The sequence below is a fragment of the Gossypium hirsutum genome, chromosome D06, assembly GCF_007990345.1.
Source record: "Gossypium hirsutum isolate 1008001.06 chromosome D06, Gossypium_hirsutum_v2.1, whole genome shotgun sequence".
In the NCBI taxonomy this organism is placed as follows: Eukaryota; Viridiplantae; Streptophyta; class Magnoliopsida; order Malvales; family Malvaceae; genus Gossypium; species Gossypium hirsutum.
This window is the reverse complement of record NC_053442.1, coordinates 23,717,926-23,790,014: the sequence shown is the minus strand read 5'-3', so window position 1 is coordinate 23,790,014 and position 72,089 is coordinate 23,717,926. Positions and strand designations below refer to the sequence as shown.

General features: G+C 34.2%; 1 protein-coding gene and 1 pseudogene across 1 annotated transcript; both read left to right on the top strand.

Moving 5' to 3' along the window:
- The first annotated feature begins 30,690 nt into the window (after window positions 1–30,690).
- On the top strand, window positions 30,691–36,625 carry LOC121218323 (probable sucrose-phosphate synthase 1). The gene is made up of 13 exons (XM_041095398.1): window positions 30,691–31,043; window positions 31,255–31,344; window positions 32,084–32,325; window positions 32,454–32,517; window positions 32,648–33,346; window positions 33,495–33,608; window positions 33,757–33,888; window positions 33,988–34,163; window positions 34,334–34,388; window positions 34,462–34,524; window positions 34,645–35,568; window positions 35,664–35,791; window positions 35,923–36,625. Exons 1-13 carry the CDS (start codon window positions 30,861–30,863, stop codon window positions 36,194–36,196), a joined length of 3,144 nt encoding a protein of 1,047 aa, XP_040951332.1. The 5' UTR covers window positions 30,691–30,860; the 3' UTR covers window positions 36,197–36,625.
- Window positions 36,626–47,578: 10,953 nt separating this feature from the next.
- LOC121218391 (NADPH-dependent pterin aldehyde reductase-like) lies at window positions 47,579–61,449 on the top strand (annotated as a pseudogene).
- Window positions 61,450–72,089: the final 10,640 nt, after the last annotated feature.

Here is a 72,089-nt window from a genome sequence, read left to right as displayed (position 1 = left end):
CGTTCCATGAATACATTTCAAAAACAACTTGTTAGGGGTGAGCAAAACTCGATTCGACTCGAAAAAATAAAAAAAAATTCGAATTTCAAGTTAAACCGAATCGAGTTATTCAAGTTAATCGAGTTATTCGAATCAACTCGAATTTTTTTTCGAATTTTGAGTTCGAATCGAGTTGAGTTTTCGAATTCGAATAACTCGAATAATTTGAATATCAAACTATAATATTTTACATTTTTACCCTAAATTCCCAAACCTTTTTATTTTTCCCTCAAAACTTTTACTTCTTCTCACTTCCCCCCAAAACTTTTACTCCCCTCCCCTCCCAACCCCCCAATCTACCCAAAATCCATTTCCCACCAAAATTTTACTCCCAAAAACCCTCAAAACCTTTTATTTTCCCCCAAAATTTTTACTCCCTCCCACTTCTCCCCTAAAACTTTTATTCTCTTCCCATCCCACCTCCCATCTACCCCAAACCCTCCCCCCTCCAATTTTTTTTAATATTTTCCCTCCAAAATTTTACTCCCCCTATTTACTTTCCCTCAAACTTTTATTCCCCAAAACTTTTTATTTTCCTCCTAAACTTTTACTTCTCACCCTTTACTCTCAAAGGAAAAAATCAAAATTATCCAAGAAAATCACTAAGCATAAATAGTAATAATTTTATTTATATCTACTGTTTATATTATTTATATTATTGAATTGTTTAGTCATATTGAATATTTATATTAAAATTGAATTATTAATTATGCCATAAAATATTCATGTTAAAATTTTATATTGGTATCAATTTCACATTTTATTTTTAAAATAACTTTTATTAAAAAAATCATATTTTTACATTTAATATATTTTTTAATTCCAAAATACATAGTGACAAGAATCTGAAGATAATTGAAACAACTAAGCAAGTAAAGAAGCTAACCAGTATATAAAAAATTAATAAATAAATTATGAGGTGATGAAAGTTAATAAAAATTTTGATTAAGGTGGTCAAATTTTATTACGATGGGTGACAATGGTTACAATGACCCAAAATTATTTTTTAAAATTTAATTCGAACAAATATATATGATTCGATTCGAATTCCATCTCACTCGACTCGATTCGAGAAAACTTCAAATAAAGTTAGGATGATAAAACGAGATTCGAAAACTCGATTAACTCGAAAATTTTCGATTCGATCGAATGCTCACCCCTACAACTTGTATATTAACTCAAGATTGTGAAGATGTAAAATTTGCAAAATTCTCCTTGTTACATTGTAGGTATAAAATTCAAGTGTATTCATATATTGCATATATGTATGACTTGAAATTATATTGATACTAAAATTTGATATCGATGAAAAATATATTTTAAAAATGTTATGAAATAATGAAATGAAAGAATAAACTAAAGAAAAATAAACCAATAGGAAGAGACAATATAATATAAAGATAAATGAGAGAACTTCTTATTTCTTTTCTTGTGTCCCTAAAATATTTTTACATGTATCTATTTATAGGCCTTCTAACATAATACAATCCCTTAAGTTACAAAGAATAAATAGGGGCTTAATTACAATATAAAAACCTCATAATTCCATGGGTGGTTATTACATTGTAGGTTACTACTTTGAGAGTTATGGACATCCATAAATATTATTTATAACACTCCCCTTGGATGTCTATTAACAAAATAAATATGTCTCGTTAAAACCTTACTAGAGGAAAATCCAGTGGAAAAAAAATTCTAGTGAAGGTAAAATAGTACAATATCCATACTTATATGTATTGACAAACCTACCTGATTGAAAACCTTACGAGTAAATCTCAATGGGATAAAACCTCATAAAGGAAAAAAAGTACACTGCGTATTTTACTCCCCCTTATTTTAATTTGTTTGGTATACATGTGACCATCTCCATACTCATTTTGTTCAAGATTTTTTCATTGTATTGAACTGACTAGCTTGTCATGCTTCTAGCATGCCCAAGACTTATTTTTATTAGATTTTCCTTTTGGGACACATAGTTATGTGGAGCATTTTAGCTTGTATATGTATCAACTATTATAAGCAATCTTTAAATGTTATCACTAAACATGTCTGGCAAACAATTTTATCTTTCAAACTTTGTGCACATAATATTAGTGAATGTCACAAAAAATGATGACATAATTATTTAACCAACTTGTCTCCCCCTAATACTAAGAAAACTTGCAACATGACAATACTTTTTCAAAATTATAAATAGATCTCCTTTCAACTTTTAACATCTAATGAAAATTCTAAAATTTTTCAACTTCATACTTGATGATCTGTCTTATTGTTGGATCTGGTGCCTTAAGTATAATATTTTCTTCTATGTACACTTGCATTTTTGAAAAAATTGGTTTAATAAAAATATCTATAAATTACCCTTGTATATTATCCTCAATCGTTTTTGCACGCAAAGCAAAATAGAACCAAATATTGTTTAAACTAATACTAAGCAGTGTTACGTGGGCGAATTGTAATATGAAAAGACAACTTATATTAGTAGATTAACCTAAACATGTCCTTAACCTAATCGAAAATGAGCAAACCAATTGAAAGACTATTATGTCGTCTATCAAGTCCAATTGGAGAGATACTTTATCTTGAGCATTGGAGTGACGACTCCCAAAAGATAGAGGTATCGATGTGACTGACTGGACTGATAGTACATCGGACAAGACTCAAGTAGAATAGATCCTGAAATCGTTTATGGATTTATTCACTTGTGACATTCATAGTGTGACATACCTTAATCTTGAGTGGATAATGGACTATGTATGTGTGGCTCATATACTATGATGTAAATAAAAGTCTGAGTTCAAATAGATAAGGAATTGAAAACTGGTGCATTGGGTATACGACTTCTGCAGTATGTAGCATCATTCACAATAGTGGAATTCATAGCCCAAGAAATGGGTAAATGATATCCTCTCATTGACATTACGTGATAGATAAAAAGTAAACGTAGCCACAAGTTGTTTGTTTTTGTGATAAATGACTCAATTACTATTTGATAGTAATTGACTTTTAATGAAGGAAGATGTAATGGTTACCATGAGATAAAATAAGATCATATTGAGAGAACATGTAACGGCTCATTTTTTAGTGGTAATGGAAAAGGTGATTTCGAAACCCAATATTTCGATGATTGAGTCAATAGATATTATTTAATAATAATTACGAGTTTAATATAGTGTTATATTGGATTGATCTGATAAATTTTCTAATTAGACAGTTAGTTAAAGTATAAATCGTTTAACCCTAATGTTAGTGGTTTTGGAAAATAAGGTAACGGGACCTTGTTTTTGTAAACCGAGCTCATAAATTAGTGGTTATTGTGGTATAAGGACTAAATTATAAAAATTGTAAAAGTTTATCGCTATTGATTTTTATTAATTAAAGAGACTTAAATGGTAATTATTTAAGGATTTATGTGACAATTATCCATTTTTTAAGAATAGTGGATGGTTACAGTCTAATTCGTGCTAAAAAATATTTTATTTATGTTAAATTATTAGTAAAATATAATAAAACATAAATTAAAAGTGATCATCTTCGTCACTTTCTTCATTTCATCGAAAATATAAAAGAAAAAAAGAACAAGGAAGCCATTTTTAGACACCACCATTAGATCAAGCTTCACTCTTTGCTTGAAACTCATTTAAGATTCGTTTTCGTAAATTTTATGTTTTTGAGATCATTGTAACTTAATCTAGCTAGCTCGAGTGTTAAATTGTAAAACTGTCAAAGGTTTTAAAAGTTGCCACTATTGTGCTTGAAGCTTTTTGAATATTAAATGATAGATTCTGAAGTCTAGATAAGAAATGAGACTAATTTGTAAAGAGAAATTTGTTACTTTTGAGTTTAGGGTCTAAAATGAAAATATTTTGAAATTGACATGAAATTTCTGTAATTATTGAATTTAGAGTGTATAGGGATGAAATTGAAATCATATTGTAAAATGAAGCTTAAATGTGAAAATTATGATAGTTTCAGTTTTAAGGACTAAATTGAATAAAATGTGAAACTTTAGAGAAATTGTGTAAAATGAAATTAAGTTGTCATATGCCTTGAATAAGATGTTGTAAGGTAATTGAAACTAATAATTTGAAATGAATTACTATATAGATCAAGATTTAAGCCAATCGAAAGATAATCGCAAAAAAGAAAAAAGGAAAAAATGTGGATTAGTCCCTAACACCTTATCGATTACTATTTTTGCCAAGTAAGTTCAGATGGTAATTATGTTTAAATCATTATAAATTTTATATTGTGAATCTAGTTTAAATCATTATAGATGTTATATTGTGAATCTATGTATGTTTTGTTAAACCATGAATTAATTATGATTTAGCATTAAACGGTGATATTTGGACTAAATTGAAAAAGAGTTAAAGATGAACTTACATGATGGAATTACCCTGATGAAACTTTGTTAATATATCATACACGTGGTTATAGGTTGATTTCCTATTATACCGAGCTCCAACATTTGTTGCGGACTCGAAGATACATGTGACACAATTTAACCTGGACTGGTAATCTATTGCTGTTTTAAAGGTTTAGCTTGGATTGGTAACCTTACATGTATATACAACTTTGGCCAAAGTATTTGATGCATTAATATAAAGGTTTAGCCTGGATGGGTAACCTGACATGAATATATGATCAGCTCAGATGAGCAACAAATGTGATTAATTACCGATAATTACTGAGATTCCAGTATTTGTTGCGGACTCAAAGATACACGTGACACTAATTTAGCCTAGATTGGTAATTTGTTGTCATTTGAAAGGTTTAGCCTAGAATAGTAACCTTACATGTATATAGAACTTTGGGCAAGCTATTTGATGTGTCTCTAAAAGGTTTAGCCCGGATGGGTAACCTTACACAAATAGATATGTTTAGCTCAGATGAGAACCAGAGGTGATCAATACTAATGTATTCGAATTCTTTTACGATGTTTCATCGGGTAAATTATAAGATGTGAAATGAGGATTTGAATGACATGTTATGTGCTAATGATCAAAAGTAGTAAAGTGGAAGACTTAATAACAAGTTTGAGTATACATATGTGATGGAACTATGTATGAGTTGGATTTCAAAGATATGAAATGTTATGCTTAGTATTTGATATGTTACACGATGGAAAATGATTCAAGCTCACTTGATTGTGATTGCGTTTTGATATGTTAGGTAAATTTGATTATACACATTAGTTTGACCTATGTACTTGTTATATAAGGTAAGTTAATCGTTTATATGATTGCGTTTTGATATGTTAGGTAAATTTGATTATACACATTAGTTTAACCTATGTACTTGTTATATAAGGTAAGTTAATCATTTATATACATATGAGCTTACTAAGCATTCTGTAATGCTTATCCCTTTATCCCATTGATTTTCTTTTCCTGTAGATTTTAACTTGTGGAACATGTCGATCGAATCAACACAGAGATCATGCTATTAGTCTAAACATGCCATTTGCCATACATCACATTACTCAAGTCATCACACATCCATTTGGTACTAATCATCATCACTATTATGCTTAGCATTCTAACATCAACTTTACCATGAAATCACATTACCTAAAGCTTAGCACATGACTAATGTACATTTAGCTAAATGTCCAAAACTAAGCAAGATCAAGCATTTTCTAAGGACCAAAGTCACCATCATTCAACATTGACACGCGCATATACATATAAAAACTTATATACTTAACATATTTATATATATATTGAAAATAAGCATATAATAAGATCGTTTCATCATTATTCAAACTAAACACTTATCCACATTAAGCCTATCACATGCCACACTTTTCTTTTCCTTGTTTACACATTTACTTCAATATCATTGTGATAAATCAAATGCATCTCACATTGTTCCCTTTCCATTTTAATCAAACATTGGAAAAATACTCAACCGATATTTATGTGTCAAATGATTTTTGAGTATCACGTAAATATTTTTCTCTCTTTGAAGGGTTATTTGGAGAATTTTAGTTTTTTTCTTATTTAAATTTATCATTCCACTTAATAGGAGAGAAAATAATTGTTATAATCACTATAGTTATAGTGATTATTAGACCCATACTAACCCATTAAATACCATGGCCATAACAAAAAAATGTAGCTTTGTCCTTTTTAAGATTGATTAGGGAATGAAGCAGATCTAATGAGAAAATTTTCAGTATTATAATTTTCTTTCAAAATTTATCCATAATTTTAAATAATTTTTTACAAGCTTTCTTATTGAGACTTTAGCCAAAAAAATTTCATGATTAATATCATTATACAATTCTCAAGCATGTATAGATTTGAACTTCAAACTAATCATTGCATATAATACACATTTACAATAAATAAGAAGTGTAACACTCCATACCCGATCTGGTCGCCAAGTTTGAGCTACGGGATGCCACGACCATTGTTGGAGCAACTACAGTCACATATACACCATACAACCATTCACACTATGCAATTTAATGTATTTCACATTCATTCTATGATATATAATCATTTCCGAGTCCCATATGGGCTTACAAAAGCTTTTTTACTAACTCGAGGTTGAATTAGGATCAAATTGTAAAGTTTACAAATTTTTGAACTGACATCGCTACATCGTCAATTAGTGAGTCACATCGCGACTTCAAGCATCTTGGCATCATTATGTCGCTCACTATCAGCCCATGTCACGATGATGAGGACTCGAGGTCGCAACGTTTCCCTTGCTTTGGCAACTTAACACTTTGATACATATTTCAAGCTTTCAAATAATCACCTAAATGCTTTCATACATTTTTCCATAATACAATACCACCATTTCATTCAAATTCAAGCCAATTCATGCCTATGATAATTTAAAACCAAATATTCAATATAATACAACCAAATGTTTATCATTTAAGCATACTCAACTCTTTTATTAAACTAACTATACCAACTAACTTCATCTTCCGATTCAAATATATCAAACTTGTGTAATATGGAAACCAAACACCTAAATTGTATTTACATGAATCAAACAATGCACATACTAAGCTATATATATATCATGCTTAACATTTAAGCTTACCATTTTCAATTCATTCACCAAGTTATCTCTCTTAACCATTTCATTTTGCAACCTTAAACATACTAAGCTCAAGTAAGTTTAAGATCATCATTCTTAATTGAATCAAACTTTGTCAAAACATGCATCAACTATGCCACATGCCATGCTTAACATACAAGATCAACCATTACCACATTTATCACATAACTATCAACTCAAATAATCATATGCACATTAAGGTTCCTGACGTGACCACATCCCAAGCTCCATCAATCCCTCGTTTTGATTCCATCGAGCTCCCAAAGGGACCAATGCCTCGAGCTCGATCCAAGCGACTCCAAGAAGCTGTCTCCACATTATTTCATAGATTTTGGAAGAAAGATCCACTTGCTATCGAAACGAAGGCTCGAGTTGAATTGAAGAATCCATGCACCTTAGTGCAAGCCGACTTTAGCTTAATTTCAGCTCCTTTAGCTCATTCCAGCTCCAACCAGCTCACTTGAGCTCAATTTTGTCCATTTGATCTCCAATTAGCTTCCTATCAGCTCGTTAATTTTATCGTTTAATTAAATTGAGTCTTAGTTTTATTTTAATTATTTTGCTATAGCTCATGATCGAAATTCTCTAGCTCATTTCAGCTCATTAATAATCTCATCTATGATTGAGCTAGCCAAATTTATTATTAGTCATGTTTTATGTGTTTTTAAATTTGTTAATTTTAATATGTCTTGTTATTATCTTGTCTAAGGTCAGCCGAATATACTTTGAATCTAATTTGCTTATGGCTTTTGCAGGTACAGCCGAATGTGGGAACACCATTAATGATGATTCATGAACGGGCTGGTTCAATGTACGTGCGGGTACATGAATGATTACATACAATGAATGAGTGCCTTAAGGGAGATGCATGTATAGTTCATTACAATGAATGGAAGAATGCATGAATGATCATCTACATGCATCGTCTGTTTTCTATTGGTCTCCTATGTACTTATTCGGCCAAGAAGCATCTTTTGGAGAGTCCATTTGCACTTTGGCTGAATCTAGACATGGCCGAATTTCTTCCATGCATTCACAAGTAGCTAATACATTTCCTTAGCTATGAAGCTGATCATTGAACTCCTCATTCAGCCGAATATAGTCTTAGTTAATAGAAAATACATTGTTAGATTAATTCACACAATTAAAGTCGAATTGCTTAGTTCTTAAGTTTGTCTATTCGGCTATCATATGTAAACTATAAATAATTTATTTCTCTTTGTAAAAAGGTTAGACATTTTGAATTATTAAAACTTGATTGTGAGGTTGCCTCCTCTCTTCTTTCGTTCGAGTCTCGAAGCGACTTATCTAGCTAGCTAGCTAGTGGCGTCAATCCGAACTTAATTGAACTTATCACCAAACTGGTGTGGCGTTCAACCATTGTTTTATACCTTTGGTTCTTACCTCATTATAGGTAACGGGTCAAGGTCCACCTTCTACTTTTCATCTAACTCACCTTAAGCAATATAAGACTCGGGGCAATACTTTGATAGTATTGAATCATTCTTGAAGCTTGAGTTTGTTTCTCCATTCCCTTAATCTATCAACTTACAACTCTATTTTCTTTGTTAATCCGAACCTATCAATCATCAATCCAAGCCATCTTTTGAACCCATTTTGACTACTTCCGCTTATAAACCAACTTAACTCCATCTATCTATAAAATTTGAACAAACTTCTCGTCGACGATCGGGCATCTTAAGTGAACTTGAATTAATCAATCGAGTCGGATCATGTCATTTGGTATCAAAGCTTGAAAACAAATATTGACAAAGATCGAAGAATCCAAATTAGGTTCGTGAATTGAAAAAAAATCGAAATTAAAAAAATTGTTATTCATTGTATTCAGCATATTGTGTTTGAGAAGTAAAAAAAATAAAGAAGAAAATTCGAGTACTAAAAAAAAGTGAAGTGTTGAAAATTCTGTTTCGTCTTCTAAGTATCGCATAAGAGAGTTCTACATTATTTCCTTTCTACTACCTGAAACACCACACTTATACCCTAATTTTATTTTGTTTTAGCCTACCCTACACCATTTCATCATTCCCTTTGTTACCCATTTTAAAACAGACCCTCAAGCAGCAAATTAAGTCTACCGAGACGAATTACGAAATTGTGAGACGAGGTCGAGTGGTAAAAGGCAAGAGTGAATTACATCAAAGAAAAAGCCAGAATTGAATGCAAATACAAGTGCGAGTAACAATTATTTTCTTTCCGAGTGAACTGTGAGTATTTGTAAGTGAGGTTTATTTTACTTATGTCTAGAAGTCCCAAATGAAATATGGCGGAAAGACAACCCGTAAGAAATGTGCCCGATTTAAATATGCAAGCCTTGCTGCGCGAGGTTGAACATTTATTTGATCATAAGTTGGAGCCAATACAAGATCGACTTGATCAAGTGGAAGGGAGAGGCCGCCGAGAAAGGACTCCTCTAAGTCCACCTAGGAATTGAGGCCGAAGACAAGCTCAAGATGATGAAGTATCTGAACCAAGTGAGGCCGAAAGCAATCATGGCTCAAACATTAGTGACCGAAAGAGAGGTCGACGACATCATGGTCAACGAGATCAAGAAAGGTATGATGACAACCTTAAAAGCATTAAACTAACTATTCCACCTTTCCATGGCCGTTCAGATCCGAAAGCTTATTTGGAATGAGGGAAGAAAATTGAGTTAGTGTTTGAATGCCACAACTATTCCGAGGTCAAGAAGGTCAAGTTGGCTGCTATAGAATTTTCTGATTATGCCATGATTTGGTGGGACCAATTTATCACAAGTCGAAGGCGAAATGGCGAGCGTCCTATTACTACTTGGGCCGAGATGAAAGCTGTGATGCAGCGAAGATTCATTCCTTCATACTACCATCGGGAGTTGTATTAGAAACTCCAAAACCTCACCCAAGGAACCAAAAGTGTGGAGGATTATTACAAAGAGATGGAGGTCGCTATGATTCGCGCGGACGTGCAAGAAGATCGCGAGGCGACTATGGCGTGATTCTTGGCTAAGCTTAATCGAGAAGTAACCAACATTGTTTAGTTGCAACACTATTTGGAGATTGTAGATATGGTGCACATGGCTATCAAAGTCGAAAAGCAAATAAAAAATAAAGGTTTTGTTCGAGGTTATTCTTTTCCCAATACTTCTAAATGGAACCAAGGTGCGAGCAAGAGTGCCTCTGCTAACCCAACAAAAAAGCCAACCGCATCATCGAAAATGACTAAGCCAATAGCCGAGTCTAGCAAAGGTAAAGTTGCTGATACTTTACAAAATCGATCAAGAGATATAAAATATTTTAAGTGTCTTGGAAGAGGTCATGTAGCAAGTCAGTGTCCCAATAGGAGTGCAATGATTATGAGGCCAAATGGTGATATTGAATCGGAGGAGGAAATAGAAAACAGCGAAGAAGAAATTAAACATCCATCCGATAATGAAGAGGAAGTAGCATTTGCTGTTCAAGGAGAGATGCTAGTAGTTAAAAGAAGTCTTAGTGCACAAAGCTCCACGGATGAACTACAACGTGAAAATTTGTTCCATACACGTGGACATGTCAAAGAAAATGTTTGTAGCATTGTGATCGATGGCGGAAGTTGCACTAATGTCGCAAGCACGTACATGGTGGACAAACTTGCCTTGCCGACTATCAAGCATCCAAGCCCCTATAAATTGCAATGGCTCAACGAAAGGCTCAAATTGAAGGTGACCAAGTAAGTAATGATATCATTCTCCATTGGAAACTACCATGATGAAGTGTTATGTGACGTTGTGCCCATGCATGCGGGCCATATCTTACTAGGAAGGCCATGGCAGTTTGATCGGTGAGTCAAACATGACGGTTTTACCAACCAATACTCGTTTCAACATAAGGGTAAAAATGTTACTTTGGTACCCTTGTCTCCGCAGCAAGTCATGGAAGACCAACAACGCCTTAAGCAATCCATGGAGCAAAAGAAAGAAAAAGAGAGCATCGAAAAAGAGAATGAAAAAGAAAAAAATAGAAAAACTAAAAGAAAAGAAAGCGAGTTGTGAGAAAATGACAATATTGAAAAAGAAAAAGAAAGCAAAAGAAAACTGAGAGAGAAAAAGAAAGGAGATTTAAATAATCATTGTTTTCTTATTTCTTCGCTTCAGGTTAATTCGAAGAAAGAGCCCCATTGCACTATAATTTCAAAAAGAGAAGGTTTGAAATGATTGAAAGAGGTAAACCCGAATTTAAAATTTTTAATCTTCTCCACGAACAAGGTATGGATTTTGGAACTCATCTATTTTTTCTTCTTATCCGTATGTTAATGAAATTTATTGTGACAATTTGATTCCTGGAATTTGTTCAAAGCCTGCTGTGAATAACTTTTCTATCTTTCCAAGTGAAGATATTAAGTTCATTGGTAGGGATATATCTAAAAGGCAGCTACAAGGTTCAAGTATGAAAATTCATCGTACACGTGAATTGTCACATTCATCTGGTTGTAATGAAAACTTACAACTCTTTATCATCCCTTCAAATTCATTTTGTTTAAACCATGAATTTTTGATTCAATTTGAGATGATCGAAAGTTTTAGAACGTATACGTAATTGATTCGATTATGTGACTTGACTTTTTGTTTAATTCATTGTGAAGACGATATAAGTAATTTTCCTTCTTGTTTGAGTCGTGACTGTTTTGATCTAGTGGTATTTTGATTTCATGTTAGCTTGAATAATTTCTTGATAATCTGTGACCACCCATTCCTATTAATTCATGTGGTTGATGAAATTTTGTTTGTTGGTAGCATATCAAGTTAGTTTGATGGTATCCTTTATGTATGATTAGATCATTGTCTATGCATGTGACATAGATTCCATGTGGGACTAATTACTCTCCTTGTCCAAGATGAGTTGCGTAAAACTAAATATTTTCTAACGAACTAGCAACTCGACTTGAGGACAAGTTATTTTGAAGAAGGGGGAATGACGTGACCACGTCCCAAGCTCCACCAATCCCTTATTTAGATTCCATCGAGCTCCCAAAGGGACCAATGACTCGAGCTCGATCCAAGCGACTTCTAGAAGCTGTCTCCACATTATTTCATAGATTTTGGAAGGAAGATTCGCTTGCTATCGAAGGGAAGGCTTTGGCTGAACCATTGAAGAATCCATGCACCTTAGAGCAAGCTGACTTTAGCTCAATTTCAGCTCCTTTAGCTCATTCCAGCTCCAACTAGCTCACTTGAGCTCAATTTCGTCCATTTGAGCTCTAATTAGTTTCATATCAGCTCGTTAATTTTATTGTGTTATTAAATTGAGTCTTAGTTTTATTTTAATTATTTTGCTACAGCTCATGATCGAAATTCTCTAGCTCATTTCAGCTTATTAAGAATCTGATTTATGATTGAGCTAGCCGAATTTATTATTAGTCATGTTTTATGTGTTTTTAAATTTGTTAATTTTAATATGTCTTGTTATTATCTTGTCTAAGGTCAGCCGAATATACTTTGAATCTAATTTGCTTATGGCTTTTGTAGGTACAACCGAATGTGGGAACACTATTAATGATGATTCATGAACGGGCTAGCTCAATGTACGTGCGGGTACATGAATGATTACATACAATGAATGAATGCCTTAAGGGAGATGCATGTATGGTTCATTAAAATGAATGGAAGAATGCATGAATGATCATCTACATGCATCGTCTGTTGTCCATTGGTCTCCTATGTACTTATTCGGCCAAGAAACATCTTTTGGAGAGTCCATTCGCACTTTGGCTGAATCTAGACATGGCCGAATTTCTTCCATGCATTCACAAGCAGCCAATACATTTCCTTAGCTATGAAGCTGATCATTGAACTCCTCATTCAGCCGAATATAGTCTTAGTTAATAGAAAATACATTGTTAGATTAATTCACACAATTAAAGTCGAATTGCTTAGTTCTTAAGTTTGTCTATTCGGCTATCATATGTAAACTATAAATAGTTTATTTCTCTTTGTAAAAAGGTTAGACATTTTGAATTATTAAAACTTTATTGTGAGGTTGCCTCCTCTCTTCTTTCGTTCGAGTCTCGAAGCGACTTATCTAGCTAGCTAGTGGCGTCAATCCGAACTCAATTGAACTTATCACCAAACCGGTGTGGCGTTCAACCATCGTTTTATACCTTTGGTTCTTACCTCATTATAGGTCATGGGTCAAGGTCCGCCTTCTACTTTTCATCTAACTCATCTTAAGCAATATAAGACTCGGGGCAATACTTTGATAGTATTGAATCATTCTTGAAGCTTGAGTTTATTTCTCCATTCCCTTATTCTATCAACTTACAACTCTATTTTCTTTGTTAAGCCAAACCTATCAATCATCAATCCAAGCCATCTTTTGAACCCATTTTGACTACTTCCGCTAATAAACCAACTTAACTCCATCTATCTACAAAATTTGAACGAACTTCTCGTCGACGATCGGGCATCTTAAGTGAACTCGACTCAATCAATCGAGTTGGATCATGTCAGTTCCATTGTATACATACTACAATATTTGGACTCAAAAAGAACATAATTCTACTGTATTTTGATAGGGTGTGCTTCACACTGATCCGACCCAGCGAGTTCTATAAGGTGATGATCTACAAGTAGAGAAACAACTAGATTAAGCATACAAATCCTCAGTAAATTCAAATGGAAATACAATGCTTACCTTGATCACCTAAAAGTATTCTAACTACCAATAATTTTTTTATACAATTTGACTATCGTTGACACAGTATCATAGCTAGTCACATGCCAACGTTAACATCCAAATAGGTTAGACACACTTTCATATCATGAATCATGACCGAATACCAAAGTAATTACATGTCTCATATCAAGTTACAAACATATACCATTACATATTCGATACTTTTCAAGCTTTCCTATTTCAATTAAAATATATATCACCCAATGGAACTCTAGCAAAACAGATTCGGATACACAGGTGAACTAAGTTGCTCGTTTAAGCTGAAATTACATCAGGTTATCTGTCCGGGCTAAACCATGTCATATATTACCCGAGAACCCACAAAATGGGCTAGATCTCGATATATTACCTAAGAATCTGCAATAGATGCTAGATCTCATTATATTACCCAAGAATCTGCAACAAAGGCTAGATCTTGTTATATTACTCGAGGATCTGCAACAAATGCTAGATCTCATTATAATCTATAATAATCTTCGATCAAGCGCGCATATGACCCTATTGACATATCAATCATATCCTAAGTTTTTACTAAGTTCACGTGGGCATCAATTACATATATTTCATTATCATCCCTGTTATCAATAAGTTTCATACATTTATACCTTGTAGTTGTTCACAAGTTCAATTCAATTTGTTCTAACCATGTGTCAAACTACTAGTATATCAATTTATACTCAATTATACATATACATTTATATCTATCAAATTAAATACAAGTAAAAATACTACACAAGATGAGATAGTAACTTCCATATGAACTTACCTATTCAATACACCAAAACGAGTGGATTCTTTAAGGACTAATCTGCAATTTTAACTTTTCCCTTATTAGCTCCACTTTGATCCAAATTTTGATCTATACAATTATTTTATATAACCAAGAAATACCAAACATTTGCATACTATACCTTGATATGCATGATCCTATATAAATCTATTTTTTGATTCCTATCATATTTTACATTTTATTCAATTTAGTCTCTAAACTTGAGATTGCTATAACTTTCCATTTCTAGCATTGGATTAAAATCCAATTTCATATATTCTCATTAAGGACTTTATATTTTCTATTTATAACAAAATTTCATGAAAATTTATATTTATTCAATTTGGTCCCTAATGTATTGATTAAGGCTTATATAGTTTGATTCAGGCTTAATTAACATACTTTATTAACAAAATCATGATTTAATTAACCTAATTAAATCATTAATAATATTTAGTGGGAGATGTCATCACCATCCACTATCTTCTATTTGAAAATGGCTTATTTACCAGTTTGAACCTTTGGTTAATTTCTCTTTAAGTCCTCTAGCCTCTTTTAATTAAAACTCTATAGTGATTAGACTTTACAATTTAGTCCTTGAATCTTAATTAACTGAAAATTCGACAAAATTACTCAACCAATCTTTAATATATTTTTATAATTTCTTCACAAATATTCATATTTAATATTTATGGACTCGGTTTACAGAAATGGGGTTCTAAAGTCGCATTTTTTAATACTACTAAAAATCGGGTTGGTACAAGAAGAGATAAGAACAATCATATATGTTAATCAAAATTAAAACTAAACCAATCAATTCTATAAAAAATAAGAGAAAAAAATAATATACCTCTACGTAGAAAGCCCAACAAATAAACTTAAGAAGGGATTTATGAATTCATAGGTATACATATAGAGAATTATATAAATTGAACATCTTAATAGAAATCGAATCAATTTTTTTTTTAAAAAATTAGACTTAAGTAATTGTGGAAGAGGAGTTAAGACTATAATCATTCTTTGTAGTAAAGAGAAAGTTATCATCCCCCAAGCAAATATCAAATAGCCACTCACAATTTTTTACCAAATACTTAAATTTCAATACTTGGAGCCCAACAAAATTTTGATACAAACTAAGAACCTATTACTATTGAATAAAACCGTGTTTATAACGGTTATGAAATGAAAGAATAAATTAAAGAAAATAAATCAATAGGAAGAAACAATACAATATAAAGATAAATGAGAGAACTTTTTATTTCTTTCCTTGTGTGTCCCTATCAGCCTTGTACATGTCTCCATTTATAAGCCTTCTAACATAATACAATCTCTTAAGTTACAAAGAATAAATAGGGACTTAATTACAATATAAAAACCTCATAATTCCATTATGGTTTATTACATTGGAGGTTACTACTTTGAGAGTTATAGACATCCAAAAAATATTATTTATAACAAAAGAAATACATTCATTTTGAATTTTAATCCTACACAAAAATAGAAGAAATGTTAAATTTGTCTTAGCTAATTCTTTTTACTTCCCATCTACATGAGAAAATAACTTTCCAACCAATTATCAAGGGAAAGTAATTTTGTAGGAAAGTAACTCTCATGGGAATGTTACATTTTAAGGAAAGTAAATTAATTTTTGTATACCAAACATTGGAATCACATCGAACCAATTAAATTCCATGAAAAGTGATAACTTTCCATCATACCAAACATACTCATATATTACCACTATAATACTAAACATCATCGTTACAGTAACTAAATTCATCATTGTCGGTGTTTTCAAATTCAGCGAAATCAATCTTGTAACACCCCTTGGCCGACCTGATCGTTGGGTTCGAGCTATAGGATGTCACATTTGTTACTGGAGCAACTACAATCAAATCCATAGTAAATAATCATTCATACCTACAATTACGTTCAATTATATCAAGCTTACGAAAGCTCTTTTAACAACTCAAGCATGAAATAGGACCTAAAGTTTTAGAAATTCAGGGTTGACATCGTGATGTCATTTCCTCCATGTTGTGACATCACCAAAACAGTATGTCCTGTTGTGACTTTAGGCCACTTGATGTTGCGACATGACTTATTGTCGACTGACTTTACGATTAGGCAAGGTTGCTCATCGAGATGTAGACCCTATTTTTGATAAAAATAAACTATTTGGTACATATTTCAAAGCTTCCAAACATACCTATCAATTTGTGAACCAAAAGCCAGCTTTAATTGAGTCAAAACATACCAAAACACATAATATTTCACACCAAAACAAGTTAACAATTTCTACTCAACCATTCCAACATAAGTTCAACCTATTACCAACTATCCATTTCCATACATTCCATCAAATACCATTCGAAATAAACCTACCAAACCATTCTATCATCAATCTTTACCTAAGTCAAGTCATATAGAATCCTGTCATTTCATTTTCATTTCAAGCACTTAACCATATATTCACATCAATTCATTCAACTTATCATTTCTTCAATAATCAACTTTTAGCATATCTAATGACATATTCAAGTGTAAAATCATCAACCAACCACATCAAGCATTAGCTAATTCATACACTATTTGGTACATACCAACTTTTAACAACTCAATATTATCCACAAATATCAAACATACCAAATGATTAAGATAGTGATCATTTTCTTAACATTTAACCTTATATACATGCCACAATTCCAAAACTCAAAATGATCAAAAAGCTACCAATTCGATGATAGGATAGTGTGAGCTTTGAAACGATCCATCTTGACGTGTTTCGTAAGGTAACAAATTACAAGGAAAAGGGAAAAAGTAGGGTAAGCATATAAAATGCTTAGTAAGTTCATGTGAAATTTATATTACTTACCTTAATCAATTCAACAAGCTAAATTATTAATTACACTAGCATTCAATTTGGATTTCCTTGACATATATTGATGCAACTAATACATATCGTCATATACAACCAATAGGTTACTCAATTTGCATATCAAGATCATTAAGTAAGAAATTGTATACCACATAAGCTGATATATATCAAGCTTGCTCACACAAGCAGACATTTTAATGGAATTGCTCACACAAGCTGACATCGTATCGAGGTTACCAGTCTAGGCTAAACCAACAATACGTATAACTTAAGAATCCGCAACAAATGCTAGATCTTGTAACATCGTGTAAATTCCTGATCAATTACGTGTATAACCCTAATGATAATCCATATGTATCCTAATATTTTAATAAGTTCACACGGGCACCGTTGTCATGCACATATCATTAATAGAACTCGTATCAGTTTACATATTTCATTGCAAACCCTATAAGCATTCAACATTCATAATTTGTGTACCTATTCGTAATAACCAATATATTCATGTTTTTCAATTCAATTCATTTGAAGCCAAATATGCCAAATTCACCAAATTCACTTTAATCTAAACATATAAATGAAATAAACACAATTCAAAACAGCATCAAATAAAATAGTAAGTACTATATGAACCTACTTGGGAAAAATAGTAACAAGTTGAAACTTTAAGGACTAATCTAAAATTTTTGCTTTTCCCCAATTATCTCTGGTTTGATCCAATTCCTAGTCTATACAATTATTTATGAACCTACCTGAGAAAAATAGCAAACAAGTTGAAACTTTAAGGACTAATCTAAAATTTTTGTTTTTTCCCAACTATCTCTGGTTTGATCCAATCCGGTCTATACAATTATTTCATTCAATTTATCAATATCAAACATTTATACATTATGCCATGACATGAATGCACCTATGAAATTTCATTTTTGAATAACCCTAAAGTTTTACATTTTATTCAATTTAGTCCTTAAAACTAAAATAGCCATAACTTTCAATTTTGAGCTTTAATTTGAAAATTGACCTCAATTATGTCCCTTAGGGACTCTTTACTTTCTATTATTACTAAAATTTCACATTAATTTTGTCAGATCCTGAATTTCTAATTGATAAAATTGTAAGTTCCTAGCAAGAATGAGAAATTGACTTAATGGTTAAGAAATGGGGTGGTTATGACCCGAGTTTGATTCTCTTTGCTTACAAAATTCTATTTATTTTAAGCCTATGTCACCTAACCCCTGTCAGTTGTCAGATTTTAGTTTGACTTAAACTCTGTACAATATGATAAAGTTGATTATTCTAGACTTAAAAAATGATTATCTGAATTATCTGGTAAGTTATCAGTTATTTTTAAAAATTAATTAAAATAATTTTACTGAAAAAATCTCTTATTTTCTCTCTTTTCCCCTTGTGTCATCCGTCTCTGCTTTCTCTTTTCTTTTCTTTTTTTTCTCTTCCTCTATTGTTGTCGCCCAAGTCTAACTTTCTTCCCATTTTTGTGTCGTTCTTCCTATCGTGGCTGTTGTTTTTCACCATTGTTTTCTCTTCTTTTGATATGATTTTGATGTTTCCAATATATTTAAATAATATTGTTTGCTTGATGACTGTGGTTTGGCCGAATGGCCTAAATGTTAAAAAACTGGGGTGTCGAATCAGGTACGCAAATATTTCAAAAGTTGATTATTAAATGTTCTATTTGGGTGACAAATGTACAAACTGAATGCAAATATAGTATGCTAGATTGTGTATCCTTGTTTATGTGCGTGTATGTTGCCATGATTGACATTGTGATATGTATGAAATTATGTTACATGCCATATTTAATTTTGACCATATTGAAAGCATGTACACTTGCCACTAATTTTGATTATTGAAAGCATGCTAGACATACATTGTTATTGTTTACTGAAAAATATGATAAGCGTGCCACTGTATTGAAACTCTACTGATAAGCATGATGTGCTTCATTGATGGTATGTCATAATTGCATTTGCATGAGGTGGGTTTTTGATGTTGATGGAGGAGTTCTGGGGAGAACCAAGCGGCATTTAAAGTCCATATTACTGTTGTGAGTGCACTACATTAGAGATTTGAAGTAATTGGATGGTTTATCGCATTTATACTAGTAGCTTGTCTATAATTATTTTTACTGGCAGTTTTATTTGCATATTGATATTGGTTGTTTTAACCATAGCGGGCTTAAGCCTATACTATTTTGGAGTTCGATTGACGGGTTCTGGGGAACTCGTGGTTTGTAGCGGATAAATGGGTAGGATTATTACATTGAAACATTTAGCATCCCATACTCATATGTTGTAATGTCATGACAGTTTGGTCGAACTGTGTAATAAATAAATGTCTATTTGATTGATTGAATACTATATTGTATGGACTCACACTGGGCTTTTTAAGCTCAACCCTTAATTTACTCCTTACAAATAATCCTCAAGATTAGGCTCGGATTTGACAGTTGGAGGTCTATTTACGAAATTTCTCGCACTCAAATTTTTATTAAAATTTCTTCAATTATTTTGGCATTATTTTTATTTGGGATTTTAATTTTTATTTTAAGTATGGACTATGGTATGAGACATTTTTGAATTGAGATTTTTGCATGCTTGAATTTTGACGAAAATTGGACAATTTTGGATAGCAATTTAAATATGATTTAAAATATGGAATTTTCTATGAAAATCAAACATGATAATTTTTCGCTGCACAATGGTAATACTACAATTTTAACAAGGGATTTTCCAATGTAATCAACTAAGTTTTTTAAAATGACACGATCAATAAATAAATTGAACTTAACAATAGATGGTCTAATTAATCGGTGTTTTTAGCAAAGCCTTATGCAACCACGCTAAGTTTTGAAATTTAACAAAAAGGGTGATTTTAAAACTGGACGTTTTACTTAGCCATTTCGGTGGTTTATGTAACATTCGAAATTTGGCCATAACGTCTAGGCCGAGTTTGAGAGGTTATATTTTATGGTATCAAAGCCAAGTTCAATAACTTGGCTTGAAAAAAATTTGAGCCAGCATACATGTTTTTGAAAAGGGGTATTTTGGATAAAACCTGCCACAGTGTTTGAATTCTTTTTTTCTCAAAAAAAAAACTAAAAACTCTGAGACTACGATGTCGTCCTTATAGTACTGTTACTGTCAAGCTGTAGATAAACACTGGGATTATATTATATAAAATTTTAAGGCTTGTGAAACTGAAAATAAGTAGTATTTATGTTTTGTAGAACTGTAGATAAGACTTAAAAGTATAAATTAGGATACTGTAATGATTGCTCACGAAACTTGAGGACATGATACACGAGGGTGCGGAGGGCGCCGTCGAGTGGCTCTGGTTGAATCATTCTCTATGGGTAATCTGCCCAATCTTGAGACTTTTGAGACTATTGAGACTCTTGCTACTGAGATTGATAATTAGGGTGTTGGGGATGATGTCGTATCTTAGGCAATACTAAGGTATTACAGAGGGTTGATGGGGTCCAAATTGGTACAGGAAATCGTGGGTTCGTTGCTGAGAGGCTCCGATCTAATAGGGTTGAATTGTTTAGGAGTGTTGCTAAAACAACCACTACAATGGTAGAGAGTATTGGATTGAGACTACTAAGAGAATTTTGGAGGATATGGATTGCACTCCAGAAAAAAAAGTTTAAGGGTGTTGTGTCCTTACTGTGGGACGACACTTGTGCAGTTGATAGTTAAGGGTGCCGTGGCTGAACGCATTACTTGAGCCTATTTCCAAGAGGCCTTTTAGAAGAAATATGTGGGTACCAGGTTTGTTGAGGCCCTTCAGTTGGAGTTTATTGAGCTCAAGCAGGGGGACATGTTTGTATCTGAGTATGAGGCAAAATTTCTGAGGTTAAGCCACTATGCTACATGTATGGTGGTGACTGAGCAGTATAAGAGCTTACGTTTTGAGGAAGGCTTTAGGTATGATTTGAAAGTCCAAGTGGCCCTACATCAGGAAAGGGTTTTTAAAAACTTAGTCGAGAAAGCAAAAATCGTCTAAGAGGTTAAGCGCTTGGAGCACGAAAAGAGGGATAAGGTAAGGGTTCAAAGTAAGAGAAAGACTGGTTCTGCTAGCCTAAATCTGCAACCAGTAAAGCCGGCTAAGGAAGTCAGGCTACAGCAGAATAATGCACCAGTGGGTACTACGGTTGGTGGATTTCTATTGTGTGGGTTCTGTGAAAAACGTCATCTGGGTGAGTGTTGGAGGAAGATAGATGCTTGTTTGGGTTATGGTTTGACCGAGCATCGAGTTAAAGACTGTCCTTACCCAGTTAATCAGATGCAAGCTATGGTATAAAATAGGGCACAAAATCAGAAGGTTGGGCCAATACCTCAGAGGGGCCGTGGTCCGAATATAAATGGTAATGGGCAAGGTCAAAAAGCACCGATTCAAGGTGCAAATAGAATAGAGGAAAGACAACCTACTCTAGTTTATGTTGTGAGGCACTGAGAGGATCGAGATGTAGCCAACATCATAGCAGGTACCTTAACTATCCATTCCCTACCTTACTTTTCTTTGATTGATATCGTATCTACAAACTCCTATGTTGTAGTATGTAATGTATCTAGTAAATTGAGAATTGAGGTAAGAAACACTACTAGTACTATTACTGTAGTTATCCCTCTAGGACAATCTGTGGTAGTAGATAAGATTTATAAGAGATGCCCGTTGGAAATCCAATGGGTGGTTTTTCCTGCTGATTTGATAAAACTATCATTCAATGAATTCGACTTGATATTGGGTATGGATTGGTTGGTTGATCATCAAGTCAACTTGGATTGTATTGCTAATAGGGTATCATTGAAGACTTCGGATGGAAAAGATATCATTATGGTTGAGAAGCATCGGGATTATCTATCTAATGTGATCTTTGTTATGGTAGCAAAGAAATTGGTCCAAAAAGGGTGTAAGATATTTCTACCTTATGTCCGAGAGGTGAGTGTTACTGGTCTGGTTGTAGAGAATATCTGAACTGTTAGGGAGTATCCAGATGTCTTTCCCAAGGAACTACTAAGGTTACCTTCGGATTGGGAGGTTGAGTTTGGAATTAAATTGTTGCCCAAAGCGACACTGATGTCCATTGCTCCCTATTGGATGGCACCAACAGAGCTTAAAGAATTAAAGGTCCAACTGCAAGAACTTTTAGATTGGGGTTTCATAAGACCTAATGTTTCACTGTGGGGCATTCTAGTTATTTTTATTAAGAATAAGGATGGTACTTTGAGACTGTGCATCAATTATAGGTAGTTGAACAAGTTGACAATGAAGAATAAATATCCTTTACCTAGAATTGGTGATCTGCTTGATTAGTTTTGTGGGACAACAGTTTTCTCTAAGATTAACTTGAGATCCGGGTAGTATCAATTGAAAGTGAAGAAATCTGATATGCCTAAAACTACATTCAGGACTTAGTACAATCATTACGAGTTCCTAGTTATCCTTTTCGATTTTACAAATGCTCTGGATGTGTTCATGGATTTGATGAATCAGATATTTCAACCGCATCTCAACTAGTTCGTCGTGGTGTTCATCGACGACATTTTGGTTTATTCTAAGACTGAATCTTAGCATTATGAGCATTTAAGGGTAGTTTTATAGATACACCGTAAGAAGAAGCTCTTTGCTAAACTGAGTAAGTGTGAGTTTTGGCTGAAAGAAGTGGTGTTTCTGAGTCATGTGGTATCTGTAGAGGGTATCCGTATGGATCCAAAAAAGATTGAAGTTATTCTATAATGGAAACAGCCTAAGAGTGTTTCATAGATTCTAATTTTCCTTAGTTTGGCAAGGTATTATCAGAGGTTTGTTGAGGGTTTCTCCGTGATAGTTGCTCCCTTAACTAAGTTATTGAGGAAGAATACACCTTTTAAGTGGTTAAATGAGCAGCAAGCCAACTTTGAGAAGCTAAAATTCGTGTTGACTCAAGCTCTAGTTTTTATTCAGCTGGAATTTAGGAAGGACTATATTGTTTATAGTGACGCATCCTATACTAGCCTTGGTTGTGTCTGAATGCAAGATGGAAAGGTAGTAGCCTATGCTTCAAGATAACTTAAGTCACATGAGTGCAATCATCGGACTCATGATTTAGAGTTGGCGACTATAGTGTTTGCTCTAATGATTTGGATACATTACCTTTATGGTGAGAAGAGTACTATTTACACAAATCATACGAGCCTCAAATATTTTTTTATCCAAAAATAGTTGAACTTGAGACAATGGAGATGGATTGAGTTGTTGAAGGATTATGACTGTACTATCGAGTATCATCCTAGTAAAGCCAATGTTGTGGCTGATGCTCTAAGAAAAAGATTGATGACCAAGCTTAAGGTTATGTTTGCAAGACTGAGTTTGTATGAGGATGGTGGTCTTCTAGCTGAGTTGCAAGTTAGACGTAAGTGGATGACAGAGATTAAGGTTAAGCAGCCTTTGGATGAGTCATTATTGCTTCAATTTAAACAAGTTGAGGAGGGTAAGACTGATGATTTTGGATTGAATCCTGAGGGTATTCTATGCTTCAAAACAATGTATTGTGTGTTGAATGATTTAGATTTGAGACAATCTATCCTTTAGAAAGCATATAATAGCCCTTATGCTATGCGTCCCTAAGGTAATAAAATGTATTGGGACTTAAGAGAGTTGTATTGGTGGCCCAGACTGAAGTAGAAGGTAACATATTTCGTATCTAAGTGCTTAACTTGTCAGTAGGTAAAGGCTGAGCATCAGTTTCCTTCTGGGTTATTGTTGATAGGTTGACTAAGACGGCTCATTTATTATCGGTTCACACTAATTATTCCCCATAAAAGCTAGCTAAGCTTTATATCTTTGAAATAGTAAGACTGCAAAGGGTGCCTGTGTCGATTATTTCAGATTGGGATCTGCATTTCACATCTAGATTATAGAAGAAGCTTCATAAAGCATTAGGTACTTGGTTGGATTTTAGTACGGCATTCCATCTACAAATAGATGGTCAATCCAAGCGGGTTATCCAAATTTTGGAGGACATGTTAAGAGTTTTGTGATCGAGTTTCGAGGTAGTTGAGAAGAGTATCTACCGCTAGTTGAATTCGCCTACAACAATAGTTTCCAATCCAGTAGATGTCGCACTCTATTGTGTTAGACTGAGTTAAGTGAGAGAAAGGTTTCGGGTCCGTAGTTGGTTCAAGAGAATATGGTACTGTCAAACTGATCCGGTATAGGTTGAAGTATCTTTGGATAGGCAGCAGTCTTATATAGATATGAAGTAGAAGGAAATTGAGTTTAGTGTCGGCAATCAGGTTTTCTTGAAAGTTTCACCGTGGAAAAAGGTATTGAGATTTGAACGAAAAGGCAATTTAAGCCCTAGATTTATTGGATCATATCATATTCTTAAGAGAACTGGACTGGTGACTTATCAACTTGAGTTGCCCCATGAGTTAGACCACATTCATGATGTGTTCCATATGTCAGTGTTAAGATGGTACCAATCAGATCCTTGTCACATTGTTTTGATGGAAGAGATCGAAGTTAGGCCGAACTTGACTTTTTAGGAAGAGCCAGTATGAATTTTAGACAGGGAGGTAAATGTATTTAGACGAAAATGGATCCCACTGGTTAAAGTTCTTTAGTGGAACCATGGCACCGATGAAGCCACTTGGGAGCCAGAGGAATTGTTTCATCAGCAATATCCTCACCTATTCGAACCAGGTAAATTTCGAGGCTAAAATTTCTTTTAATGAGGGGAGAGTTGTCACATCTTGAATTTCTTATTGATAAAATTGTAAGTTTCTAAGAAGAATGAATGGTTGGCTTAATGGTTAAGAATTGGACTAGTTATCCTTGAAACCTTAATTTGATTCCCTTTGCTTACAAATTTTTATTTATTTTAAGCCTGTGTCGTCCAACCTCTGTCAGTTGTTAGATTTTAGTCTGACTTAAACTCTGTAGAATTTGATTAAGTTGATTATTCTAGAATTAAAAAAATGATTATCTGAATTATCTAGTAAGTTATCAATTTTTTTAAAAATTAATTAAACTAATTTTATTGAACAAATTTCTCCTTTTTTCTCTCTTTTCCCCCTTGTTTCGTCCCTCTCTTCTCTTCCCTCTTTATTTTCTACTTTTTTTCTTTCTTTTTTCCTCCTCCATTATTGCCACCCAAGTCTAGCTTCCTTCTTGTTTGTTTTCCTTTAGTTATCATGGCTGCCATTTTTCACCATTATTTTCTCTTTTCTTGATCTAATTTTGTTGCTATGAATATCATCAAATTGATGTCTATTGCTTATTTTCTTTTCTCCACCTTTTGTCGCACATTGAGTTGGAAGCAGCCATATTTTCCCTTGTATTTTTCGCCCCTCTAAGCCTCCTTTCCATCGATTTTCTCTTTCGATTTCGCTACTGGTTTTTACGTTTGCTTACCCTTGGTTGAACCTCCTTGGTCCCCGTGATGATTGCTCGGATCATTATTTGTCTATCATTCATTACAAAGCCAAAACAGGTAAAGCGTAAGTGCCGATTCTAGCAAGATCAAACGTTGTTTCCCTTCTTTCATTTTTCTATTTTGATAGATTGTGTTTAATACTTTAACCGATCTTCTTATACTGATTTTGTAAATTATTCTCGTTAAAAGGACAAATCTGAACATTTCGAATCAACAATGGCAATAGAAGTTGTTTGTATCACTATTGTTAGCCGAAACAAAGTAAGTAGGAATCCCGAATACAGATATAATTGCTCACTTTATTTTCCCTATTGTGGCCGAACCTTATAGGGTTATTTTATTCTTGGGAATGTACATGTTTAAATGACATTTAGTTGGATTTAATTCTTAAGAGTTGCGATGTTAAGTTAGGGTTTCATATTCACGTTAATCAGGTGTGGGTCTTCCTTGAAACTAAATAACTTAAATTTAAATTAATATATTTAAATAATATTGTTTGCTTGGTGACCGTGGTTTGGTCAAATGGCCTAAATGTTAATAAGTGGAATGCTGAATCAGGTATGCAAATATTTCAAAAGTTGATTGTTAAATGTTCTGTTTGGGTGACGAATGTGCGAATTGAATGCAAATATAGCATGCTAGATTGTGTATCCTTGTTCATGTGCATGTATGTTGTCTTGACTGAAATTGTGATATGTACGAAATTATGTTACATGCTATATTTATTTTTGACCATATTGAAAGTATGTACACATGCCACTAATTTTGGTTATTGAAAGTATGTTGGATGTACATTGTTATTATTTATTGAAAAGCATGATAAACATGCCATTGTATCGAAACTTTACTGATAAGCATGATGTGCTTTACTGATGGTATGTCATAATTGCATTGGCATGGGGTGGGTTTTTGAGGTTAACGGAGGAGTTCTGTGGAGAACTAGGCGGCATCTAAAGTCTGCATACTATTGTCAGTGCGCTACACTGAAGATTTGAGGTGATTGGACGATTTATCGCATTTATTCTGGTAGCTTGTTTGCAATTACTTTTACTGGCAGTTTTATCTGCATACTGATTTGGTGTTTTTATCCACAACGGGCTTAATCCCATACTGTTTTGGAGTTTAGTTGACAAGTTTGGGGAATTCCTGGTGTGTAGCGAATGAATGGGTAGGATTATTGTATTGAAACATTTAGCATGCCATACTCATATGTTGTAATGCCATGACAAATTGGTTGAACTGTGTAATAAATGAATCTTTGTTTGATTGATTGAATACTATATTGTATGGATTCACACTGAGCTTTTTAAGCTCACCCCCTAATTTACTCCTTACAGATAATTCTTAGGACTTGGATTCGACATTCAGAGGTCTCTTTAAGGAATTTCTGGCACTCAAATTTTTATTAAAATTTCTTTAATTATTTTGGTATTATTTTTATTTGGGATTGTAATTTTTATTTAAGTATGAATTGTGGTATGGAACATTTTTGAACTAGGATTTTTTCATGCATGAATTTTGACGGAAATTGAACAATTTTGGAAATTGGTTTAAATATGACTTAAAATATGGACTTTTCTATGAAAATCAAACACAATAATTTTCCGCTGCACAATGATAATACTAAGATTTTAACAAGGAATTTTCCAATGTAATCAACTAAGTTTTTTTAAATGACACAATCAATAAATAAATTGAACTTAACAATGGATGACCTAATTAACCGGTGTTTTCAGCAAAGCCTTATGCAACCACGCATAAGTTTTGAAATTTAACAAAAATGTGATTTTAAAATTGGACATTTTTACTTGGCCATTTTGGTGGCTACTGTAACATTCGGAATTCAGTCATAACGTCTAGGCCGGGTTTGGGGGTTATAAATTTCATAATTTATTCACTTTAGTCATTTTGAACAAAACTAACAATTATATATTACAATTTAGTCTTTTTTTTTCATATCTAAGTTTAAAATCTATCAATTTAACACCAATTTCTTCAAGAAATCAACGACTTTAATTTTTTTTTAAAATTAATAGTTTTACAAATTGATATATGAACTAACTAAATCAAATTCTCATGACCTAAAAAACATAAAATTTACAAGAAAATGACTTAATTGTACTAACCAAATCATGACCGAAAGCTTGAAACCCCTGGGAATTTTTCTTCTTTTCTTTCAATCGTGAATTCGAATGTGGAAGATGAAGATGAAGACTTTTCTATTTCCTTCCACTTAAGTTTTGGTTTTATACTTTGATAAAAACATGTTTAACTTTAATTAATTTAACTAATTATGTTGTAATTAATTTAAACAACCATCAGCTACTATCACATAGTTTAAATTTTATTTTATACCTTTGTTTAATTCCAATTTAAAATCCTGAGTTTTTGGCCAAATAAAAATTTATAGTGATAAGATTTTTATAATTTAGTCCCTACACCTAAATTAAACAATTAATAGACAAAATTGATGGGCTAAACTTTAATAAAATCTTATATCAACTCCGTAAATATTTTAACTTAATATTTACGATCTCGATTTACAAAAATGAGATTTCAAAATAGTCTTTTCTAGCACCACTTAATAATGATTTATCCTTTTAAAAATTTTACTATTTTTTATTTACTCAAAAATAGGGTATAAAAAGTTGTATTTTTATTTTTATTTAACTTTTTTATATAAGTTAACAACAGCATTACAATGAGAAAGGAAGAAAAGATTTATAAACACATAGATTGAATCTTAAATCTCATGCCAATTAATCAACTTGAAACACACAAATTAACCATAAAAGAACTTGCTTATGACTTTAACAATAACCATGTGTAAACTGGGGCTAATTATGGTAATTTATCTATCGCATTATTTTTGCTGCATTTTGGCTTTTTCTAAGTAGTGTTTTTCAAGAAATATGAGAAGTTTTCGGATCTTGTTCACACTTTTATGATCCATTTTCAGAAATAAAAATATTACTTTTTCCTAATTTTTTAAGCAATAAATTGAGTGCAATATTGGCTTACCAATTTATCATAACAATTATTTTATTCAAAACCTTATAACCAGTTTTGATAATAATTTTTTTATTATTGGTTGAGTCTTAATTCAATTAGTATAGGTATAATTATCAATGTAGAAAAATGTAAATTCGAGTATACTGAAGCGCTTATTCTTCTATTTATGGGTTGAAGAGAGACTAAAAGTAATTCTAGGCATTGTATAAAAAAAATAGATATGATCGAAATCTAAAATAAAATTATTAAAAAAATTTTCTTCTCTATTTTAATTTTTACCATGCATTATTATTTTTTCTATTTAAGATGTTCTCTAAATTATTATTTGATTTATTATATAGATTATCCGATATGTATATGTTGTAAAATAATAATTATACACATGAGTTTGTGTTAATTCCATGAGATGTCTTCAAATTATGGACATATTTTAAATTAACCTCCAAATTAAAAAAAAATTCAATTCAATTCATAAAGGGATAAATCTCAAAATTATATATGAACTTTGATTTAATGTATAATTGTATACATGAACTTTAATTTAGTGCAATTATTCACGTGAAACTCTAATTGTGGTTCAAATATATACTTGAAACATTAATTTTGATTTAATCATGCACATTTAAAGAAATAAATACATCAATTTATTTTTATATTGGATAAATATAATTATTTATGTATGCAATATATAAATATAAGATGACATTATATCAATAATTATGTTAATAATTTACAAGAATTAAATAAAATCAAAATTTTATGTATAAAATTACACAAAATCAAATTTCATGTATACAAATTACACATTAAACTATAGTTCAAATATAGTTTTGGGATTTATCCCATTCATAAAATGTAAGTATATTATCATTGAATTTTTTTTGTTAATTTAATCGTAAATTTGAGCGTTTAATGATGGCTTAAATTTGATGTAGATGCCAATTTAACTTAAACATATGAATCGATTAGAAACAGTATGGTATGAAAGTCCTTAAAATTTCAAACCCTAAAAGGTAAAATTGACCTGATTGCTCCACATGTTTAAATTGGTATTCATATGTTGGACTTAATGTCAAACCTACAATATTTAATATTTTAGGATTCAGTTATAGAATTTTAAATCTTAGGATAAATTTAGAGTTTAGTCTCTGGGTCATCTTGTGGAATTAACCCTTATTTATTTTCAATATTTTACATAATAATTAAATACCGAGGTGAAATTTGACTATGTTGCTTTACTCTGACACACAATTATGTCCGTAGTCAGGAGGTAAAAGAGAAAAAGGTAAAAACTGTTTTTTTTTCTTTAAAATAATGGTCTAAAAGTGTCTTGTATTAGAGAAGAAAATATTTAGATTTTAATTTATAAAATTGTGATGTTTAAAGTTAATTTATTAATATAAATTGATTTGTAAAAGAAAATAGGAAAAAGTGTTTTCAGTTAGTGTAGGTAGTATGAATAGAAACAATTATAAAATAACAATTTTAATAGCATAGTAATTTTTGAATAATTAAATAATTTTATAATTTTTTAAATTTAGTGGCTAAAATATAAAGCTATTAATAATTGAGTGTAGTTAGATCCATAAAAACATTATATCCTATTTCTTCATCACGTAACACGTGTTGGTCCCTCTAACCAAGAAAACTAGCACACGCGTCAACCTCATCCCTGTATTTAAATTCAAAAGCTCCGCTTGGCATCCAAAGAAAACAAAACCCACCAAAAATATAACATAACTGTCTCATCAGGTTTTAGTAGATTTCCGCTCTTTCATCATCCGTTTTCTAGCACCTAATGATACTATTATCATTAATTCAAAATTTTTTTTGAATATTTGCTACACCGCCATAGACTCTGTAAATTCAGTTCCTTCGGTTTCTTTTATTTTTTAATTCTTTTGTATTTGTTTGGTGGAATTTTTCAGTCAAAGAATGGCGGGAAACGATTGGATAAACAGTTACCTGGAAGCGATCTTGGACGTTGGTCCAGGGATCGATGAAGCGAAATCGTCATTGTTGCTGAGGGAGAGAGGTCATTTCAGTCCAACTCGTTACTTCGTGGAAGAGGTTATCACTGGTTTCGACGAGACCGATCTCCACCGTTCTTGGATTCGAGTACGGTTTCGTTTTCACCTTCTTTTTGGCTGTTCTCTCTCTCTCTCTCTCTCTCTCTCTCTCTCTCTCTCTCTCTCTCTCTCTCTCTTCTAAACATAGTAATACTCGAAATTCTTCCGGTCTCTCTGTTTTTTGTGTTCAATTTGAATAATGGACTGTTTTGAGTGTTTAATTTAAGTATACTTTTTTAAAATATATTTTTTGGTTTTAGGCTGCTGCTACGAGGGGTCCTAAGGAGAGGAACACGAGACTGGAGAATATGTGCTGGAGGATTTGGAATTTGGCTCGAAAGAAGAAGCAGGTTTTTTTTTCCTTTTCTTTTCAATGCTATTTCTGTTTGAATTTCGCATCTAATATAATTTTGCTTTTGATATGTAAACAAATATAGAAAATCCTCCTTTGATTGTGATGGACAATGTTTTATTAAACCGGATCGGGTGTTGAGGCCACCAGTTTGCATGTGGATCGGTCCGATTAAAAAATAATAAGAATTTTAAATATTGGTTGTATTTCTCGATTTAATCAGTTCAAAGCTACTGGTACCAGGTTAAACCAATCCGACCGGTCGGCTGGTTCAAACAACATTGGTGCTGGATTTGGTGTTGAGTGGTTAGTAGAATAGAAGTGAATTTATTTTCTTTTATTTCTTATTTGTGTTGTTTTTGGGTCAACTGTGATGACCTTCACAACAACGATAGTAAAGTTGCTTGTCCATGAGGATAATGCGATTTTTTTTGTTTGTTTTTCATTTGGCTGGGTGATTTTTAAGTTGAATACCAAATTGCTTGCTATTCAGCATGTCTAGCCATTTCTCTTTTTGGAATTAAGCTATAAATTAAAATTTTAGCATTATATGAACTACTCTGATTGAATAACTCAGGTCAACATGTTATTTTCGACCAGGGACAATTTGTATTGATTCTAAATTTTAGCTGTTTATCCTTGATGGTTTGATTGGTAATGAACATTGTATAGAGCACCACTATATTGTTTCACCTGTGTTATTTTTTTCTCTCTCCTCTTATTTGGTTGCTTTTCAGCTTGAGGGGGAGGAAGTTCAACGCAATGCTAAGCGTCACCTTGAACGTGAAAGAGGCCGCAGGGAGGCAACTGCTGACATGTCTGAAGACCTTTCAGAAGGAGAGAAAGGAGACTTTCCCGGTGATGGTTCAGCTCATGGCGATAGTGTTCAAGGAAGAATGCGTAGAATTGTTTCGGTTGATTTGATGGAGAACTTGGCCAATCAGATCAAAGAAAAGAAGCTCTATATTGTTTTGATAAGGCATGACCTGCACTTCTAATATGCTGACTTGTTACAGCCGTTGTTTAGTGATTCATATTTTCAAGGTGCGCTTTGTTCAGACATTTATGATGTAATGTAGTTCTTTCTAACCAGCTGTCTTCCTGCAGTCTTCATGGTTTGTTAAGGGGTGAAAACATGGAGCTTGGTCGTGATTCTGATACAGGTGGCCAGGTATTATTTTCCCACATTTTTTAATCCTGTCAATGTGGTCTGTATCTTGACTGTGTTATATCTGCTTCAAAGATGATCAATTACCCTATTGCACATTGGGAAAATTTGAATTTTGTTGTGCTGTACACAGGTCAAGTATGTAGTAGAACTTGCTAGGGCCTTGGGCACAATGCCAGGAGTTTATCGGGTTGATTTGCTGACAAGACAAGTGTCAGCTCCGGATGTTGATTGGAGTTATGCTGAACCAACAGAGATGCTTACGCCAAGAACTACAGAGAGCTCAATGCAGGAGCTTGGTGAGAGCAGTGGTGCTTATATTATTCGTATCCCCTTCGGTCCAAAAGATAAATATATACCCAAAGAACTTCTTTGGCCTCATATTCCTGAGTTTGTTGATTGTGCACTTAGTCATATCCGACAGATGTCCAAAGTTCTAGGTGAGCAAATTGGCGGTGGGCAACCAGTCTGGCCTGTTGCTATTCATGGACATTATGCAGATGCGGGTGATTCTGCAGCTCTTCTTTCTGGGGCTCTAAATGTGCCAATGCTTTTCACTGGCCACTCACTTGGTAGAGATAAGCTAGAACAGATATTGAAACAGGGTCGACAATCGAGGGACGAAATAAATACAACTTACAAAATCATGCGACGGATAGAGGCTGAGGAGTTATCTCTTGATAGCTCTGAAATTGTTATAACCAGCACTAGACAGGAGATAGAAGAGCAGTGGCGCCTTTATGATGGCTTTGATCCAGTACTGGAGCGCAAACTTAGAGCAAGGATCAAAAGGGGTGTCAACTGCCATGGGAGGTTTATGCCTCGTATGGTTGTAAGTAACAAGATATCAATTTTTTGTTTGTTATTCTTGCCTACAATACTTCTTTGCACAGGAAGTCTGTTGCTGTTAAAGTGTTAATTTTCATTGTTTTTTCTCTTATTAGCTTTGTTTGTGCTTATGTTGCTACAATAATATCTAGGTAATTCCTCCTGGAATGGAGTTTCATCATATTGTTCCACATGAAGGAGACATGGATGGGGATGCAGAAAGAAATGAAGAAGATCCTACTCCTGACCCACCAATTTGGTCCGAGGTTATAACTATACTTTTTTGTTTAAACTTTTCTTTAATAATTGCCTGATTCTGCACTTTACTGACCTTTCTTTTGATTGTTAAAACACTGATAACATTTTATAACAGATTGTTATTGGAGCAGTGATCTGATAATAGATATTATGCAGGTAATGCGTTTCTTTACAAACCCACACAAACCGATGATTCTTGCCCTTGCTCGGCCGGACCCTAAAAAGAATATTACAACTTTAGTCAAAGCATTTGGAGAGTGCCGACCTTTAAGGGAGCTTGCTAATCTTGTATGTCCATGAATTTGAGCTGAACTTGATGACACTGTCAATCTAGTTTTCTTATATGTTAGTTTTATCCCAATGATCTCACGTCTCTGGCTGTTGCAGACATTAATAATGGGAAACCGTGATAATATTGATGAAATGTCTGGCACAAATGCAACTGTGCTTCTCTCGATTCTTAAACTGATTGACAAGTATGATTTGTATGGCCAAGTAGCATATCCCAAGCACCACAAGCAGTATGAAGTTCCTGATATTTACGGGCTAGCAGCAAAAACGAAGGTACAGCTGATGAATTAATTTTTTATTTAAGAAATTATAATCTTCTTTCTTTTCAGTGGGAGAGTGGATCTTTTATTTGGATGTAAAAATTTTGACTTCTGGGTGATGGAATGATTGTCATATTATTCTACTTGTAATATATTATCAACTCTTTTTTCTCTTTCTTTACAGGGTGTTTTATTAATCCAGCATTTATCGAGCCATTTGGGCTTACTTTGATCGAGGTACTTAAGTTGTCTGCTATACCTATACTTTTTCTGCGTCAGATTTTGACATTATAAGCTATTCTGTAAACAGGCAGCAGCATATGGTTTGCCTATTGTTGCCACAAAAAACGGGGGTCCAGTTGACATTCACAAGGTTAGTTCACCATCACTATCAATTGTAACTTGAAGGCTGTTCTCGCGCCTATATATAAATATGGAGCAAGTTTGATGTTCTAAACAATACTCGTTGGTACTGACAATGAATTTGTTGCAGGTTCTTGACAACGGTGTACTAGTTGATCCCCACGATCAGCAGTCTATTGCTGATGCTCTTCTAAAACTTGTTTCAGACAAGCAATTGTGGGCGAGGTGCAGACAGAATGGACTGAAAAATATTCATCAGTTTTCTTGGCTGGAGCACTGCAAAACATATTTGTCTCGGATAGCCATGTGCAAGGCAAGGCAACCACAGTGGCAGAGAAGTAATATTGGCTTTGAATATCCAGAACCGAATTCACCTGGTGATTCTTTGAGAGACATACAAGATTTATCTTTAAACTTAAAGCTATCACTGGATGGTGAAAAGAATGAAGGAACTGGAACTTTCGATAATTCTCTGGATTCTATTGATCGAAAAAGCAACCTGGAGAATGCTTTTCTAAAGTTATCCAACGGAATTATAGGAGGTACAGAAAAGGCAAGTTTAATGGAGAAAGCAGAACAAAATGTTAGTGGTAGTAGGTTTCCGGTTTTGAGGTCGAAGAAGTACATTTTTGTGATAGCTGTGGATTGTGATTCAGTCTCGGATATTCCTAAAATAATTAAGACAATCATGGACGTAGCAGGAAAAGAGAATTCTATTGGGCTTATATTATCGACATCCTTGTCAATATCTGAGGTACACTCCCTTCTTATCTCGGGAAGCATAAGTCCATTGGATTTCGATGCTTTAATCTGTAACAGCGGTGGTGATTTATACTATCCTTCAACCAGTTCGGAAGATGGTACTGGGCTTCCCTTCACTGTAGACTTGGATTATCAATCGCACATCGAATACCGTTGGGGTGGAGAAGGTTTAAGGAAAACATTGGTTCGATGGGCTACTTCTGTTAATGAGAAAAAAGGACAAATCATCTCGGAAGATGAATCACGATCTACTGTCCATTGCTATACATTCGATGTGAAGGAACCTGAATCGGTAACCTATAAAACCTTATCCTCTCTAATTTTCAGTTCTTTTGTACTTTCAATTAACCTCAGAATTCTCCTCTAATGCTTGTTCCATCCTAACAGATTCCCCCAGTTAAGGAGCTTCGAAAGTTGATGAGAATCCAAGCTCTTAGATGCAATGTTATCTATTGTCAAAATGGCACCATATTGAATGTTATTCCTGTTTTGGCATCTCGAGCTCAAGCTTTAAGGTATTCTGGCAGAAGTTGTGCTTTTTCATTTCTGTCGTCATATTTCATCGATCATGTTTCAGACAACTCATTAGGTATTGAATTGATTCAAGCACTTAAATATATATAAAATACGACTTGGTCTGCTCTAGGTACCTATATATTCGTTGGGGCATGGAGTTATCAGGCATTGTCGTGTTTGCCGGAGAATGTGGAGACACGGATTATGAAGGCTTGCTTAGAGGTGTCCATAAAACGGTCATATTGAAGGGAATTGGCAACACTGCTCTCAAGCTTCACTCCAACAGAACCTATCCTCTAGATCATGTCCTGCCATTTGACAGTCCCAACATCCATCATGCTGAAGGATGCAGCAATGAGGAAATACGGTCATCACTTCGAAAACTTCAGGTTAGCAAGGAATAGTAGTTCTGGTTTGACGTGTCATAAATAGTACGTCCGGTCTCTCTGATATCAAGGTATGGATCCTTCTGTCCATAAAAACCACACTTGAATATTGATGCATAGCCTATATACTTCACTTCCTCGTCTTCCTTACTATACCAAAGAAAATCAATTCCATTTTTATTTCAAGGTTCAAATATTGACTCATATATTTATTATCTAAATCTGCCTGCTTTAATGGATTGAGTACTTGGATATCCTAATTCTAGTTACATTAATTTATTATTATTATTATTATTATTGGGTTTACTAAATGCAGATTTTTAGTGGATATAAATATCCAACTAACCATCTATCTAATTAATTCGTATTTAGATATTAGTAATTAGATTTAATGTTTAGGGCGAGTGTTACAGAATTGAGTTGAATCGAGTAAAAATATTTGAGTTAGTTGAGTTGATCAGTTTTATTTTATTATCTTAATTTGATTTGAAATTTTTTGAATAAAGTCTAGTAAAATTAATTTCGAATTGAATTAAATAAAATTGTTCGAGTTAAATTAAATAAAATTAAATATGTTAAATTAGAATCTTATAACAATGTAACTAATTTTGTGTTAAAGCACATAAATTTTAAATCTTATATATTTAAATTTTTGAAAGCAAAATAAAAAGATATTTTAGCATATTAAGTGGTAATTTACTTGTTTGGTTTTTTAAAATTATTATTTCAAAATTTTATTTAAATTTATTTATATATTCTTAGGATATTTTTAGAATTTCTAAATTGTAAATATATTGATTTTTAAGATTATTTTAATTGTTGTTAGGATTGATTAATTTGCTTTTTTTTTAAATTGATAGAATTAAAAGGGTATTTATATTAATTTGTTATTCGAATTATTGGTGTTACTAGAATTGTAAAATTTAATTCAATTTAAACTTAAAAGTCGATTTATTTAATTAACTTAAATTTTATTTTATTTTATTTTATTTTTGCTTTCGAGTTATCTTCAATTATTATATGTGAACTCGTAAGCTCACTCTTATATTTTCGGGTTGCAATGGTATGACATGTGAGCACAAATTAATATGGTTTTATTTGAGTGATCAAGTGTATTTCCAACTAATAAATTTTTAAATAGCAGAGAGTTCACAATAATAAAAAACTGTCTTTTAAATTTGAATGTATCAAAAAGCATTGATAAAATCTAAAAGAACAGATGAACAATGCTCTCTTCGAATGTCTATCTATTTTTCTAGGGAGAGAATAGAAATGAAATTAGAATTCATTTTCTGCTAAGGGGCTCTAGGATTGAAATTTATCGAAGCACGACTGTATCAAAGTCTCAATGAGCTCTAACATCAACAATATCAAAGGGTTGATATATTAGATTATTTATAAAAAAAAAATTATTTATTGTTCATGATATGTAAAATGTTTTTTGGTATATATAAAATGTAATAATTTGATGACTAGAAAACTGAAAAATCTATATTTGAGGGGTGAAATTTATTTGTATTTGTTTTCGACGCCTAAAAAATTTTTTGCCAACATTTTATTAACCAATAACTTTACAATTTAAGAGGTCCCAAATTTTTTTTTGACTGTTTTATACCAATGTTTAAAGGAAAGGGATTAATTGCCAAGGTAGTCGGAGTTATTGTTTATTTTATAATATATACTTATAAGTGTTTGAATAAATTTTAAATATAGAATACTTATCAACTATATTAAAGAAATTTCAAATTTGACACTTATTTTATAAGTCTTATTTGAAATTTTAACTTTATTTGGTTTTGTTCTAGAAATTCTAGATGAAATTTATCAAAACGAATTAGTATAAATAGAAATTTATCTCATATTTCTTGCCAATAAGATCATATAAATACCATCTGTCCCAAGAAATGATTAATTAGTATAAACCATTGATCATTTTGTTTTGAGAATGAACATTTAGCAACATTTTGGACCACCTATCTTCCTTTTATTTATTTCTCAATAAAGAGAATAGGTTCTATTCACTTTTACAAATGAATAAACAACATAATTTGTTAACAAGGTCGATAAAGTCATCCTTGTTTGCAAACTTAATTCGATATCATTGTGACAAATGCATCTCTACATTGTTCTCTTTCTCACTTTGAAGGTTGTTTGGAGAATTTTAGTTGTTCTTTTATTTAAATTTATCATTCCACTTTATAGGAGAGAAAATAATTATTATAATCACTATAGTTATAGTGATTATTAGATCTATACTATCCTATCAAATATCATGACCACAGCCATAGATATAACTTTGTCCTTTTTAAGATTGATTATGTAATGCTACATATACTTTAAGGAATGAAGCAGATCTAATGAGAAAATTTTCATTATCATAATTTTCTTTTAAAATTGATCTATAATTTTAAAGAAATTTTTACAAGCTTTCTTAGTGAGACTTTAGCCAAAAATTCATGATTAGCATCATTATACTGTTCTCAAGCATGTATAGATTTGAACTTCAAACTAATCATTATTGCTTATAATACACATTTACAATGGATAAAAAGTGTAACACCCCATACTCGACCCAATCACTAGGTCTAAGCTAGGGGATGCTACAACCATTATTGGAGTAAATCATTTAATCACAATATATTTCTCCATCATTATACCAAATTAAATTCACAAACATGATTATTATATTATTATATCATAACATATCCTAAATCGGGGTTCATATGAGCTTATGAAAGCTTATTTGATGACTTGAGATCATTGGAGGGCTAATAGGTAACATTTTCAAAAGATTTAAAGTTAATGTCACGACATCAAGGGATTAATGTCACGACCTCTAAGATAATATACAAGCTTCCCTACTCGAGGACCAAATTCGGAATGTCCCAAAAGAAGGCTTAAGAGTTTGAGGCCTGGCAAGCTGGTGATCACCAGTAGGTCTGGCAAGTTAGTGTTCGTCAGAAGGCCTGGTGAATTGGGGTTGCCAATGGATTTAGCGAACTATGATCGCCAGGAGGCTTGGCAAAGTAGAGATAGCAGTGGGCCTGGTGAGCTTTGATTACTATTTTGGGTCAAAAGTCAAAAGTATGAGTAGTCAAAGGGTAATTATACCAAAATTAGGAAGTCAACTTACTTTTCTTTTCGTAACACCAGCCATGCACGTAACTCTTTCCTATGTCTACTATGACTAGGGTATCTTAAGAACACCAAAACACTTTGTGCCTATAAATTGAGCCCTTTCCACCGAAAGTTCATATTTTTTTGAATGACAAAACTCTCTCAAGTTTCTTAATTGATTATCTTATTGTTAAGCTTTTACGAAATCCAAAACCCAGAACTTAGCTCTTAGGATTTAAGGTAAAACTCTGTTTCTTTATTATGTTGATGTTTAGGAGAAATTGTGAAAGGTTAGCAACAAAGGAAACTAGGTTCACCAAAAGACTAGCATGTACGGACCTAGGTTCACCAAAAGATTAACATGTGTGAACCTAGGTTCGCTTGTGTTTATGTATGAGTTTTCATGTGCTTTGATTGTTAGTGACTTGTGTATGTTTGTGAAATTGCAAACTTGATAGAACCGTCTACAAGCAAAGAGAAGGGAAAAGTGAATTTTGTTTAAAACTTATAACAAATTAATAAGCGTTCAAGGACCACCACATGTATGTGCCAACCATAGTGTTAATCATGAGCTTAGGGTTTTAAGCTAAGTTTCAAGAGGAAGCCTTTTTTAAAACTCTGTTTTATGGTTGTGTTTAAATATGTGTTTTAATGAATAGTGATATGCGAGCTCTATATTGCGAGCCAATTATGAATAATGATTTGCGAGCTTCTTATGATTTATGAGCTCTATGTTTACATAAATTTTTTGACATGATAATCTTCTGAAACCGTTGAATATAATGGCATGCCATAGGATTTTGAGTACTCACCTTTATGTTTTGTGTTTTGGAGAAGACCTTGGGATAAGTTGGAGAGATAAGCGAATGTTGAGTTAAGATCCATTTAATGGGACATGTTGGTGTGTTTGGAGAGTGCTTAGCTATATGCTACACTTATGAGACATGTTAAGACTCATTGAGTTATTCTGAGCCGTTATAAGGTTATCTGTTTATCCTACAAGAAAGGAACATATGAATAAGATTATGTTTTCTAAAATATTATATTTTATAGTTTTTAAGCTAATTGGCAGTAAGTAACCGCGAACCAAACTTTGCTTAAGTATAGTGAACCCAATTTGTAGTTCAGTGACTTCGCCATTTGTTTAACTTATGTTTGTGCGTGCTGTGTGGTTATTCTTTCTTGTATGTTCACTGAGTTTGCAAGAGCTCACACACTCCTTCCTAACACCGCGGATAGGTAGATTAAACGGGTTGTAATGGCGAGGTGAGTGATCTAGGTGAAGCATAAACATTGGAAAAGTAGTACAAGCAAACTCTGGACCTAAAGGAAATGTGGGAATCTGCTTGGTCTGAGAGATATCTTTTTGATGACTTCGTCAGTTATCCTAAGACTTAGAATATTTTTATGTTTTCTTATGTTTTTCTTTATGTTCTTACTAGCGACTGACATTAAAACACATGAAATTTTAAGTATATAAATATAATCTGAATTTGATTGATATTTTCTTAATTTACATGTTCATACTTAAGTAATTAATCTCAAACATAGTGTTCGTCAGAAGCGACAACATGAAATATTCAAATATGAAAAATTTATAAAGTTCACTAAAGTTGCTATGAAATGACGAGGTTGGCAAACTGTGCAAAATGCGAACCCTAACAATTGGCAAATTGGTTTTGTGAATCCTTAAGAAATTTTGATATGCAGAATAGGAGAAACCTTGCAAATCGAGTTTGCAATACCTAAAAGTGTAGGAGTAGTTCGTGAAACTTAATCCGTTAAATGAGTTTTACACTGTTAAGCCTTAGAATGTGCAAGTTACACTAGGAGCGAACCTTGATGTTGATATGTGTAAACTGCTTACTTAAACTAGAATACCACCTAGATAAAATTTAGTTAAGCGTATTATTGAAAGTACTTATGTGATAACCCATTGCATGTTAGTAATTTAAGCATATTTTGTGTGGTGTGTTGGAGGTTAGGTTGGGCTTTAATGGAGAGTAATAAGTAATAAGTAGATTATTTGTTGTTGGGGGTAGGATTGAGAAAAAGACATTGCCTTGGTTTAGTTGTTCTTTATGTAGGGATTATGCTTTGGATCACTATCCGCTACTCACCTTTCTAGTAATTGTGTTCACAGATATACTTAGCGAGCTATACTCACAAGTGAAGTGTGCGAGCTATGCTCACAGATGTGTTTTGGCAAACTTGTTTGTAGATGTGTTTTGGCGAACTAAGTTTGCAAATGTGCTTGATACATAACTGTATGTTCTCAAACTTGTGTCTTATGTATGTTTCAAGTTACTAAAATGCCTCTCAGAAGAGTAAATACGAATGCGAACCATGTTAATGGACTACGGACCATTCAGACGGTGACGAGACTTTGGTGTCACCTGTGCAACATTGCAAGGCAAGCGTTTTGGTTGAAAGTGTCGAACCATTAGTACAAGCCATGATTGGGGCCTTCTAACGTGTCATCGATACTAATGTTGCTTTAGTTAGTCGAGGATTATCACTAGAGTGTCTTTGAGCTCTAGGTGGTAAAAAATTTAGTACTGTCAAGGGAGCTAATCCTACTAAGACAGAGTACCAGCTTGATGGTTTTGAGAAGATCCTTGAGCAAATGGCTTGTATTGAGTAAGAAAAGTTGGGATGTGCTATGTCCTTACTAACTAGTGAATCTTATCGCTGGTGGAACACAGTAAGGCAAGGAACTACTGCAAATCGATTGACTTGGGATTTTTTCCTTGAAACGTTTAAGAAGAAGTTCATGGGTGAATAGTACATGAAAGCTTGCAAGCAAGAATTCATTAACTTGTTGCAAGGCGAACTGTCTATAGCTGAGTATGAGGCAGAATTTGTGCGACTAAGCCAGTACGCAGTTGATATGGTCTTTTTGGAAAGGGATCGTTGTAAAAGGTTTTACTTTGGGTTACATCACAATATTCAACTCTATCTGGTAGCATACGACACGGTGAACTTTGATGAGTTGGTTGAAAAGGCGAAGGTTGTCGATAAGATAAGGGCAGTGGCTCCGCGAACTATAACAGGGTCATGAATATTTGGAAAATTTAGAAAAACATCCAAGATGGATCCTAAATTGCATAACTCTGGCAGAAACGTTAGACAAAACTTACAATCAGATCAATCACTGTAGCAGGGTAACACCCAAGCTGAAAAGGAGGTTTGCAACAATTGCCAAGATAGCTACTCTGTGAACATTGCAAAGTTAGGCATCCTAGGGAATGTGGAAAGTTGGCTGGGGATGTTTCAAATATGGGTCTAAAAAGCATTTGTTAAGGGACTGCCCAGAACGATAAGAGAGATCGTAAACTCAAAATGTGACCTTCACACTAGTGCGAGCAGGGGTTCGCAGACGAGTTCGAGGAATAGGCAGTGATACAAGACAAGCTGGATAACGAACCCTAGCATACATTGTTACCACTCAAGCTGAGGTAGGAGGGTTCGTATGAGTGTATTCTGTCAGGAAACCACAAGATCAGGGTATGACCGACATCATCACAAGTACCTTTACTCTGTGAACTATCTCGTTGTTTTCTTTGATTGATTCTGGTTTCACACACTTTTACACTTTGAGTGAACTGGCCTGTGAGCTGGGTATTCTAATAAGGCACATTGATAAGGGTATAACTATCACTAGTTCATTTGGTGAGAGTGTTCTAGTCGATAGAGTGTATTGTAGGTGTCCTTTGATGATCTAATGACATGTTTTCTTTTCTAATTTGATAGTATTTCCCTTTTATGGGTTTAACATGATTTTAGGAATGGGCTGGCTAATTGAGCATAAAGCTAAGATTGATTTTGAGCTGAAAAGAGTGACTTTGCAAAGTGGGGAAAAGGGTGGAAATTGTTGTGGTTGGTGAGTGAACCCAATTTTTGTCCAACATGGTCACAACAATTAGAGCAGAGAAGATGATGGGGAAAGGCTGCAAAGCCTACCTCATTTATGTGGTGGGTTCATAGGACAAAACGATAGGGATTCACGACTTTCGCACTGTGAAAGATTATCCTGATGTATTTTTAGATGAGCTACTTAACTTACCCCCAGATTGTGAAGTAAAGTTCGACATTGAGTTATACCTAGGTAGTTTGCCAGTGTCTATTTCATCTTATCGCTTGACACCAAAAGATCTTAAGGAACTGAAGATACAACTACAAGAGTTGCTTGACAGAGGTTTCATTCGACTAAGTGTATCACCATGGGATCTCCATTCTGTTTGTGAAAAAGAAGGATGGTGGTTTAAGGATGTGCATTGGCTATAGATAGTTAAACAAATTAACCGTTAAAAATAAGTACCAACTACTAGGTGCCACAATGTTCTCAAAAATAGACTTGCAATCAGGATATTATCAACTTAAGGTGAAGAAGTCAGACATTTTGAAGACAACATTTAGAATAAGGTATGGGCCTTATGAATTTCTAGTCATGTCCTTTGGTTTGACAAATGCACGTGCTGTCTCCATGGACTTGATGAATAAGTGTTTCATGAGTATTTAGATTAGTGCGTGGTGTTTTTCATAGATGACATTTTGGTGTACTCATGAATTGAAGAAGAGCATTGTAATAGGCCAATTTAGCCTGAGCTCATAAAAAAATAATGAAACAAAGTCTAAAATTATATCATTTGGCCCGATCGGGATGGCCCATTACTTGAAAAGATTGAAGGTCTATCTACAAGCTGATGCATATAGAAACATAATCTTCAAGGATATGCAATCTTAGATATGATATGCAATCTTAGAAGATATGATTTTGTAATCTTAGAGATTTAATTTGTAGATACATTTTAATCTTAGCCGTTGATGTAATTAATCTGTACCATTGGGTTTGAGGAGGCTCAACTATAAATAGATGCCTCTCCCTTCATTGTAAAGGATGGAAGTGGGGAGTAATAATAATTCTTAAGATTATTTACTCAAATTTCTCTCTCTCTTGCGTTCTTATTTTGTTGATTTGTGTATAATTTATTTATTGATTTGTATATTGTTGATTTCAAATCTCTTTTCTCTTATTATTCATTTTTAAATTCATTATTTTCAAATTTGTTTATATTTTATTTGACCTTATATTTTATTTATTTTATACTCTTTATTTTAAATTTATTGGTCTTATTATTGATGCTATTTAATCCTCTATTTGTTATTTTAGTTTTTTTATTAAATTAATTATTTTAATATTATTAATACTATTATGTGGCATCATTAATCTTGTATCATTATTATTATTATTATTATTTATTATTATTTTTATTTTTATTCTTATATTCATGCGCATGCATCGTTTTTATGTAATATATATATTGTTTTATATATAGTATACGTATGCTTATATATATAGTATACATATGTTTTTATTTTTATTTTACTTCCTAACTTTTATATACATATATATACTTTTATATTTAGTTTCAATTTTTTTTTACTTTTGTATATATGTACATGTATGTATTTATATATTTTTCTAATGAATATTTATATATATACGCACATGTCTATGTTTTTTATTTTCTTAAATACAAACTTATATTTTCAACACATATGTTATAATATATATATGTATATTTATATATTTTTTTTATTTTCATAAATGCATTATATATATTTTGTTATAAATTCTATAGTCCAAAATTTTATATGTAAACCCATGTATATGTCTTTTATTCTTTATAATTTCATGTATATAGTTTGCACCTTTTTTCTCTTTATATTTTTTTTATTTCCTTCATTTGCTTATTGATTTATGTTTTCATTTATATTTTGTTCATTTGATACTTTACATGTCGTTGTTTTTTATGTACATTAATTTCGTTTATTTCTATGCCATTTTTGTATTTATTATTGTATTTTACACTTAATGTAGCATTACATCATTTTTTTACTCGATTTTAAAATTTTCAAAATTGAGATAATACTCGTATTTAGGATTTTCAAGGAAATTGAGCCCTAACGTATTGGGTTCCAAATTTTTTCGTTAAATCTAACAATCGAGAATTGCTCATTAATCAAAAAATAAAATGAAAAGCTTGTTGTCGGGAATTTAATATGTTGTATCCTAACGTATTGGATGTGACGTATTGATTTCTCGAGACAAAGATTTTTTTTAAAAAATAATAACAAAGGAAATATTTCAAGTTTAAGATTTTTGAGAAATTGTGCCCTAACGTATTGGGCCGCGATTTCTTTATAAATCTTAAACAAATGAATATTCTTTTAAATTTTATTACACGAGTATTTTGGACTAATTCATTTTTGAGGAATTAGAATGTCGTGCCCTAACGCATTGGGTGTGACATTTTCTTTCTCCGAAATGATAAGAGTCTTAATAAGTAACGTTTTTTAAGTTTTTATTAAGGATCATATTTTTAAATTTTCGACATTAAGACACTAATTAATTAACTAGGTACCAATTTTGGGCGTTACGAGGGTGCTAATCCTTCCTCGTACGTAACCGGCTCCCGGATCCATTTTTCTAAAACTTGTAGACCAAAGCTATTTTTTAGGTGATCTAATCACACCTCAATAAAAGATTGGTGGCGACTCTCAATTTTTGTTTTTTTTAAAGTCGACAACTAATTTTTATTTTTTTCTAAAATAGAAATGGTTTCAACGACAGCTTGGCGACTCCACCGGGGACTTTTAAAAAAAAAGAAAGTCGAACCATAAAGTTGATTAATTTTTGTCTTATGGTCGAGAAAATATTTTTTTTAAAAAATTCATGAGATCCTTTTGCATTCATTATTTTCTTGCTTAATTGATCTTTGCATTATACATTACATGAGTTGAATGATTTTACCCTTTTAAGTGGGAGTGAGAAACTATTCCTTCGTGAGGTTTTCACCTCCGTATAGGATAGTGGATCGCTTTCGGAATACATCGGTACCTATGCCTTCATGAGATTATCATCTCCATATAGTCATAGGAAAAATATGTTCCCCTAAATCGAACTTGATCTATATGAGCCTATAATGGGTGAAGATCGAGGAATCTACTGGTTCGGGTACCTTTGCCCTAGAAACCGAACCTCATATAATGAACCTTAGGAACTTGCCCCAGGTAGAGCTATGTCAAACCCCTAGTGGTCACCCGAATAGGTTTTCTATTTATTATTGCTTTAGCTTTGTACTAACTTTTTTTCTTTTTGGTTGCGATTGCATTGCATTTTCATCATAAAAAAGAGGTGTTGATTCACGTTCAGTTGCTAAATAGAGAGCTTGTCATAAGAAAATGAGTTTATTGATAAAGTGGATGATAATATGGTTGTCTGAATATGGTCCAAGAAAATGTGATAAGAGAAGGATGATAGTTTAATGGAGGACTACACGACTATGGCTCTGTTGCCCAAGGATTCAAGATAACACAGATTATTCGAGAGCCGCTGAACTTTCTTAAAGATAATTCAACGAGCATCATGAGGATGAGTGAGTAATGAGTTGCAACCCGGATCAAGCAAAGAGGAGATGGAAGAGATGTCCCTTTTGAAGAGTTCGTGAGATTTATCTTAACACTCGAATGAAGAAGAGGATTGAATGTCTTCGCCTATGAGGGCAATGCCGTATAAATATCCATTTTATGTAAAGAGATTTGTTTTCTAGAAAAGTTTTCTAAATGTAATTGAATTAGAATCAATGTCTCTTTAGGCATTTATTTCATGCATCTGCATTACATGACATCATATGCATTGAAAAAGTCTAATTGAGTAAATTTATTTTAGTTAATCTGGAAACCAACCAACCCACCAAACACCGCCACGGTACTCGATCAAAAACTAAGGACATGGACCAAAGGATGGAAAGGTTAGAACAGTTCTAAAAGGAGATACAAGATCAGCTTCAACAACAAATGAATGAACAGCTTGAGAAAATTTAAAAAAAAATGATGGACAAAATGATGGAATCTCAAGGGAGTATGATGGCTCGATTAACTCAGTTGTTGACCGGAGGAATTAATAAAGGAAAGGGCTCTGTGCTCAATGTTGAAGAAGGAGACAGTGAGGGACCTGTTTATCCCCCAGGCTTTACCCCTCAGCATGTTGAGGTATATCCGCGCAAATCTTCTGGCACCATCAAGCCTCAGCGGTTTTAGACCGTTGCTGTAACACCAATGAATTTTCAAGCTGGATGAGGCTGTAACCCCGGAGACAACCTTGTTAATCCTGCTATCTCTAACTTTGACGAAACAGCTGTAAAAGAAAAAATGAAGGATGAATTGCCAAAACAGCTAGAAGAAAAGTATAAATGGCTGGAAGAGAAATTTAGAGCAATGGAAAGTGCTGAGAGCTACTACGGGATTGATGCTAAAGAATTAAGCTTGATTCCGGATTTAGTACTCCCTTATAAATTCAAAATGCCCGATTTTGAGAAGTATAATGGAACTAGTAGTCCCGAAGCCCATATTACTATGTTTTGTAGGCGGGTGACTGAGTATGTTAGTAATGACCAGTTGCTGATACATTGTTTCCAGGATAGCCTCACAAGGGCCACGTCCAAGTGGTACAATCAATTGAGTCGTGCCAAGATTAATTCATGGAAAGATTTAGCACAGGCATTCATAAAGAAATACAATCATGTAACTGATATGGTACCTGATAGAATCACTCTACAAAACATGGAAAAGAAGCCTGGTGAAAGTTTTAGGCAATACGCACAGAGGTGGAGGGAGGTCGCCGTCCAAGTTCAGCCACCACTCCTAGAAAGGGAAATGCCAATGCTATTCATAAATACATTGAAAGCTCCGATCATCACACATATGATAGGGGGTGCCACAAAAAGATTTTTTGACATAATCATGAATGGTGAAATGATTGAAAGCGCAATAAGGAGCAAAAAGATTGATGCTAGAGGAAATAATAGAAGGCAAGCCTCAAAAGAAAAAGGAAATGAGGTGAACAACGTGAATACGTACAGAAAATCGATTGCTAATCAGCAGGGTTCATCAAGACAAGAATCATGTGTGAAGTAAGGTACTAAAAAACTCCAGTTCACGCCAATTCCAATGTCGTACAAGGAGCTGTATCAAAGCTTATTCAATGCGCATGTTGTTTCTTCTTTACATGTGAAGCCTCCACAGCCTCCGTATCCCAAACGGTACGACGCAAGTGTACAATGCGATTATCATGCTGGAATTACGGGACACTCAATAGAGAATTCCATTACCTTCAAAAAGCTAGTTGAAAAATTCATCAACATGGGTATTGTCAAGTTAGATGGCTCATTTAATGCAGAAAATTTGCTACCCAATCATGATTGACAATGGGGTGAATGCAATATATGAGAAGATGTTGGGAAGTGTTCACATCAATGACATATAGGGAGACAAATGAAATGGGGACCTTGTTAGATATCCACCCTTATAAATCTGAGAGTGTTCTATGTAATTGAACCACGGAAGAAATCCTTGCAATTTTTAGAGTTTATTTAGAGTAATGTTCAGAACATTTTTGTTGTTTTTAGCCTAAAAATGATAGAAATTCCTTTGTGAAATAGGCTCATGTCTGAACATTATTATTATAATAAAATACATTTTTGTATTTATTTTTGAGCCAATACTTTTTTATTCTTTTTGAAATAATTATTCTTTCATTCTTTTGGATTTTCTTCCACATCATTATTTCATTCATAATTATATTGTACAAATAGTTATTCATAAATACATTCTTTTGTATATTCTTTTATATTGGGTCTCTAGATATCACTAACATGAGTGACGCTGCTACAGACTTAGAATTTCCTTTTGAGTTAGGCATGTGTTTAGAGGGATTTCATGACTTTGAAGATGACATAGATTGTAGCCTATTTTTGGACTTGTTAAGGATGGTAGAACAAGTCGAGAAACAGATCTTACCCTACAAAGAATTATTGGGATACATAACTTCTCCTTATATGGGGCATGAAGGTCATTTGGTCAATCTCGCCAAAAGAGTTTGACGGTCATTGATTCATCTTTGTGATTGTCAGTTACTTTACTAAATGAATGGAAGCTGCTTCATATGCCAATGTCACAAAGTCGACAGTTAACAAATTCGTGAAAAATCATATGTCAGTATGGAACGCCAAAAGGATCATATTTGACAATGTACTAAATTTGAACAATAGCATAATATCAAAAGTTTGCAGTCTGTTCACGATTAATGCCATATCGCTAAAAAAAAGATGGCGCAAAAAAAACTCTGCCGGGGCAATGCCTTTCTCTTCAGGCCATCGCGGTTGAAGAGGAATGTTCAAAGTTGTCCATCATGGTCAAATATGTCAAAAGAAAATGATGTAAGTTCACAAAAAAGGTCCATAGTAGAGAATTCCTTGAGAGGGACCTGGTATTGAAGAAGATCCTTCCCATACAAAAAGAACTTCATCCCAAGCTGGGAAGGACCTTATGTGGAAGGCCTTATTTGGAAAAACGTTAATTTTGATCGAAAAGGATAACAAGGACATGCCTAATCCTATGAGTTCAGATTCAATCAAAAATATTTTAAAATATAAAAAAAAGAGAGAAAAGAAGAAAGAAAATGAAGAGGTCAAGGTGAAAACCCGCAAAGGGCGCCTTAAGACCAAAGGGGATTTGAGTTGAAAACCCGAAAAGGGCGGCTCAATTATTGATCAGATTGGGGCATGAGGTGATCAGAGCAGTTCAAATTTTGATCAGATTGGGGCATATGATGATCTTGAATCAACAGGAAAGGGTAGACAACATCCTAGGACATCGACAGAGTACTGTAGATCCTCTAAACACATGTCAAACTCAGAAAGTTTGTATAGAGAAGTTCAAGCTGCGATATCTGGGGCATCCAATTTTTATATTGAATTTACTATTCTTGGAATACTTCATTCTTTTTCAAGATACACATTCCCAATCAATTTCTTTGTTATCCTTATTTACTATTTTTTGATAATCTATTCCTTTCGAGTTATGCTCAGAACCAATTGTATTCTCATCCATTGTTATACCCTTTTTGTAAGCATGTTGCATTGTAATAATGATTAATGGACTAATAAAACTTTCATAAGGGAAGTTTGGCATATTACTCTAGAAGTTTCTAAATAATACAAGAACCTGAAACAGGACTATTGTTTAGAACGCACCATGTTTAAAGGTTGGAAATCTGAAAAGGAATAGTCTAAATTAGGACTTTCTCTTTGGATTTTGTTGTTAAAAACATTGATTGAACAAAATGACAAAGCTTAAATAAACAAGTAAGCAATGATCACCAGACAGTAGGAAGAGGTTTCCTCGGAGAAGAAAGCCTTCATTTATGCATGAGCCTTTGGTACAATACCCTGGGAATGGTGTAAGGGATCAGAGAGATTTAGATCCTGTATCCTTGAATTGTGATAGGAGAGGATTGAAGAAAAAGCCATATATTCTTACCTTTGGGTTACAGTGGGAGAATGATGGTACAAATTTTGTGCCCCAATGGATTGAACTTTGAGGTTTATAGTAGGGGGCAACCTGACTAAATGTTTCTTCAAAAAAGCCAGCCAAGCAAGAAGGCGTTGTAGCACATCAGTGTTAAAGCCTTAATCAACTTCGAGCAATGATAACCTAAGTGAGATCATTCTCGAAAAAAAAAGAAAAAAATATTAAAAAATTATGCATTCGTGCAAACACCATTCACACATGTCTAGTTAGGAGCATTTGATTCATTTTATGCCATCCTAATTATTAGGCATAATTAGGTTCATTATACAGGTCATGTTCCCCAGAGAGCAGATCAGTGAAGATAACAGATCTTGCCTTCCTGCACCGACAGTGAAGCAGATCGAAGACACCAACCTTACCTCCCTGGGTTGTAGCGGAGTAGGTTAAAAATAGCAGATCTTGCCTTCCTACACTGACATCGAAGCAGATCGAAGACACCAATCTTGCCTCCCTGGGTTGTAGCGGAGCAGGTTAAAAATAGCAGATCTTGCCTTCCTGCACCGACAGCGAAGCAGATCGAAGACATCAGCCTTGCCTCTCTGGGTTACAGTGGAGTAGGTTAAAAATTGCAGATCTTGCCTTCCTGCACCGACAGCGAAGCAGATCGAAGACACCAGCCTTGCCTCCCTGGGTTGTAGCGGAGTAGGTTAAAAATAGCAGATCTTGCCTTCCTGCACTAACATCGAAGCAGATCGAAGACACCAACCTTGCCTCCTTGGGTTGTAGCGGAGCAGGTTAAAAATAGCAGATCTTGCCTTCCTGCACTGATAGCGAAGCAGATCGAAGACACCAGCCTTGCCTTCCTGCACTGACAACGATGAATCTTATTTCCTTGGCGTTGTAGCGGAGCAGATTGAAGACACGACGGTGAATCTTATCTCCCTAGCGTTAAGACTTGGATTAGCTGAAGTGGAGCGGATTGAAGCTGTGGGCAGCGAATCCTATCTCTTTGGCATTACAGTGGAGCAGATTGAAACCACGACGGTGAATCTTACTCCACTGGAGGTGTAGTGGAACAGATTGAAGCTACGACAGTGAATCTTATTTCCCCAACATTGCAATTTAAAAGACTGAAGATGGCGAATCTTATCTCCCTGAAGCTGCAGTGGAGCAGATTAAAGCCAGTAATCCTATCTCCTTGAAGTCGTAGTGGAGCGGATTAAAATCACAGATCTTATCTCTCTAAAGTTGCAGAGAGCAGATCGCATCTAGTCTTATCTCCCTGAAGTTGCAGTGGAGCAGACTAAGAAAGCAAGCCTTATCCTCCTGAAGTTGTAGTGAGGCAGACTGAAGATGACGAATCTTATCTCCCTGAAGTTGTAGTGGAGCAGATTAAAGCCAATAATCCTATCTCCCTGAAGTTGCAGTAGAGTGGATTAAAATCACAGATCTTATCTCTCTGAAGTTGCAGAGAGCAGATTGCATCGGGTCTTATCTCCCTGAAGTTGCAGTGGAGCAGACCCAAGAATGCGAGTCTTATCTCCCTGAAGTTGCAGTGGAGCAGACTCAAGAAATCAAGTCTTATCCCTCTAAAATTGCAGTGGGGCGGATTAAATAAACAAATCCCATCTCCCTAAAGTTGTAGTGGAGTGGATTAGAATCTCTCTGAAATTACAGTAGAGCAGATCGCATCAAATTCATCTTTAAAGTTGCAGCAGATTAGGTTGAAGCTATAAGTCTTATCTCCCTGGAGTTGCAGTGGAGCAGATTAAAGATAGCAAATTTTGAAAAACTACAACGTGCAAATCCTATCTCCTTAGCATTGTAGTGGAGTAGGTTGAAACACCAGTTTTTATACCTCTGAAGATGCAGTAGGAAGGAATGAGGCTATTTGAAAAAGAAGAACTCTAAAGTCTAGCACGACCAGGCAAAATTGGTCATTTCTAAAGTCTTTGCTCCGTTCTCGTTACACGATAATGAGCAAAGAGGGGCAGCTGTAATAGGCCAATTTAGCCCGGGCTCATAAAAAATAATAAACCCAAAATAATAAAACAAAGTTTAAAATTATATCATTTGGCCCGATCGGGATGGCCTATTACTTGAAAAGGTTGAAGGTCTATCTACAAGCTTGATGCATATAGAAACATAATCTTCAAGGATATGCAATCTTAGATATGATATGTAATCTTAGATATGATATGCAATCTTAGAAGATATGATTTTGTAATCTTAGAGATTTAATTTGTAGATACATTTTAATCTTAGCCGTTGATGTAATTAATCTGTACCATTGGGTTTGAGGAGGCTCAACTATAAATAGATGCCTCTCCCTTCATTGTAAAGGATGGAAGTGGGGAGTAATAATAATTCTTAAGATTATTTACTCAAATTTCTCTCTCTCTTGCGTTCTTATTTTGTTGATTTGTGTATAATTTATTTATTGATTTGTATATTGTTGATTTCAAATCTCTTTTCCCTTATTATTCATTTTCAAATTCATTATTTTCAAATTTGTTTATATTTTATTTGACCTTATATTTTATTTATTTTATACTCTTTATTTTAAATTTATTGGTCTTTAATTATTGATACTATTTAATCCTCTATTAGTTATTTTAGTTTTTTATTAAATTAATTATTTTAATATTATTAATACTATTATGTGGCATCATTAATCTTGTATCATTATTATTATTATTATTTATTATTATTATTATTATTTATTCTTATATTCATGCGCATGCATCGTTTTTATGTAATATATATGTTGTTTTATATATAGTATATGTATACTTATATATATTTTATACATATGTTTTTATTTTTATTTTACTTCCTAACTTTTATATACATATATATACTTTTATATTTAGTTTCAATTTTTTTTTTACTTTTGTATATATGTACATGTATGTATTTTCAACACATATGTTATAATATATATATGTATATTTATATATTTTTCTTTATTTTCATAAATGCATTATATATATATTGTTATAAATTCTATAGTCCAAAATTTTATATGTAAACCCATGTGTATGTCTTTTATTCTTTATAATTTCATGTATATATTTTGCACCTTTTTTCTCTTTATATTTTTTTATTTCCTTCATTTGCTTATTGATTTATGTGTTCATTTATATTTTGTTCATTTGATACTTTACATGTCGTTGTTTTTTATGTACATTAATTTCGTTTATTTCTATGCCATTGTTGTATTTATTATTGTATTTTACACTTAATGTAGCATTACATCATTTTTTTACTCGATTTTAAAATTTTTAAAATTGAGATAATACTCGTATTTAGGATTTTCAAGGAAATTGAACCCTAACGTATTGGGTTCCAATTTTCTTCGTTAAATCTAACAATCGAGAATTGCTCATTAATCAAAAAATAAAATGAAAAGCTTGTTGTCGGGTTAATATGTTGTATCCTAACGTATTGGATGTGACGTATTGATTTCTCGAGACAAAGATTTTTTTAAAAAATAATAACAAAGGAAATATTTCAAGTTTAAGATTTTGAGAAATAGTGCCCTAACGTATTGGGCCGCGATTTCTTTATAAATCTTAAACAAATGAATATTATTTTAAATTTTATTACACGAGTATTTTGGACTAATTCATTTTTGAGGAATTAGAATGTCGTGCCCTAACGCATTGGGTGTGACATTTTCTTTCTCCGAAATGATAAGAGTCTTAATAAGTAATGTTTTTTAAGTTTTTATTAAGGATCATATTTTTAAATTTTCGACTTTAAGACACTAATTAATTAACTAGGTACCAATTTTGGGCATTACGAGGATGCTAATCCTTCCTCGTACGTAACCGGCTCCCAGATCCATTTTTCTAAAACTCGTAGACCAAAACTATTTTTTAGGTGATCCAATCACACCTCAATAAAAGATTGGTGGCGACTCCCAATTTTTGTTTTTTTTAAGTCGACAACTAATTTTTATGTTTTTCCAAAATAGAAATGGTTTCAACAAGCATGATGCTCACCTGTAAATTGTGTTACAAATTCTATAAGAAAAGCAACTATTCGTGAAGCTCAGTAAGTGTGAGTTTTGGCTAAAAGAGGTAGCATTCCTGGGTCATGTGGTTTAGGCAAAGGGAGTTCGCGTAGACCGTAAGAAGATTGAGGCAATTTTAGAGTGGAGATCATCGAAAAGTTTTACTAAGGTGCGAAGCTTTCTAAGGTTAGCAGGATATTATTGCAGGTTCGAGGGTTCGCACCATAGTGGCACCCATAACGAAGCTACTGCAAAAGGATGTGGAGTTTGCATGGACAGAGGAAATATAGAAAAGCTTTGAAAAACTTAAGGCGATACTCACTAAATCCCCTGTATTGATTCAACTAAAATCAGGTAAGGACTTTGTAGTTTATAGCGATGTTCCGCACATGGGACTTGGCTGCGTGCTAATGCAAGAAGGCAGGGTGGTGGTTTATGCCTCAAAATAGTTGAACCCTCATGAGTGAAACTACCTAAATCATGATCTGGAGTTAGTAGCAATAGTGGTTACACCCAAAATTTGGTGACACTTATTGTATGGCGAATGATGTACCATTTATACAGACCATAAAAGCTTCAAGTATCTTCTTATGCAGAAAGAGCTAAACTTACGATAGAGAAGGTGGATAGAACTACTGAAGGACTATGATTGCAAGATAGAATATCACAATAGAAAGGTGAAAGTGGTTGCTGATGCTTTAAGTTGGAAGTCGATGAGTGAACTGTGAGCTTTGTTCATACGTTTGAGTGTGACGAATGATAGAGGACTACTCGTAAAACCAACTCTTTCACAAAAAAATAAAAGAAAAGCAAGCCAGAGATAATGACTTGGCAATGTGGGTTCGCCAAGTAGAGAAATAAGTTCAAGGGGGACTAGCATTGAATAAGGAAGAGGTACTCTATTTTCGAGGGAGACTGCGTACTCTGTGATTAAGAGCTTTGACATGCAATCCTTATTGAAGCTCACAACAACCCTTACACAATGCACCCAGGGAGCAATAAGATGGACCGTGACCTCCACAAACTTTATTGGTGGCCTGGTTTGATGTGAGACATCACCAACTTTGTGGCGAAGTGCTTAGTCTGTTAGAAGGTGAAATCAGAGCATCAATTTCCCTTAGGATTGTTACAACCACTCAAAATTCTAGAGTAGAAGTGGGAAAAGATAACCATAGACTTTGTTTTAAGCTTGCCTTTGTCTTCGATAAGGAAAGATGCGATATGGGTGATTATGGACTGCCTTACAAAGAGTGCACACTTCTTTGCAGTTTACACAAACTGTACGTTGCAAAAACTGGCGGAGTTGTACATCACGAAGATAGTGCGACTCTACGGCATACCAATTTCCATATCACGATACTGAGAACTTTGTATCTCAATATCGTCGTGAGTCTTGAAATAGGGGGGTTTATTTGTCACTTGGATATTGTGATACCATTTCTTATTACCTTGGTCTTGGGACTGATGAGGGTATTGCAATTCCAGAGTCCTAATATCATAATACCATTTCTTTAGTAAAGTTTTCATGTGATCTCGGGCCTCTGGCAAGTACCTACAGCACTCAAACGAAGGTTAGGGCACCAAATGGCACAATTGGCTAATTTGGGTCTAAAAAATAAGTAGAAAGCATTAATCGCACTTACTAAATCAAAAGCCTAAGAATTACAAAAAAAACTATGTAAATTACAGTACTTTGCTTGAAAATAAGCTCCTCAAGTATAAAGGGAAAGCCCAATTTTCCACATTAAATTATGACAGATTACCCTGTATTTTGAATTTTTTAAAATTTGCTCTTATTTCTATATCGAGTTAGCTTTAGGGCTTTTGTAAGTTTGTGAGAGACCCAAAAATTATTGTATGTTGTATTGAATGCATGTTTTGGTTGAATTTAGTAATCTAATAGTATAAATTGATTGTAAATGATTATAGTTGGTCTGGCAACGGATGTGGCATCCTGTAGCTCAAATTTGGCGATCGGGTTAGGTATAAGGTGTTATAAAAAAGTCTAACATGAGAATTTATAGGATAAGGCTAGTGAACAATATAATGTACAAGTTGCCAAAGTTCCTCAACTAATAATCAATGAAGTTTTCATGTTGATAAACTCAAGGAGCTCATCAGAAAAACTATAGAAGATCAAGCTAAAAGTGTTGTTCTGCCTTTATATACATACTCAAAGCCATATAGATGGAGGATTGATCATCTCAGAATGCTTGAAAATTATCAACCTCTAAAATTACAACAATTTAATAGAAAATAAAATCCATGTTAACATGTTGCCCACTTCGTCGAAATCTATAATAGCGATGGTACTAATAAAGATCTCTTGGTAATGTAGTTCGTTCGATCATTGAAAGGAAGTTCCTTTAGTTGGTACACTGATCTTCAACCTAGAATTATGGTAACTAGGAAGAACTTAAGTAGTAATTTATCAATCAGTTCTTTAACATTTGTCACATTGTTAGCATGATAGACTTCACAAGCTCAAAATTATGGGCAGACGAGCTAGTCATCAGTTACATCCACTGTTAGAGGAATCCAAGTGTAAACTGGAAGGAGAAATTGTTAGAATCCTCTTCCATCAACATGTGTATACAATGCATTAATTAGGGCTTACGCTACATTCTTCAAGGCATCACGTCGAAGTCCTTTGAAGAATTAACTACTTGAGCTCACGGCATGGAGTTAAGTATGACAATAACTACAAATCAATAAACTCCTGAGCTAGTAGTTCACAATGGAGGAAAAAATTTAGCTAATGATGAAGACGTCGATCAGTCCATGATATGGGAAGCTTATTTCTTCTTAAATTAAAGGTACAACAAAAGTCACATTGAATGAGAGGCAAGAAAAGAAGTATCATTTCCTTTATGCTGGAGTTCCAAACATGCTTGAAGGACTTTTAAAGCCAATTTGATTGAGTTGCCAAAATTGAAACGACCTGAAGAAGCCAATCAAGTAGATGATCCCAACTATTGTAAATACCACCGGTTGATTAGTCATCCTCTCGAGAAGTGTTTCGTGTTGAAAGAAAAAATCATGCAAGTATATGAAGAAGAAAAAAATTCAAGTTTGAAGATGATGTAGCATCATCAAAATCGACATCAACCACTATGGTTTCTTAATTCAACATGATGGATAAAACCATAAATTTTGGCTCATTCAATCCTATTACATTTGCTCCAAGCTCAAGCAAGATGATGGATTTATAAGGGGTAGGGGGCAATCATTTGTTTCCAAAATATCAAAATGGTCATGGTTGGACTCCAACCACATGTCAAATAAGCCAATAAAAAGCAATGCTCCTAGGCACAAGCATAAAATTGTCACACTGATCCTAAGGACAAGTCTAAGTTGTTCATCCAAAATGTTGATGCTCCTAAACATGTGCTTAAACTATTCAGCCCAAATGATGATCATCCTAAGCTCGAGCTTAAATTGCACATCCAAATATATATATTGAACTACATCATGACTTGACTATCAAAAAATGAGGGTACATAGGCAACTTGGTTTTATCAACAAGTTCAGTCATTAATTATAAAAGTGGTAAAAGTTGACTGCTATGGATTTTTAAATAATCAGAGTACCAATTGAGCAATTGGATCACTAATTTATTACCAAACGGTGGTGGATATCATGTGTAATTCACTAACAAATGTTAAACATGCTTAAGGTTAAATATTTATAATTAATTAAGTTAATTTAGGTTAATTAAATATTAATTATATAAGACAAATAAAATAAAAACAAAACATTTTTTCCATTCATCTTTGCTTCTTCTCCACCTAAAACCAAGAAGGAAAATATGGTTTCACGCTTCAAAATTTCTGGTCCCTCAAATTGGTAAGATTTTAAGTCTGTTTCTTATAATTTTTATGTTTTTGAGGTCTCGAGAGCTTGATTTAGCTACTCATGTACAACTTACAAAATTGTTAAAGTTTCTAAAAACTTCCATTTATGAAACTTGAATAAGTTGGAACTAAATTGTTATATTTTAAGCTTATAAGTGAAAAAAGATTAGATTGTAAAGTTTAATTACTAATTTCGAAATTGATGTGAAATTTTTGTAATTATAGATAATATACGATTATAGAAGGATGTAATTGAGAGCCCGTTTGTTTGGAAGTAAAACATTTTCCGGAAAAAGTTTTTAACCTTTTTCAGTTGTTGTAGTTGTTGTTTGGCTGAAAATATTTTCGTAACTTAAAATAAATTAGAAAATAAGGAAAAACAAGACCTTAATTTTGAAAAATGTCTTACCCATCTAATTCGGTAAGACATTTTCAAGAAAATTAGAAGTCAACACCGATCTTCCCTTCCCCTTTCCCTTTCCCTTTCCCTTCCCCTTCCCCTTCCCCTATCCTTGATCGGTTGTTCCAAGAGAGGCCACACCGTAATCGGTTGTTCCCGCACCCAAGAAAAACTCAATTCCCTCCAATCGGAGCTCTGGTCGCCTGATCGTCACCTCCTCCTCAATGTCGATTTGGTCCGTCCCGTTGTTCTTCGATTCATTTCTGTATCTTTCTTTTTTTTGGCAGTTCTCAGATTTTCATTACTGATATGATTTCGTGATCTTTTTTTGGATTTGCAGAGGTCAGATAACAGTGTTAAGGCTTGAGTGATGATGGAAAAGAAGTTCGTACCTGACATAATCGGTAATTGAATGCTATTAACCGAACAAAATTTAAAACCAAACAATTTTGAATTTTCTCGATTAGCTTTCTAGCTGTTTCTTTATCTGGAACTATAATGCGTACTACCTATATAGCTTTAGGGCATTTCATTGAGCTTAAATTCCTATAGCTTCACCTCTTTGGTCTTTACTAACATTATAAGGTATTTGCAGTAAACAATGCAGGTACAATCAATAAAAACAATAGAATTTGGGAGGTTCCTGTTGAAGAGTGCGATACTGTGATTGATACTAATGTAAAAGGGATTGCAAATGTGTTTCGCCATTTTATCCCGTTGATGCTTCCAAAAAGTCAAGGGATTATTCATTATTGTTAATACGTCTTCTGGATGGGGACGATATGGTGCTGCTTTGGTAAATTCGATTTCCATCTTCTACACATTTTTGTACATCTTGAATTGTTCCTTCTTGAAAAATCATGTTTAATACAGGAAATCATCCAAGGCACAGCTGAACAAAAATTCATAGTTGTTTACATGAAATGAAGAAACCATTGTCGTAAACAACAAAAATGAATTTATAGGTAGTTGAATGTTTTTCTAAAGCTTTTAGAAGGAAGCATGAAAAAGTCTAGCTTCAGAGGACATGGGTTCTTTTTTTAACTCCTTATGGTTGTTGCCTGTCATGGCTGCCAAGTTGAAGAGTAGGGATGGCATTTGGATTGTATAGATTCTAGTATTTGTAGATATTTTATCTGCTTTTTGCAAATTTAGATATTGTGTATTTAGATATGATAGTACTCTTTGTAGTGAATTCGAAGCGGATGCAAATATTAACCTTCGGATATTTATTTTTTGAATCTACGTTACTTATACATATAGTGGATTTGAATATCTTGATGAGTCCTATATTTGAATCTGCTTTACTTTTGTTGATAGGATATTGAATCCTCTTTCTGAATCCATTTTGTTTTTGGGCATGACAGATTCTGATATACAAATTGATTAGCTACTTTACTTTTTAAAATTTTTTGACTTGCTAAATTCGGATATTTTGGCAGATTCAGATATTTGGAGGATAATATTATTTAATTTGGATTTTAAAGTAGTTACAATGATTCATATATTACAAAAAATGTAGATATTTGATCTACTACTATCCTTAGTAGGGATCATATTTCGTTCTTTTAAGATCTGTTCTGTTCTTGAAATTATTGAATGAAATTCGGAACATCCTTGCATCTCAACAGGTTGCACCATACTGTGCATCAAAATGGGCTGTTGAAGGTTTAAGCAGAGCAGTAGCAAAGGAGATGCCTGATGAATTTGCTGTTGTAGCACTTAGTCCTGGTGTGATAAATACCGAGATGCTTCAATCTTGCTTCGGAAATTCAGCCTCAGGATATCAGACACCTGATGCATGGTAATTTTTTTTTAGTAAGAGTTAATATGTTTTTTCCTTGGTTTATGTAGTTCTGCATTTTTGTCGTAATGCCAATTTTATTATATTCTGGAGTCATATAGAAAGGAGGATGCTCACATATGTTCCTCTTCGTTTTAAATTCATCAACAACCCATAAATTCAAATAGTTTTCGAAAAACTGGTCTTTTAATTCAACTCATTGGAAGACAGGTCTTTGAAGGCAGCTACAATGATACTCAATCTTACTGCAGCAGACAATGGTGCGTCCCTCACCGTTTGATGAAAATATAGCTGCCGTTTTCAGATTCAGTTTATCTCGTAGTTATGATAAAGGCCTTTGAACAATCAAATCACAAATTCCCTTGCATTGCATATGAACAAATTGTATCATTTTATATCCATCCCATTTCTCTAACCGCATGTCTCATTATTCATTAGCATCAAGTTCTTATATTACGTAGACATTGTAAGGTCTTTTTTTGGCTGAAAATCATAAGAGTTTACTTGCAACGACTCATTTAGTATTGCCGGTACATCGAAGATCAATTTGTATCGAACTTTTTCGTAACTTTGAAGCTAGTTACTTGGGGTACGGATGATTGTATGATAAAATATCATGTCGAATTCTAATACTTTTCTAGATCTTGTTTATTTACTTATTATTGTTTAATCATAGGGCTATGGAATTTATCTCTTGCACTATATTACTTCTGTACCTATGGTATAGTTATTGAAAGAACCTTGTTTTGGAATGCCAGTTATCGAAAGAAACCCATATTTTTATATTCCAGGAGGGAAAGCATAGTTTGTTACTCTGCTTTTTCGAACTAATTTTAAAATTTTAGCATACCATTGTCATCATTTTCGGCAAGTGTTTTAATAGTTTTTATAAAATTATTTGAATAAATAGAATATAGATCATCATATGTGAATGGAAATTATAAATTTAGAATTTAAATATCTTCATCTGGCACATCCAAACGTAAAAGAAAAAATGTTCAAGAAAGTGTCGTTGATGAACAAATTAAATTTGTGGTTGAATAACTTGACAAAATTGCTAATGCTTTGGAGCAATTTACCGCGGACAAGACACTATATCTTTACAAAGAAGTGATGTTGATGGAGGAAGAAAGAATTGATGATGATTTCCTGTGTTCTGTGTTTGATTATCTAGTGAGTCATGAATCTGAGGCCAAAGCTTTTTAGTTAAAAGTAAGAAGCATAAAAAAATTTGGCTTCAAAAATTTTCTCAAGGTTGAAGATATTGATACTTTTAATGTGGTGTAATATTAGTTATGCACTTGGACAATATTGTTGTTATTATGTGGTGTACTACTTATTATGCATTTGAATAATATTATTAATTTCTAGTATTAATTGTGGTTTGGAAGCTAATTTATAATTATTCAATCCTTGTTTTTTTTTATAACACAATTACAAATAATTTATTTGACTTTGGTTGTTTTCAATTTATGACGATTAATATTCTAGCTTAATAATTGAGTATTATTATATATTTAATTTAATTTATTTATCATTGCAATATATGTAAATGCAATTTAAAATATAAATTTATTAATATATATAAATTTATTAATATATGTAAAAACAACTTTTCCGGAAAATATTTTCAGGAAATCTATCAAATAATAGAAAATATTTTACACAGATTCATCCAAACACTAGAAAAGTAAATCATTTCCAGAAAAAGTAAATCATTTTCGAGAAAACATTTTACTGGCAAACAAACGGAGCCTAAGATTCATTTTGAAATCAAAGCTCAAATTTGAAAGATATTGCAATTTCGGTTTTAGGGACTTAATTGAGTAAAATGAAAAAAATTAGGGAACATTAAAAAAATGAAATTGAACTGATACATGCTTATAATAGGATGAATTAAGAAGGTTGGAATTGATAAATTGAACTGAATTAATCTTTAGATCAGGAATTGAATTAAATTGAAGATAATAGAAAAAGACAAAATTTGTTGATTAGTCCTTAAAGAGTGTTCATTTGTTGTTTTTCTAGGTAAGTTCATAAGGTGTGATTTTATTTAAATTTTTATATACTTGAATTATGAATTTGTTTGTTTGATAGTAATTTGAACTGTTTGCAATTTGGTACAAAATATGAGATATGGACTAAATCGTAAAGAAAAGATAAATTGAATATGATAAATTTCAATTTGAGATATCTAATGAATTGATATTTGATATTTATTATCGAGATAGAGTATTAAATTGAATAAAATTAAAAATTGTATAACTTGGCGAAATGGTGAATTTGGCTTGGAATTGAGATGAATCATGCTACGCTATGTATGAAATGATATCTTGTTGATGAATTGATGTTATTGAGATCAATAGAATGGGAAACAAATTTATAATAAAATTTGATTATTGGTTACCCTATTAATTGTTCAGGCAGAGTCAGATATAGTTGGCATACCATAGGATAGAGCAAGTGCAAGATTACTTTGACTATATGTCGATGAGCGTTAGGCACATTTTTCTTCGGATGTTTTAACAAGTGCTAGGCACTATTTTTACTTTGGCTGAGCTAATGAGCGTTGGGCATAATTTGTGACAACCCAAATTAGACCCTGGTCGGAATGTGGTTTCGAGACCACATTACCGAGCCAAAAAAATTTATTTTCGTGTTTTAATTGCATAAATTGTTGTGTGACAGTGAATATATGAGAAATTAAATGCTTAATATTAGCATTAGGATTGTGAATTAATTCAAAAAGGACCTAGTTGACGAAGTTAGAAAAGATGATAGATGAATTATAAGGAGTAATTAATAATAGGGTGAGGAAGCATGGCTTTGCATGTCAAATTGCCCATAAAATTCATGGTGGCCGGCCAAGGAGTGATGATGCTCCACTCATTCTAATTTAATATGTTTTCTTTTGGTGAACAAATGATGGGGATAATAATAGAAAAGGGAACAAAAAAAAATGGGTGTCATACTTGCCATCTCCTAGCCGAAAAACCAAGAAAAAGAAGGGGAGAAAAAAAAACTTGGAAAGAATTCGGCCATTGCTTGTGCCTAGGGGGAGTGTTTGATGTTGTGGCATGAAAAATGAGGGAGTTTGAATGCTTAATAAGGAGGGAAGAAGGAGTGTTCATGTTTTCTTTCTTTTGCAATTGTTCTAACTAGAGGAAGAAGAGGAAGCAAGATTCGGCCAAGGTGGTCCTTTAGATCAAGGTATGTTCAATGATATTTTTGGAAGCTTACACTACCTTTGGGTGATGAGTCTAGATTCTATCTATTCCATGGTTGGATTTGGGGTTGTTGGAGAGTTAGGATTCGGCTAAGGAGCTTAAAAAAAAATCTAGTTGATACCTTGATGCTATTAGCATGCTAGTTATATGGATGTGTTAAGTTGCTTGTTATGTTAGCATGAAAGTTGAAAATTGTTAAGCTATTTTGTTGGAGGTGCCGAATTTAGGACTAGGAAGAGAATGAGTATTCGGCTAACATAGTGGAAGGGTGGTGTTGCCGATTGCTAGATTTAGACTATGGGAGTGGCTATAATGGGCATTAAGATGTGGAACTTAAGAAATGTAGTTATATGTGGATTTACATGATGTTACAAATAGATGTGAAAATATGCTAGATTAGGAAAACTCGATTAAGTGTTCATGAGATGAAATTAGGTGTTTAAATGATGTTATAGTTGACATTGTACATGTATACATACATTCGGCCATCTAATTGAGTATGAAGGTGGTGTTAAATCTAATTGTGATGCCCATTCCGAAGTATATATATATACATATATATGTATATATACACAAGTATGCCCATTCGGGATGTTACCTTTAATTATGTGTATACTCGACTAAATGGGTAATTAGTGAGGATGGTTGCCGAATATACAAACATACATATGCATGTGTAATTGAATTATTAATGTTTAGCAAGATGGCTAAACTAGCTGATTTATTGTTTAAGCTCAAGAACCTAAAGGAGAGGCGTCCAACAAGGGGAAATCGAAGGTCATCGAGTAGCCGACTCAGAATTATTTTACCCAACATAAAGTAAGTCATTAAGCATGTAGTTGGTATTATTTCAAATGGTCATAATGTTTATGTATTGATGCTGAATGGAATGAATAAATATACATATATATATATGCATGTACGTATGTGATGATGAAATTGTTGAATGAAAAGAAAAGAGGTAAGATGTACTGAGTTGTTGATCTCGGCACTAAACGTGCGGGTATAACCATTTATGACCATGAGATTGGCGCTAAGTGCGCGGGATTAAATTGTACAGCACTAAGTGTGCGATTTGACTATGTTGCACTAAGTGTGCGAAATGAATATGATGCACTAAGTGTGCGAATTGACCATGCGGCACTAAGTGTGCGAGTTTGACTATGTAGCACTAAGTGTGCGAGTTTGACTATGTAGCACTAAGTGTGCGATTTGATTACGTAGCACTAAGTGTGCGAGTTGATTATATAGCACTGAGTGTGCGGACTCAATATACAATCGTGAATCATTATGGACACTATGTGTGGGACACTATTGAGTCGATCGCGGGCAGCGGATCGGGTAAGTGTCTTGAGTACGTGGCTAATAGGTGCTATGCTTATACTTGGTGTTGAGCTCGGTAAGTTCGAACCTATGTGACAAATATACTTGAAGTCACGTACATAAAATTTATCGTAGGATGGGTGAAAGGCCGTTTAGTCGTTTGATTGTAACGAAAATAAATCGATTTATGAAAATGCTTCAATGTCCTATTGATGAGTATATAGAATGTGAATGCATGAATTGATATGAAATTGAATCGATAGGTTGGAGGAACTATGGTATGGTTCGGTATGGATGGAGTAAATTGTCTCGTTCCATTTTGTTTCCTCTTGTGATAATGTTATTGATAGATGGTAGTGCATTGCTTATGACTTACTGAGTTATAAACTCACTCGATGTTTCCTTGTCACCCATTATAGGTTGCTTGGACTCATCTATTTTTGCGGGGTCGGGCCGTCATCGAAGTCATCACACCGGATAGCAAGTTTTGGTACTTTCTTCTTAGTTGGCTTAGAAGAACATTTTGGCATGTATAAGCTATTACGTTGTGTTTGAACTTTGGCATGTAAACTTTAAGCCATGCGAAAATGGCACGAATGTTCAATTGAGTTGGATCAAGGGTAGGCATGAAATGGACCTAGTTACTTTCGTAACAGATGCTGGCAGCAGCAGTGTCATGAGATTGAAAAATCACTAAAAATAGTAGGAGTGGAATTAATTGATGAATAAATTATGTAATCGAAGCTCGATGAGTCTGTTTTCATGAGGAAGTAACGAAAAGATCATATGGGTAGTATATTAAGAGATAATCAGATTTTTGTGGGACAGGGCCAGAACGGTTTCTGGACTCCCTGCTCCGACTTTGGAAATTCATTATAAATTAACCAGAGATAATTAGGGGTCATACCATATATGTAAAGATTCCTCTCTGAGTCTAGTTTTCATAGAAACAAACGGCATCAGTATTGAAGCCCCGTGGAGGGAGATATCCAAGTCGTATTTGGAAAAGGTCAGTGTAGTCGACCCCTGCAACTTGGGAGACTTTGACTAATAAACTGTACTAATTGGCCAGACCAAAAATTCTAGAAAAAATTACATAGATGGGCACATGAGTCTAGTTTCTGGGAAAAATTACAGAACTGATTTTCGAGTTACGAAACTCAAGATATGATTTTTAAAACGACTAGTACACAGATTGGGCAGTGTCTGGAAAATAAATTTTATAAGGGGTTAAAGTCAGTTAACACCTCGTGTTCGACTCCGGTGTCGGTTTCGGGTGCGGGGTGTTACATTTGATTGGTATCAGAGCTATGGTTTAGTCGGTTCTAGGACTACCATAGCGCGTATGAGTATAGCTATACATGCCGAATGTTAATGTTTAAATGTGTCATGACTTCTGGCGGTTGAAATGTTTTTGTTTTGATTAGTAAATGGACCCCGGTGAAGAAAGAACCCTAGCGGATGACGTTGAGAGCGTAGCGGCTGCTCCTGTACAAGGGACGCCGCCTGTTGAACCTCAGTCATCTGCGAATAATCAAGGTGAGGGGGCTAAACAAGCCTTCTTTACCATGATGAATGAGTGGGTCGCGCAATATGCCCGAACCAACCCGGCTGTCCAACAATTCCCAAATTTGAATAATCCACCCCAAGAGCCTGTAATGCCATCAGTCGCTGATCCTGTGAGGCTGAGTAAGCCACCTGTAGACTTGATTAGGAAGCGTGGGGCCGAGGAGTTCAAGGCCATAGTAACTGATGATGCCGAAAGGGCCGAGTTCTGGCTTGATAACACCATTCGGGTGTTCGATGAATTGTCATGCACACCCGACGAATGTCTAAAATGTGCTGTATCTTTGTTGCGAGACTCAGCCTACTATTGGTGGAGGACCTTGATTTCCATAGTCCCGAATGAGCGAGTAACTTGGGACTTCTTTCAAACGGAATTTCGGAAGAAATTTATTAGCCAACGGTTCATTGATCAGAAGCGTAAGGAGTTCTTGGAACTCAAGCAAGGCCGTATGACTGTATCTGAATACGAACATGAATTCGTAAGACTCAGTAGGTATGCCCGGGAGTGTGTAGCTGATGAGGTTGCTATGTGCAAAAGATTCGAGGAAGGATTGAATGAAGATTTAAAGCTACTAATGGGTATTTTGGAAATAAAAGAATTCGTTACACTAGTCGAACGAGCCTGCAAGGCGGAAGAACTTGGAAAGGAGAAGAGGAAGGCTGAATTTGAAGCTAGAGATTATCGTAAAAGATCGACGGGTAAAGCTCCGTTCTCAGCTGTAAAGAAGTTCAGGGAGGACATTAATAAGTCGAGGGCGACTGCGGGAATTTCTATCAAGGCAAGACCGTCGATGGGCTCCCGAGCTACTTCAGTAGCTAGTGTGGGCAATAATCGTCACGAGAAACCTGAATGTCCCCAATGTGGAAGACGACACCTAGGTGAATGTTGGGGCAAGTCTACTAGCAGGGCCTGTTACGGATGCGGTTCGAAGGACCACTTCATTAGAGATTGCACGGAGCTGGATGAGAAGAATAAGATTCAAGGTGCAAGACCTAGTGGAGTGACATCTAGAGGTAGACCACCGAGATTTTTAGGAGGCAGGGGTGGTAGTCAGAGGGGGGCCTCTGATACGGCCGATCGCGCCGAGAACCGTACTCCTGCTAGAGCATATGCCATTCGCGCACGAGAGGAGGCATCCTCCCCCGACGTCATCACTGGTACCTTCACTCTCTTTGATACTAATGTGATTGCATTGATTGACCCTGGCTCTACTCATTCATATGTATGCGAAACCTTAGCATCCAGTAAGACTCTACCTGTTGAGTCTACTGAGCTAGTAATTCGAGTGTCAAACCCTTTGGGTCAATGCGTACTTGTGGATAAAGTGTGTAAGAGATGCCCTCTAATAATCCGAGAATCCTGTTTTCCGGCCGATTTGATGCTTTTGCCGTTCGACGAGTTTGATGTTATTCTTGGTTTGGATTGGTTAACCGCGCATGATGCGGTTGTGAATTGCAAAAGCAAGACTATCGATTTGAGGTGCGCAAATAACGAAATAATCCGAGTTGAGTCTGCGGACTTAAGGGGGTTGCCAGCTGTAATATCAGCAATGTTGGCCCAGAAATATGTAAGGAAAGGGTGCGAAGCATACCTCGCGTATGTACTTGATGACAATGAGTTAGAAAAGAAACCCGAATCGGTGCCGGTGGTTTGTGAATACCCGGATGTTTTTCCTGAAGAGTTACCGGGTTTGCCACCTGTTCGGGAAGTAGAGTTTGGTATTGAGCTTGTACCTGGAACTACGCCAATTTCGATTGCTCCGTATCGTATGGCACTAACCAAGTTAAAAGAGTTGAAAGCTCAATTGCAAGAATTGATGGATAGAGGTTTCGCTCGACCGAGTTTCTCACCTTGGGGTGCACCAGTATTGTTCGTGAAAAAGAAGGACGGAACCATGAGGTTGTGCATTGACTATCGTCAACTGAATAAAGTGACGATAAAGAATAAGTATCCGTTACCGCGTATTGATGATCTGTTCGATCAATTAAAGGGAGCATCGGTGTTTTCAAAGATAGATTTGAGATCGGGTTATTATCAGTTGCGGATTCGAGATTCGGACGTACCCAAAACTGCTTTCAGAACGAGGTACGGTCACTACGAGTTCTTAGTGATGCCGTTTGGGCTCACTAATGCCCCTGCGGTGTTTATGGATTTGATGAATCGGATCTTCAGGCCGTATTTGGATCAGTTCGTAGTTGTGTTTATTGATGACATCTTGGTCTATTCAAGAGATGAGACCGAACATGCTGAGCATCTGAGGCTAGTGTTGCAAATTTTGCGGGATAAGCAGTTATATGCTAAGTTCAGTAAGTGTGAGTTCTGGTTAAGAGAGGTTAGCTTCTTGGGTCATGTGGTATCCGCATCGGGTATTCGGGTTGACCCGAGCAAAATTTCAGCCATACTTAACTGGAAGCCTCCGAGAAATGTTACCGAAGTCTGGAGCTTTCTAGGGCTCGCCGGTTACTACCGACGATTTGTCAAAGGTTTCTCGATGATAGCCACACCAATGACGAAGTTGCTTCAAAAGGATGTTAAGTTCGAATGGACGGAGAAATGTCAGAAAAGCTTCGATCAACTGAAAACTCATTTGACTGAAGCTCCAATTTTGGTGCAACCCGAATCGGGTAAAGAGTTTGTCGTTTATAGTGACGCATCCCTACTTGGGTTGGGTTGCGTATTGATGCAAGAAGGTCGAGTTGTGGCCTATGCGTCGAGACAGTTGAAGCCACACGAGAGAAATTATCCGACCCATGATCTCGAACTAGCCGCCATTGTGTTTGCATTGAAAAATGGGACATTATTTGTTTGGTGAGAAGTGCCATGTGTTTTCGGATCACAAAAGTCTCAAATATTTGATGACTCAACGAGACTTGAATCTGCGACAAAGACGTTGGCTTGAGTTGTTGAAAGATTACGAGCTTGTCATTGATTACCACCCGGGAAAGGCTAATGTGGTTGCGGACGCCTTAAGTCGGAAATCACTGTTTGCTTTGCGAGCGATGAATGTACACTTGTCTGTCCTACCTGACAATGTGTTAGTAGCTGAATTAAAAGCCAAACCATTATTGACTCATCAAATTCGTGAAGCTCAGAAAGTCGATGATGAATTGGTTGCAAAACGAGCTGAGTGTGTTCCGAACAAGGAATCAGAGTTTCAGATTGATGATGATGGTTGTTTGAGGTTTAGAAGTCGTTTGTGCGTTCCAAGGAATTCGGAACTCATTCCGATGATCCTGAACGAAGCCCATTGTAGCCGAATGTCAATTCACCCGGGGAGCACGAAAATGTACAACGACTTGAAACGTCGGTTTTGGTGGCATGGTATGAAGCGAGACATCTCCGACTTTGTTTCGAGATGTTTAATATGTCAACAAGTGAAAGCGGAACATCAAGTGCCTTCAGGGTTACTTCAGCCGATCATGATACCCGAGTGGAAATGGGACCGAGTCACAATGGACTTTGTGTCCGGACTGCCATTGTCCGCAAGTAAGAAGGATGCGATTTGGGTTGTTGTTGATAGGCTGACTAAGTCGGCTCACTTTATCCCCGTGCGTACGGATTTTTCATTGGATAAACTAGCCGAATTGTATGTTTCTCAGATTGTGAGATTACATGGAGTACCTATTTCTATCGTGTCGGATAGAGATCCGAGATTCACCTCGCGATTTTGGAAGAAATTGCAAGAAGCTTTGGGTACCAAGCTGCATTTTAGCACCGCTTTTCATCCCCAAACCGATGGTCAATCCGAGCGGATAATTCAGATACTCGAGGATATGCTGAGATGCTGCATCCTTGAGTTTAGTGGTTCATGGGAACGGTATGTACCTTTGATCGAATTCGCTTACAACAATAGTTTCCAATCAAGTATTAAGATGGCACCTTACGAGGCTTTGTACGGTCGTAAATGCCGTACACCATTGTTTTGGACTGAGCTCGGTGAAAGTAAAATTTTCGGAGTTGATTTGATTAAAGATGCCGAACAGAAAGTAAAGGTAATCCGTGAAAGTCTGAAGGTAGCCACAGATCGTCAGAAATCGTATGCGGATTTGAAAAGAAAAGACATTGAATATCAGGTTGGAGACAAAGTATTTCTCAAAGTTTCACCCTGGAAGAAGGTGCTTAGATTTGGTCGTAAGGGCAAATTGAGTCCGAGGTTCATCGGTCCGTACGAAGTATCCGAACGAGTTGGACCCGTTGCATACCGATTAATTTTGCCCCCTGAGCTCGAAAAGATTCACAACGTTTTTCATGTCTCGATGCTTCGACGATATAGGTCCGATCCATCGCACGTAATTCCTCCATCGGAGATCGAGATTCAATCTAATTTAAGTTACGAAGAAGAACCAGTTCGTATTTTAGCACATGAAGTAAAAGAACTACGAAACAGGAAAATCTCATTAGTGAAAGTACTGTGGCATAAACACGGAATTGAAGAAGCCACTTGGGAACTTGAGGACTCTATGAAGGATCGATATCCAAATTTATTTACCGGTAAGATTTTCGGGGACGAAAATTTCTTATGTGGGGGAGAGTTGTGACAACCCAAATTAGACCCTGGTCGGAATGTGGTTTCGAGACCACATTACCGAGCCAAAAAAATTTATTTTCGTGTTTTAATTGCATAAATTGTTGTGTGACAGTGAATATATGAGAAATTAAATGCTTAATATTAGCATTAGGATTGTGAATTAATTCAAAAAGGACCTAGTTGACGAAGTTAGAAAAGATGATAGATGAATTATAAGGAGTAATTAATAATAGGGTGAGGAAGCATGGCTTTGCATGTCAAATTGCCCATAAAATTCATGGTGGCCGGCCAAGGAGTGATGATGCTCCACTCATTCTAATTTAATATGTTTTCTTTTGGTGAACAAATGATGGGGATAATAATAGAAAAGGGAACAAAAAAAAATGGGTGTCATACTTGCCATCTCCTAGCCGAAAAACCAAGAAAAAGAAGGGGAGAAAAAAAAAACTTGGAAAGAATTCGGCCATTGCTTGTTCCTAGGGGGAGTGTTTGATGTTGTGGCATGAAAAATGAGGGAGTTTGAATGCTTAATAAGGAGGGAAGAAGGAGTGTTCATGTTTTCTTTCTTTTGCAATTGTTCTAACTAGAGGAAGAAGAGGAAGCAAGATTCGGCCAAGGTGGTCCTTTAGATCAAGGTATGTTCAATGATATTTTTGGAAGCTTACACTACCTTTGGGTGATGAGTCTAGATTCTATC

What these genes read in the sequence shown, in the direction of transcription:
- LOC121218323 (XM_041095398.1), top strand. Translation starts at nt 30,861, where the DNA reads ATGGCGGGAAACGATTGGATAAACAGTTACCTGGAAGCGATCTTGGAC. An exon ending in TCCACCGTTCTTGGATTCGA is followed by an intron (nt 31,044 to 31,254) that starts GTACGGTTTCGT and finishes TTTTGGTTTTAG; the next exon opens with GCTGCTGCTACGAGGGGTCC. An exon ending in GGGCTAGCAGCAAAAACGAA is followed by an intron (nt 34,164 to 34,333) that starts GGTACAGCTGAT and finishes CTCTTTCTTTAC; the next exon opens with AGGGTGTTTTATTAATCCAG.